Source organism: Lithobates pipiens, unplaced genomic scaffold, assembly GCF_037356315.1.
Source record: "Lithobates pipiens isolate NorthernLeopardFrog02 unplaced genomic scaffold, aLitPip1_a1.2 Scaffold_8, whole genome shotgun sequence".
Classification (NCBI taxonomy): Eukaryota; Metazoa; Chordata; class Amphibia; order Anura; family Ranidae; genus Lithobates; species Lithobates pipiens.
The window spans coordinates 316,422,210-316,494,298 of NW_027507903.1; the positions used below are offsets into that span (position 1 = coordinate 316,422,210).

At 42.8% G+C, this 72,089-nt stretch overlaps 1 protein-coding gene across 1 annotated transcript; it reads left to right on the forward strand.

Annotated features, from left to right (window-relative positions):
* The first annotated feature begins 660 nt into the window (after positions 1-660).
* On the forward strand, positions 661-40,521 carry BNIP1 (BCL2 interacting protein 1). Its single transcript, XM_077472818.1, has 6 exons — positions 661-829; positions 4,868-4,960; positions 9,959-10,050; positions 16,964-17,065; positions 26,770-26,888; positions 39,219-40,521. Exons 1-6 carry the CDS (start codon positions 695-697, stop codon positions 39,410-39,412), a joined length of 735 nt encoding a protein of 244 aa, XP_077328944.1. The 5' UTR covers positions 661-694; the 3' UTR covers positions 39,413-40,521.
* The last annotated feature ends 31,568 nt before the right edge of the window (positions 40,522-72,089 follow it).

Below are 72,089 nucleotides of genomic sequence, written 5' to 3' on the forward strand. Positions count from 1 at the left end.
AAGCACGGGGATAAGGATGGACACTGAACATTGAAGCTCGGGGATAAGGATGAGGACACTGAACATTGAAGCACGGGGATAAGGATGGACACTGAACATTGAAGCATGGGGATAGGGATGAGGACACTGAACATTGAAGCATGTAGCTCAGGATAGGCACTACAAGTCCCAGCAATGCAAAACCTACTAGGTAACAAGGGAAGTATTAGTGTTGTAACGAACGGCCCAGTGTTTGTGTTGTGTGTAACTTCACTTCCGTAACATTATGTGATGGTTTCGCTGAACTGTATTGCCGAAACTATGTTGAAACGCACGGCGCAAGTGTTTGGAACGCATCGCGCATGCGCAGTACGCAACAACGTGGCCCGTGTTTGTGTTGTGTGTAACATCACTTCCGTAACATTATGTGATGGTTTCGCTGAACTGTATTGCCGAAACTATGTTGGAACGCACGGCGCGAGCGTTTGGAACGCATCGCGCATGCGCAGTACGCAACAACGTCACTTCCGCACCATCCTGTGATAGGCAGCAAACTGTGACACTACAACGGCTCTAAAATTGACGAAACACCGCATTATTTCCAGCTGGAAGTCTGGCCTGTAGTTCCTCTTTGTAACCTGCAGGTGGCGGCAGAGGCCGGTGTAGTGCTACAGTGTATTCTCTGTGTAAGCTGTAGGTGGCGGCAGAGGCAGGCATGATGCGGAGTGCACGGGATTTGTCCCTCTCCGGAGTCCGTACAGGAGACATGGCGTCTACCCGGGATGTCCACGTAGAGATCTGTCACCAGGAGATCGTCAAGTATGACCTGGAGATCAAAGCGCTGATCCAGGTACTTGAGTGGCCGGGGAGTCAATATACAGGGAAGAGGGGATGAGCAGTGGGTGCTGACAGCTCCTCATATAAATGAATGAATGAATGGATCCTGAGCAAGTCTGATCGTGATGTGTAAACATGACGGCAATTCTAATACAGAATCTGTACGGGAACATATTCCTCAGCAGTGATCAGCTGACTTGTAGTCACGTGACAGCAGATCTGTCAGGAGGGGGCAGAAAACACCCATCACTCACTAATATTGTTCCTATGATTTTAATGATCTCTGGGAATTACTACATAAAATACCCTTGTAGCAGGCCCCCTGCACAGCAAGGGTTAAATGCTGAGCTCAGACGTGTCTAAACTCACCTGAGCTATCCCGCCAGGAAGCTGTCAGATCAGACAGCCAATCATAAGCGGCCCTGCAGCTGCATGTGCGCAAAGGATGTGTCCATGTGTAGGAAATGCCTCCGCCGCCTGTGATTGGCTGTCTGCAGTGACAGCTTCCTAGTGAGACAGCCCAGGCGGGTTCCGACTCAGCCAAACTCATCTCTAGTAAGGATGAGCTCCGGCATGTTCACACAGACCATGTGCAGAGTCTGCCAGGAAGTCAGCACTGCGCTAATCACAGGTAGTGAGACATTTCCTGATCTCTGTAGCCGCACATCGGGACAAAGTCTCACTGCCTGTTATCAGCACAGCGCCGATTTCCTGAAAGGCTCTGCACGTGGGGTGTGCGAACACGCCGGAGCTCATCCTTAATAAGGATGAGCTCCGGTGTGTTCGCACTTCGCACACTTCACGTGCAGAACCTTCCAGGAAGTCAGATCAGCGCTGCGCTAATCACAGGCAGTGAGACATTGCCTGCTGTGTGGCTGCAGAAATCAGGAGATGTCTCACTACCTGTGATTAGCGCAGTGCTGACTTCCTGGTGGGCTCTGCACGTGGAGTGTGCAAAAAACACACCGGAGCTCATCCTTAATCCCTAGTAGATGGCTAGGCTAGAATACTCACCTTATTCCTCACTAAGGCCCCTTTCACGCTTGTGCGTCTTGTCCTGCAAAGTCGCATTCCATGACTTCCAACGAGTACCTTTCATATCTCTGCGACTTCAAAGTAGTCCCTGCACTACTTTGGTGTGACTTTAATGCGACCTCAAGATTGCACAGGGATTGCTTCAGGCCGCATAAGTGTGAAAGGGGCCTAAAGCAGGCTACCTCCATCTGTGTAGCCCGTCCACCCATGACCTCTGAATGAGTCCTCATTCACACTGCTGCCACCGGAATCCAGCTGATTCCTGCGGCTGGATGTGGAAAGTCGTGGCCACTTATTCTGTACAAAGCAAAGACATACTGTCTGTACCCACACTGCTGTTCAGATGTAATTGCACCTAGAATGATTATCTGTGGCTAGGGACCGATGATGTAAATTGCTTGCCAAGGGGGCAATCATCTCTTCTTAAATGCAGGTCATTTTTCATTCTGTTTATTACAGAAGCTGCACTTACCCTTTCTGTGTACAATGTATGCAGAAAATCAATACATATAATTCATACAAAGTGCTGCCAGTGCAAGTAAAGTGCAGTAAATATTATTAAAGTGCAAAAAGTAAGTCAATAAAGTGCACAAAAGTCCATCAAACATATACAAAGGCCCATTGGTGACTGTGCAGCTGTCTCTATGCTAGGGATGAGCTCAGGCGTGTTCGCATACGCCACATGCAGAGCCCACCAGGAAGTTGGCGCAGCGCTGCGCTAATCACAGGCAGTGAGACATTGCCCAATGTGCGGCTGCAGAGATCGAGCAATCTATCACTGCCTGTGATTAGGGCAGCGGTGCGCCGACTTCCTGGCGGGCTCTGCATGTGGTGTATGCGAACACGCCGGAGCTCATCCTTACTCTATGCATATGAAAATCCAAATAATGTGTAGTAAATGTGCAGCGCTTAAAAAGTTACAAATTAAATATATACAACAAGTTCAATAAAACTATCCAAGTGATGGTGAAAGAAGGTCCTTGAAATGTGAAAAGTCCATCCAGTGTGTAATCTATAGGTGTACTATGAGCTCACTAAAGGTCAAAGAGTATCAGGCAAAGAATAATATCCACCAAAGTACATAATGAATGTCTGCCCCAGTGAGCCTACACCTAAACTGTGCACTTACCAGAAATTGGATGTTCTCAGGCTTCATTAAACAATCATTAGTCATTCATCTTCAGTTTATCCCATGGGCAGCATGCATGCTTGCTTCCAGAAAGCAGTGAAAATGGCAGCTGCTGCTCCAAGCACATGGGCACTGCGGAGTGACATCAGCACGTAGACCCCTCCCGACATGTTTCGTGCACACAATATTAAGGGATACACCTTCAAAAAGTGCTCCTTGCATCCACAAATACTCCCCTCCAGTTCACCATCTGTGCCCTACCAGGGTGTGCACTCACCCACTGACATTGTCCCCCTAAGTATATATTAAAGAGGAAGTAAAGTCTTGTTTAATTGTACCTACAGGTAAGCCTATAATAAGGCTTACCCATAGGTACTGTAAATATCTCCTAAACTTGTACCGTTTCAGAGATATTTACTATATATACCACCGCCAATTTCATCGGTTGAATACGCTTTGAAAGCAGAGGTTCACACAAAAATTAAGCCTCCGCTTTTTGGAACCCTCCCCTCCTCCGGTGCCACATTTGGCACCTTTCAGGGTGGAGGGGGGTGCAGATACCTGTCTAAGACAGGTATTTGCACCCACTTCCGGGCACACACTCCCACGGGAGTCTACTCCTCTTCTCCCCCGCTGTCTGCTGGGACACACTGGTCCCAGGATATAGCGCAGTAGGGACCCGGGAAGTGAAGCCGCAACGCTTCACTTCCTGATTCCATCACCGAGGATGGCGGCGGCAGCTGACGAGAGCCGAGCGATTGATCTGCTTCGGCTGCCAACATTGCTGGACCCTGGGAGAGGTAAGTGTCCATTTATTAAAAGTCAGCAGCTGCAGTATTTGTAGCTGCTGGCTTTTAATATATATTTTTTTAATTTTAGGTGGACCTCCTCTTGAAGGAACACCCGCCCGTGCCATTTCTTCAGGGCCCTGTGCCGTGACCGGTGACTCTCACACGCATTTGCGGGAGTGACATCATCACGGCTCTGGCCAATCACAGCGCTGGAGCCTGTGAACCCGGAAAACGCTGGGGAAGATATCCGCTATCTCAGCGGTGTGCAGGCGCCAGTGCAGGGCTTCGTTCCAAGATAAGTATTTCATAATGAGCAAGTACGTTATCCCTTTTGTCTTACAGGTTGTTTTTTTTTATTGTGTTTTCAACCTCTTTAAGATAGGTCAACCAGACTTTAAATTACAGCTGCATCTCCAACCAGGAACAATAGATCCACATCTCAGTATAACTCAGAAATGAACTGGACCCACAGAGAACATCATAGCATAACTCTATTTTAATATTGAAACCCAAAAGGTAAAAAATATATATCCACTCAGAAAGAAGTTGCCCAGTCCTGGCACCTGGAATAATCTGCCGATTAATAAAGTGGCTGCTGCTCCTCCGTAGCTCCCATTAGCCAGCGTGCGTTCCACTAGGCTTGACGCAGGAAGTCCCTGCCAGTTATTTCAGGTGTCAGGACTGGGGCTTCAGGGGATCGGTCTTGCTTCATGGTGGAATGCTCAGGGAGACAGGATTATGATAAGTATATTCTCTTATTTATCATCTCCTAGGCAAAACAACCAGTTAACCTTTGTAGTGTAGAGGGGGACCCACTGCAAGGTTACATCTTTTTTTCCCTTTAAAAAACGGATGTATACACATACATTGTATAGATACAACTGTGAAAAAGTTTTACAGTTATTGCAAAAAATTTAAAGTGTGTGTGTGTATGTGTGTATGTGTGTATGTATGTATATATATATATATATACACACACACACACACACACACACACACACACACACACACACACACACACACACACACACACACACACAGCTTTAGGGTAGTGTACATCAGCACAGGAGTAATTAATTTTCTCTTCTGTTTACAGGATATTAGGGAATGCATGGGACCAATCAGCGCACTAAATGACCTCAATGCTCAAGTAAAAGAAAAGTTCCAGCTCCTGAGACTGAGGATACAGGTAAGAGGAGACTACAAATGGGGATTTATATTGGGGTACATTCGCACAGCCATCCATGGCTCTACACTATAAGGATCAGCTTTTTTTCTGCAATGGGTACAGTCAGGGGTTCATCTGCAGCCTGTAGAAATCATTGACAGGCTGGCATTGTCGGCAGCTGTTCACATGAAATCGCTCAAAGAGACATGCATCTAGGGAGAGATGAGCGGCTTTATATGCAGCTTGCATCCAGTGCTGCTCATATATCCCTAATCACAGAAAATCGCTCTATGTGTGATTACATATGAGCAGCTGCAGATAGTGTCAGCCTGACTTTGATTTGTACACACGGAACAGCCACAGCTGAACATAAACCCACTGACCGGACCTGCTGTAAGAAAAACTATGATCCGGGCAGTGTACCACCATTGAACAGCCATGTGAACGAGCCCTAAAGTATCTTGATTTTGGTTAAAGCGGTAGAAAAACCCGCTTTGTGATTTTCTTTTTTTTTTTTTTTTTTTTTTTTTACCTACAGGTAAGCCTATAATAAGACCTGTAGGTAAAATGATTATCTCCTAAACGTGCACCATTTAGGAGATATTCACCCTTCATGCAGGCAGTGACATCACCGGCACTTGCGCTCTGAAGGTCCGGCATACCATGCTGGAACTGCAGAGCTTTGTGCTGAAACCGAGGGCTCCTGTGCACATGCGTGGGAGTGATATCAGCGTGGCTCCGGCCAGTCACACAGCCGAAGCGTGCAAACCCAGAAGATAGCCTGGGGGAAAATGTCAGTGACCGCGCGCCATGGGAGGTCTTCGTTCTAAGGTAAGTATTCCATAATGTGCTACTATGCGATGCATACTAGCACATTATACAATTGCCTTACAGGTGGTGTTTTTTTTTTTATTTACAACCATTTTAAGGCTCCATGCACACTGAAGCTCAAAAAAAGCTTTTTCTGGACACCAGATTGCTGGCAGAAAACGCTGGTTGAAAAATGTGCTTTTAACAGCGTTTTGTACTAGCGTTTATGAGGACACTCCAAAAATCCCACATTGCATTCCAAACTCCCACAATGCACTGAAAAAATAGAACGCCGAATGCTAATTAATGCGCGTTTTTTGGTGGTGAATTTGAGTTTTAACGCAAATTTATGGGTTTCAGAAAAAAGGTCATAAACTCCACTGCTCATTAAACCAAAAAAATGTGTGCATGGACACATAGGCCAACATAGAGTGAAGTTTATGGGCTTTTAAAAAAAACGCCCAAATGCCAATCTGCAGCACACCTACTGCAAGGCTATCACCAGGGCAGTGTTTCACTTCATCTGGAGCTCCAAAATGGACAGAGTAAAGCGGGCGGTTATGTTCAAGGAACCCCTCAAGGGCGGTAAGGGCGTGCCCGACATCGCCACTCTGAGGGTCTTCTTTGCCTGTAACTGCATCCGCAGAACTTTGGTGGACAGAACTGTAGACTCTGGTGGTAACTCCATGTCCCGTTTTTTCCTCCTGCCTCTCTGGAGGTCCCTTGGATGGGACAAATGGGACAGCTCTATCCCCTACAACTGGGACACTCCTTGGTATTACTTGGACACTTTCAAGTTGATTAAGGAGCTGGGGCTACATGGAGTGAAACCCGACTTGTGGAAGCCAAAAACTATCCACAAGTTGATCAGAGCATCGGACATTGTTGAGACTGTTCCAGGCCTCCCTTCAGCCACTTGTAAAGTGGTCTGGAGGAATGTTTCTTCAAAGAGACTTACCAACAGGCACAAAGATCTGGCATGGCTGGCAATCCAAGGGGGGTTGCCACTCAGGACATTCATGCATGCCAGAAACCTGTGCAGATACAGACACTGCCCCTTTTGCATCATCCAGGAGGAAACTGCTCTGCAAGTTTTCTGGGAGTGTCCCTTTGCACAGGACCTGTTGAGGGCTCTGGAACCTGATCTCAAAGACTTTGTTCCACAGACTGCTATTACACACTTTGGTGTGTTGAAAGGACTCTTCTGTGGAACTCATTCACAGGAGGACATTGATAGTGCCTGGCGGGTGCTGTGTTGCTTTAAGGAAGCTGTTTGGTGTGCCAGAAAGCGCCTCATCCACCAGAGGGAGAGGATGTCCATCGAAGACTGTCGCAGACTGATTCACAGTCTGCTCAGAGACTATCACCTGATGGACAACAAGGAGGAAGAGGAGGTCTGAAGATTTCCCCTTCCCCCTCTCCCACCACTATGTACCCTTTTGGCAGTTCAATAAAGCTTCGGGCCTGTGAACTCTTTCCCCTCCCTACCCCACCTTCTCCACCCCCCCCCCATCACACCTGTTGCTCATTGAAATGCCATTTTGACTTTGACTAAGACTGTATGACAGGGGTTGACAAATTTTCTTGGAATCTAGGAGCCAGCTAAAAAAGTTAGGAGCCATGTCCGTGACGGCGATCTGGACCTGTCCCTGGCCTGACATGGAGATCAGTGAGGGGAAGATAGTGCCCCCAGCCCCCACCTGTCTCCAAGTCATTGCCCATAGCGCTTAGAGGGACATTTTATTTATTTTATTTTTTTCAAATGACAAATTTTTTTTAAATTGCATTTTAGTGTAAATATGAGATGTGAGGTCTCTCTGACCCCAGATCTCATATATGAGGACCTGTCATGCTTTTTTCTATTACAAGGGATTTTTACATTCCTTGTAATAGGAATAAAAGTGACACACATTTTTATTTTTTATTTTTTTTTAAGAACAGTGAAAAAAATAAAGGTTAAAATAAGAAATTTTTTTTTTTAAACGTGCCCTGTCCCACCAAGCTTGCGTGCAGAAGGAAAGCTTCACATGTGAGGTATCGCTACGATCAGTAGATTGAGAGCAATAATTTTAGCCCTAGACCACCTCTGTAACTCAAAACGTGCAACCTGTAGAATTTATTAAACTTCGCCTATGGAGATTTTAAAGGGTAAAAGTTTGTCGCCATTCCATGAGCGGGCGCAATTTTGAAGTGTGACATGTTGGGTATCGATTTACTTGGCATAACATTATCTTTCACAATCTAAAAAAAAAATTGGACTAACTTTACTGTTGTTTTTTTTTTTATTAAATAAATAATTTTTCCCCAAAAAAGTGCGCTTGTAAGTCCGCTGTGAAAATACGGTGTGACAGACAGTATTGCAACGACCACCATTTTATTCTCTAGGGTGTAAGAATAAATTTATTATATATATATATATATATATATATATATATATATATATATATATATATATATATATATATATATATATATATATATATTATAATATAATGTTCAGGGGTTCTGAGTCTCCATTAACATTGCTGGTTGTCATTCCAACGGCCACCACCAGAGGGCGCCAGATTCCAGAAGGAACCATAGGATCACAGAAGGCCTCAAAGCTGGGGGCTCAATTACCGGCCGGCGGCGGCGCGGCCCGACGCGATCACGCCGGGGGGGTCCACGGAGATAGGATACCCCCAGCTGTGCTGCGCCAGGTCGCTAATTCTAGTCGCAAATGCGACCTGGCGCCCGGGTTTTGTCGAGCCCTGCTGTATGACATGTTTTTGGTAATGCTTTCAGGGTAATGCGGCGTCATGCATGATGTGATGTTTCAGGGTATTATTACTCTGCGCAACACATCAGGCATCATACCGCAGGATGAATGTAATTTATTTGTATGCTTGGAACTGTATTGTTATGTAGTGTATTTATGCGCTGCGTCGCAGTACAGTGTGGAATGTACCCTGTTCAAAGTATTTTGTTTTTTGTATATTTTCTTGCAAAATAAAGTATACATTTTCAATCAAAAAATGTCCTTATCTGCAGCACACCTAATTGTCTCCCAGTGCTCTTTTATCATCTTCCAATTTGACTGCTTCTTGCTTTAGTAAAGCCAGCCATAGACGGTTTGAATCTCAGCCGGTTCAGCAGGGACTGGCAGAGATTTGAACCATGTATGGGCAGCCTGTCAGTTTGTACATGTGATTATTGCTAGCGGCTATTAACCACTTGAGCCCTGGACCATTTGGTAGGCAAAAGACCAGATCGTTTTTTTGCGAGTCGGCACTGCGTCGCTTTAACTGACAATTGCGCGGTCGTGCGATGTGGCTCCCAAACAAAATTGACGTCCTTTTTTTATCCCACAAATAGAGCTTTTTTTTGGTGGTATTTGATCACCTCTGCGGCTTTTATTTTTTGCGCTATAAACAAAAAAAATAGTGACAATTTAAAAAAAAAACATTTTTTTTTTGCTATAATATCCCCCAACAATATATATATATATATATATATATATATATATATATATATATATATATATATATATATATATATAAAAATTCCTCACTTTTTAGGCTGATATGTATTCTTCTACATATTTTTGTTAAAAAAAAAAATTGCAATAAGTGTTTTTTGATTGGTTTGCTCAAAAGTTACAGCGTTTACAAAATAGGGGATAGTTTTATGGCATTTTTATTATTCATTTTTTTTTTTACTAATAATGGCGGCGATCAGCACTTTTTATCGGGACTGCGACATTATGACGGACACATTGGACACTTTTGGCGCGATTTTTAGACCATTCACATTTATACAGCAATCAGTGCAATGAAAAATGCATTGATTACTGTTAAATGTGACCGGCAGTGAAAGGATTAACCACTAGGTGGCGCTGTAGTGGTTAAGTGTGTCCTAAGGAGGGAGCCTCTTAAAGGGCCTTTCTGCTGCAGTATACCTGCGTGAGGCGGTCAGGAAGCGGGTAAAGCCGCTAGCAGTAACCACTGTGTTCTGCCAACAGGGATGGCTCTCTCCTACCCAACACCCCCCCCCCCCCCCCATTGCCGCAGAACATCACTCCACCTATGGCTGGCTTAGTGGCTTTACACACACTGCTTGCAATAAAAAATATTTAGGAGGTATTAATGAATACAGAGCTGCAATAATCAGTTTTTTTTTCTACCTACCTGTGGTTCAGATTTAATGTGTCTAATATGTTTTACCTGAAAGGACCTGGAGCAGATGGCCAAAGAACAAGACAAGGAGTCGGACAAGCAAACTTTGCTAAAAGAGATGGAATGCCACAAAAAACAGATGCTCAGGTGGGTATTTCAGCAAAGATTTAGCTAAAGTGTATCTACACCCAAAACCTGTTTAACCACTTAAGGACCGCCTCCTGCACATATACGTCGGCAGAATGGCACGGCTGGGCACAAGCACGTACCGGTACGTTGCTCTTTAAGTGCCCAGCCATGGGTCGGTTCCCGACCGGTCCTGAGCTCCGTGACCGCGAGATCAGCGGACCCAATCGGCGCTGGTGTCCCGTGATTGGGTCACAGCGCTGAAGAACGAGGAGAGGTCTGTGTAAACAAACTTCTCCCCGTGCTTCCTACTGTGGCTGTCACTGATCGTCTGTTCCCTCTTATAGGGAAGTGACGTCACATGCCAGGCCACGCCCCCCTACAATAAAAAAAACATAACGTCATACATAATCCCTCCTCACCCCTAGTGGTTAACTCCTTCACTGCCAGTGTCATTTACAAAGAAATCAGTGAATTTAAATAGCATTGATTGCTGTATACATGACAATGGTCCCAAAAATGTCGGATGTGTCCGCCATAATGTCGCAGTCACAATAAAAATTGCTGATCGCCGCCATTACTAGTTAAAAATTTTTTTTTTAATAAAAATGCTATAAAACTATCCCCTATTTTGTAAACGCTATAACTTTTGCGCAAACCAATCAAAAATCGCTAATTGCGATTTTTTTTATTTTTTTTTTCCTATCGGCCTAAACTGAGGAAAATAATTTTTTTTTATATATTTTTTGGGGATATTTATTATAGCAAAAAGTGAAAAATATTGCATTTTTCTTTGCAATTGTCGCTCTATTTTTGTTTATTGCGCAAAAAATAAAAACCGCAGGGGTGATCAAATACCACCAAAAGAAAGCTCTATTTGTGGGAAAAAAAGGACGCCAATTTTATTTGGGAGCCATGTCACACGACCGCGCAATTGTCAGTTAAAGCGACTCAGTGCCGAATCGCAAAAAGAGGCCTGGTCCTTTGGCTGCAAATTGGTTCGGGGCTTAAGTGGTTAAACGGGGAATGGAGAAAACCCATCAGTTTTTCTGCTGCTTGTATTCCGTTGTGCAGATTTTCTGTCATTTGGAGAACAAGAAAAGTGAAGAAATCTCTCTCGCATGAGGGGACAATCCCCTTTTACACATTTGCCCTCAGAAAAGGTGTACCCAATGAAAAATTGCCACTCATCTCCTGGTGACATCTCCTGTCATTTTCTGTCCTGGTGACAATGATCCTTGGGACAAATAAGGAGATCGGATCTGCCCAGTAGTTAAACAGCAGTAAAATCTCTTGTGGATTGGGTGCCTTGTTGTGTGGGGCATACGGCCTCCCCAAAATGATTTAGCCTGACAGATGAGATGGACACTAGCAAAGGGCGTAGTTTTGACATTTTGAGATCTGGCACCTATAAAGCTACTTTCGCACTGGGGCGGGCGCCGGTTGTAAAGCACCGCTTTACCGTTGTTTTAGCGGCGCTATTCAGCTGCCAGCTGTTGCGCTCGTTCACATGTGTTTGTTTACTGCGCGGCCAAAATCTTAGTACATGTTAAGCAACATACATGCAATTGCATGGGTTGAACTGGCGCACCTCTAAACTTGTCAATTTTTTTTTTTTTTACGCTGGTTCACCTTTTATGTATTTTTTTTTAAAGGAAATTTGCACACAGGTCACGTTAACATGCTACGTTGCCAACATGTGACATGCACCTTGTTAAAATTGGGTAAAAAGACTCTCGCTCCTCTAGCTCCTCCTAAAAAGGGCATTTAACCTTTCCCCCTCTAATGCATATGATTTCCTTTGGCTAGCTTTTGCTTTTAAAAGGGACCTCCACACTCCATTCTCCAATGCTCTTGTCTCCCCCCTCTAACCCCTTGGATTTCCATGGACTAACTTTTGCTATTAAAGGCGAACTCCACACTCCATTCTCCAATGCTCTTGTCTCCCCCCTCTGACCCTTGGATTTCCATGGACTAACTTTTGCTTTTAAAGGGGAACTCCACACTCCATTCTATTCTCCAAAGGCTGTGAGCTGCCATCACTAATCCAAACCACATCCTTTTTTAGAGCATACAACAGGGCCAGCTAGGAAAGGGGCAATTGCCCAACCCCCTCCTGAGCCATACAAGGCCACATGCACTCAACATAGCTGGCTGCCTTTGGGGCATGTTGGGCTCAGCCCAATACCAACTGCAAAGCACCTTGTGCCCACTAGTTTAACGGGGTTTTCCACATCCTGTAAAGCCCCCTGTCTGCAGTCCCCCACAACCCCAGCTTAGGGTTGCATGGAAGAGGCCCTTGTCCCCCTGAATATGGAAACAAGGGGATTGACTTTTGAGTGCCCGAGCCCCACCTGCCCCGAAGCATCCACCCCCCTGGGCTGGCTTGCTGTGTGTTTGGCTAGGGTTTGTTAGTGTGTGGGAGGGGCACAATATGTTTTTAGTTTTGGGTGGTATTTTTCATTTGGGGGTTCTCATTTTAAGCCTTAACAGACTCAAATGGCCTTGTATGTATTGGGTGGGGGGTTGCTGGATATTTTTAGTTTTGTCTTAAAATCTTGCAGCTGCAATGTAGATTTGTAGGTTTTCTCTAAAGCTGTACATCTTTGAAGCAGCAGATGCACCACTTTACAGTCAGAATAAGCCCCCACCCCCAAATTACTAGCTTTTAATCAATTTTGAATTTTTAAAGGCATTTCTCCTCGTTTTATTTTTGGCGTTGTCCAAATTGGTGATATTGATATGTGTTCCTCAGGGTGGGACCTGAGCCCCAATACCCATTTTAAGGCCAATAACTAGAATATAAGCCAGCCAAGTGGGGACTCGCAAAAAGTCAGTTCCCATAGACTGCAATGGTATTTGTTGTATAACTTTTGCCCATGTTAGGCTCTTTGTTTGCCGCCCCCCCTGGACTGGGGGGTATTTGTCCCATCTGTAATTTTGTATCATGCAGGATGATGTGCTTAATTTTGGACAGGGGGTGGCTTATTTTGTGCTAGCTGCATTTGGGTTGGTCTGGGCATGCTCAGGGACTTTGGGGGTTTTTTTTTTTTGGTGCTTTATGTGTGTGAACAGCACTTGGATTTTTCTGTGCATGCTCAGAGAGTTTTTTTGGGTTAGTAATTTAAGGACATCCTTAACAGGTGTACCCACTCTGAAGTTCTGCCTCTACATTGGGTGAACTTGCATTTTTTGTGTTTCATGGACTGTGCATGTTTTCAATTGCCTCATTAGCACACAAACCTATGTTATATAAAGCTTGCAGATGGCATTCTTTACCTTGCCCTGAAAAGAAGCAAGATTGCTTGATTGTGTGTCAAGAGTACATTTGTGTGTCCTTATAGAGTTTGCGTAGGACCCACTAACTATGGGGTACTTTGTCGCAGTAAGTGGGCTTAAGCACCATATAGCAATATGGTGTGACCAAATCCCAATATTTTTTGAAAATATTTAGGTGTTTTAAATAGCCTTGCAGGAGGTAAATGTCTTTTTTTGCATGTGTGTGCTGTAATATTTTGTTCTGTTGTATGGTCTTATGGCTGCACCATCTTTAATGCATCTTTTGGGGTGTGCCCCCAAGTATCTTGTTTATTTCACATACACAGCGGTCGTGCATCTAAATGCAGGAACACAATTTTTATGGAAATTAATGGTAAAGCAGATGCAGATTTCCAGGACTGGACTAACAAATGTTTATAGTGAAAGGCAACTGGTGTTTTCTATTAAACAAGGTCTAAGTGGGCCATTGACATGCATCACAGCTGAACTTAGCAATGTGTCTTTGCAAAATTAAACTAAATGAAATCCTTTCGTATTTAGAGTGCAGATGGATTAGAAGTCTTGTCAGTTTTTGGGGATGTCTGCACCCCTGATAGGGTGCAGACAGCCCCCAAACAGGTCAATCTAGTTTCTCCATTAGGGAAATTGCACTCTATCATTTTGCTGTGTAGTGTATCTTGGACTTTGGGGTTTATGTATTAGGTATCTTGGACTTTGGGGTTTAGTTGCTAAAGGCAATACCACTTTGCACTAGAAATGCACTTGGAAGTGCAGTTGCTGGAATTGCAAAATAGATGTAAGTTCTTGTGTCCTCCAGCAAAGAGAAGTTGGGTAGATGCCACACTTCCAATTCTGGAGGCATAATAATGGTCTAGCACGGCCCTCCAGTTGTTCTGGAACAGCTGGAGAGCCGTAGTTTGAAGATTCCTGATCACTCTAGCATGTCTTGAAAAAGCATGTTTTTCATGTGACTTGTATAATGCCCAATAAATATCGTTAGGAAAATACAAGTGGGTCATGGCACATCTACATTCCAAATTTGGCACTTTAATATGGTCATTCGCTATGCAATCTGATTGGCAAATCTCTGTGCAGCTCGATATTTAGGCAAAAAAGGTAATAGGAAGATGCCCTTGAACAATTAATTCAAAATATAGGAAATAAAACAGGCTCTTGCACTAAATCAGATTTATTTAAAGCGGTGTGCCAGTTTTAAAAATTTAATAAGGACTAGGGTGCCCGCGATGTCGGCCGATCCGTCCCTCGTATCTGGTGCCGGCGCCACCATCCTCACTAAGGGAAACAGGCAGTCGAGCCTTGCGGCTTCATTGCCCGTTTCCTACCGAGTCCCCCGGCAATTTCTGAATGGGCGGGTGTCTTCTGTGACACACGCAGGTCCCAGTAGACCCCGCGCCCAAATTTCCCAGAAATCAACACGAGGAGGAGAAGACCGAAGAACATTGCAGAATAGGAAGTGGCAGATTAGGACGATCTGCCTAGCAACAGGCATTTCTGGTGAGTAAAACATTATTTTTTTTTTTTTCAGGGTGGACCTCCACTTTAAGATCTAGCTGATTGCAGTGTATGGTCACCTTTTAAAGCTCAAGATCTGAAAATATAAATTTATTGGGTTTAGAAACACTTCTCTGTTCTTTGTAATGTATTGAAAGATTTTGGTAACAAAAGAAACACATTTCAAAGATATATTAGAAGTGATAGGCGATTAGCATCAAAAGGGTTAATTAACTGAGAACACCTACTAATTGCCTAACAACAAGACACATCCAATGAGATGAAATTAACCAAGTGTATTGGGTGTGCTCTATTATCAAGGAGAAAACCACAGTTACCCCAGCGGCAGTTGCAGTTTACATATGCGGGTATTTATTATCGTTATTTGCGCTTCAACGTGAACCGGTTCCCACATACGATTAATGACTTTTCCGTCACACCAATTAATTTATAAACTGGCGCAGTGCCTTCTTCTTAGTAAATCACCCCCACTGTTCCAGCATTATTAGCAGAAAATGAATACATGAAATTAAAAGTCCATAATGCAATACTGCGATCAAAAATCCAACACTGTGCTCCCTAAAGTGCAGTGTGCTTCAAATCTTCAAATACAATGGTGCTTCACCCGAAGTGACAATGAAATGCGCTCGCCAGATGACCTTTGCCATAAAGCGACCCGTAGGCATGTGGTATAGCAAACTCCTTGTTTCAACTATTTACCTCTCCAAGGGATCTCATCCCAATTGCTCATCTGTATAAGAGAGAACCAAATCCCAATCCAGTATGCAAAGGTATATAAACGTGGTTGTCTTTTAGCTTATGCATTCACTATTGCATATATCCAACTCTCCACATAAAATTCTTTAAAAATGGCTCCACCATAAAAGAGCCACAGAATAAGCAAGATAGTGTAATATTGCTTTTAATCCTTTTAAAATGAGCACTTACGTAGTCCAGTGCGTGGCACAGAAGGCTTTAAGGTATAGCTCAAGGCAAAGCAGAAAACAATCCGTCACCGATGTGTAACTCGTGGCGTGCATTTCAGCTGCTAGAGCGGAAGTGGAGGAACCTGTGGATATGCGTGTCAGGCCTCGCTTCAATGCATTGCATGCTCAAGCACGCATCATCAGGAAGTAGGTCTGACGCCATTTTAACGGAGCCTACGTACCCAACGGTCATGTGTTAATCATCACAATTAACCCAGGCTGTTTATAATCTTCAAAATCATAAAACAACTAGATTAACAGCTCAAAATATTTATTTATTTTTCCAAATGAAGAGGTTTCTGCTTACCCCTTGAGCACCACATGTACATAACAATATATAAGAAAATAATTTATAATAAACAACTTCATCCCATAAAGTGCAGCTGCATTCCTTCTTATCATAAATGGTTGGTGTATTAGTCAGACAGCCTTGAATTGCAAATATATGATATAGGAAAATGTGATATAGCAAAAATATGGTGTAAAAAACAGCAGTATTATATTCATAAAACCATATTGCAAAATATTATTTTATATCTTTAATAAATTAAATCATTTAATATCGGGCATAATTTTATAAAAATAATAAAAGAAAGAGAACCTAGCCTATGAGGTATATCTAATGAATGCAAGGTAAAGGAGGATATGTCACCCCCTAGAGGGCAAACTTTGTGTTACCATACCTCTATTTCTATAAACATGTACAACCCAATGGCATGGTATAAAATTCCAAGTCCATGTATATAGAACTCACAGAAATATCTCTTCCTATAGAGAATTATGTTATGGACTTTTAAATTAATTTATTCATTGTGCACTTTTATTATTGTCTAAAATCGTATATGAATTTTTTCACTTGTAAGATACTCATACTTTTTGCACCCTTCACTATCATTTTTTATAAGTTATTAGTTACTACTAATTTTAGGTGCTGCAATAGATTATTTAGAGATTTGCATTTGGTGTCGCACCACATCACTTTGTTTTTCACATTATTAGCAGAATGTTATATCTACAATTTGCTTAAAACTTCTGTGGGTTATTTTGCACATTATAATTGTTCTTTATACTGCCTTGTCCAGATTTGGCAGAGCTGTAGAATCATGATAATGTTGCTATAAAAAATGACCAATTTTTAGTTTTCATGTTTATTTCAGCAATCAGACTGTGTGGAGGAAGGCAAATCTTTCTTCTAAGCTGGCGATAGATAACTCTGAGAAGGATGAACTACTTGAAGGGGCTGATTCTACAAGACAGAGGTACAGTCTTTTTTATTTTATTTACGAGTTTCCATTGTGTCTAATGTTGACCATGTCTGTAGTTCTAGTTGCCCTATGGAGCAAGTAAAGAGTCCATTGATGGTAGCGATGCATGTGCAGATATAATTATAAACCATACACAAGAACTGGGGGCACGTTTACCCAGTGCCATTATATCTAGGCAGATATTCCCAGTCATTTTGGAGTCCTTTATCCCATAATTGCTTTACAAGTTTGAACTGTTCCTGAAATGAGAGCAGGCTGTGGATGAGGATTCTAAGAGCCTGGCATGCAACTATTCTACTGCAGCCTAAGCAAATGCAGAAAGAGCCCGGGGAGTATTCTACCAGGCATACCATTTATGTCCACTATTAAGAGTTTACTTCTCTCTGTGTATTATACAAGTATGCCCAAGTAGTGGAATGCCATTACCTAGGATGTTGCTATCCAAGCTGTCGGTCAGTGGCTATCAGTAGTGACATTGCTAAGAATACAGGAAGCTGTGTACCAGTGTACAGACTGTTCATATTTTTACACCAGCCTGTCTCAACCAGGGTTCTGTGGAACCCTGGGGCTCCTCCAGAGTTTGCCAAGGGTTTCTTGAGGACAAAGCAGTGGCAGAATGATCTCTAGCCTACCCTCACCACTGTAGCAAGGGATCACTACAATTTTCAACATATTTGTTTAATTTCCTGAGTATCAGTGAAAATTATTTTTATTTTTAAAGGAGAAAGGGGAAAAAGGGACTGGGCACATTCAGTTCTTCTAATTAAACCTCTTTATAACCTACTGAACAAGTTAATTTACCTTAAGGCTGGGTTCACACTTATGCGAATTGGATGCGCTTTTCCCCACATCCAATTCACATGACAGGAGAGTGTGACCGGCTCTCAATGGAGCCAGTTCACACATCTCTGGGGTGGCTGTGGCGCACAGTTTCAGAAGAGTCCTGTGTGTCTTTGGCTCCATTCCAGGTCCAAATTCAGGCAAAAATGTGGGCCTGATTTGTCCCTGAAACAGAGAACAGGGATGCACATGACCCCTGCTGTGAGTTACATGCAAATTCAGTGTGAACCCAGTCTTTAGACATGAAATATGAACTGCGCATATCCCTCTACAGTGTGGGGGGAGAGGAACAGGGAAAAAAATGTGAGAAAGAAGATGAATAACTCAGTTCATTTCCTAGTCCCAACCTCAAAAAAAGAAAAGAGTTTACCCGTCTGGGTAAACTTAAACCGGTAGCTTCAGCTGGACCATGAGCATCAATCCAGGTGGGACCAAACCTTGTCAAATTTCTTGGGACAATAGAATATTTTGTACAATGGCAAGACCACGTTTATTGCAGATATCCAACCAGTGAGCCTGTTTGGAGTGGGCTGCTTCCATCGCTGTAGAAGCTCCCTACGTGCATAATAAAGTAAAAAAAATAAGAATAACTTAATATGTCTAGAGGCTACAATGTCTTCCAAAATACCCAGTAACCCCAAGCGTGGCTCATGCTGCAGAGACCACTCACATAGCACATTCAAATCGGCAATCACTGACTCCCAGTATGAACAGATAGCTGTGCATTTCCACGCCATATTAAAAAAGGTTCCAGTAGAGTAGAGACAATGAGTGCAGGTGGAACTAACCTGAGGGTAAATGGCTGCCAACCTCTGAGGGGTGTAATAGACCCTGTCAAGGAACTTCAGTTGGATTAAGCGGTCTCTAGCTGAAATCACATTGGTAATATAAGAGCCCATACAGTCCTCTCAGTTAACAGGGTTAAGTTCCAGTATGTCAACTTTCCACTTGTCAAAAGCCCTATGAGTCTGACAACCTAAGGTATAGGGAAGATAATGGTTTGTCCTGTAGCCTAGATGTCAACAACCTCTCAACCCGATCAGGCTTCAGAGTAATCAGTTCCTGGAATTGGGCCCAAAGAGCATGGTGTAGCTGAAAATAGCAAAAGGATGTAGATACAGGCAAAGCAAATGTATCTCTCAACACAGCAAAGGAGGAGATTCCCCTATCTGTGATAACATGTTTTAAGGCCACAACTTCCCTAACCACCCACAACTGAGGCTCAGGGATCTGGGTGAGTTGCCACAGCTGAGGTGAGAAAGTGACATCCTTCCTATAAATTCCCCTAGACTGTACCCAATCGCTAAGCCTAGGTCAGCGATAGATTAAATTAGTCAACTCAGCATAGGAGCCTAGAAGGGCACCCTCCAGTGTGACTGCTGGGTTTTGAGTAGGCTGACTGAATCGTTGGTGTAGAGTAACGAGTACCGAAGACCAGTAATACAGTTGGAGGTTAGGGAGGGACCCTGCCCCCCCCCGCCCAGAAACCATACTTCATCCTGGGGGTTGAAGTGGCTGTTTTTCCCGTCAGTGCCTGGAGAGGGCCAGGACCACTGTAGATGTTGGGGGAGCAGGATGGTGAAGCCCCGAATCCAGTGAACTGGATTCCCGCAGCCTGGGTTAGCTGCATTACAGGAAGTAAAGTGAAGCTATTCCCAGACTGATGAGAGGAAGGAACGGAGCTCCTGCCCTCCACACTGACCAACAGTAGCCCAGAAAATCTTATCATGGGCTGAGGTGAATCTAGCCTCCATTGCAGCTATTCACCTAAAAGACAGAGAAATTATTTTCCCTGAATTCAGGGGGATTGGTCCCTGGGAATAGACGCACTAGCGAATCCCTTGCCATTCAGCCTCTGCTACGTCTTTCCCCCTATCATACTTATCCCGGAAGTCCTCCGAAAGTTTGTTAGATAGAACAGATCTAATCTTAATAGCCCCCTTTTGGCCCAAGATGCATTGGTTTTCTCTTCTGCAGGCTCTAGCATCAGAGCCTCCAGTCAAAAAGAGAAAAGACTTATTGTTAGGGTCCAGTGTTGCACCCACAGGTGGCATCCTTGAACTTAATGGCTTGGTGTGTGAAAAGATATTAATCTCCCAGGGATTCTCAGACAAAGTGGTCAGAGCCCTGGTTAATTGTAGGGAGCCGTTTATAAGAGCCATATACTCCAAAGTTTGGAAGAAATTCAACTATTGGTTGTCCGAAAATCAGAGATTTTCTTATGACGTTCTGTCTATTCTGGATTTTTTTTCAGGAATGTGCCAACAAGAGTCTTTCTATCCCTTATTATTTTAAAAGTTCAGGCTGCGGCCATTAGTGTGTTCCTACAGTACTCTCTCTTGGGAAATCCTGTCATAGCAAGATTTTTGAAGTCTATCATTGGTCCAAACCTGTGGTTGTCAGAGCATATCCTACCTGGGACCTGTCTCTAGTTCTTCAAGCCCTAGTGGGTTTTCCCTTTGAGCCCCTGAAGGATGTATCAGTGAAATTACTCACACTAAAGACAATTTTTCTAGTCGCAATTGCGTCAGCTGGCAGGGTCAGTGAATTACAGACCCATTCAGTTGGAGAACCTTTCCTCACAATTTTTGATGATAGGGTTGTATTCAAGACAGATCCAGGGTTTTTGCCTAAGGTAGCCAGTACCTTCCATAGATCCCATGATGTTGTGCTGCCAATGTTTTTCGGTACACCACCTAAAGGTGAGAAAGAGAAAAGCTTCAGTTGCCTAGACGTCAGAGTTCTTTTGTGCTACCTAGAGGTCACCAAAGCCTTTAGAAGATCAGACGCTTTGTTCTTTTTTTCTGGAGCCCATAAGGGTAAGGGAGCTTCCAAGACCACCATAGCTAGGTGGATAAAGCAGGCAATTACTGAATCCTACAGGGTTATGAAAGTTTCCCGCCATTTGTCAACGTGAATTCAACAAGAGCCTTGTCCGCCTCTTGGGCCAAAAGGGTTGGCGCCTCACCAGAACAAATGTGTAAAGCAGCCACCTGGTCCAGTTTTTTGACCTTTGTGAAACATTATCGCCTGAACCTCTTATCTTCTCAGAAGCTGGCGTTTGGTCGAAAGTTCCTCCAAGCAGTGGTCCCTCCCTAGACTGGTAAGTTCTGGCTCATCGTCTCATGGGCTGTCCTGGAAGATACCTTGAGAAAACCTGAGTTAGACTTACCAGTAACTGCTTTTCTGAGAGTCTTCCAGAACAGCCAGATGTCTTGAATTATGTTTTTTTTTATGCATATGTTTTACAGGGATGTCCTGCGGTTCTCGAGAATACTGAAGGGGTAAGTCTGGAGGACCGCCTTTTATTAAAATGTTTTTCCTGTCCTGGTAGGGGGAGCCCTAGGTCTCATGGACTGTCCTGGAAGACTCCCAGAAAAGGAGTTACTGGTAAGTCTAACTCAGCTTTTCATGCAGAGGCCCTACTGGGATTCCCTTCACCCCAGGGTTATGGCATGGGAGAATCGCCAAGGGTTCAATGGCCAGAGCAAACAATCCTTGGAAAAGTGGGCATCCATGCTTGTCCCCCCTGGATAGAGGGAAAGGGGCTGAAAGCACCCAATTGACCCTTACTCTAACCAGTGGGCTCTGGTGTAGCATCTTCACCTAATAAATAAATTTATGCCCAAACCCAAAACACTCCAGCATTTTCCAGAGATATTCCCACTCGACAGAGTCGACTGCTTTTTCAGCGTTAAGTGAAGCTGCAACTCCCTGCAATCCTCTGTCGCTATATCAATATGGGTAAACAGCTGTCTAATATTTATGTCCTTCCCTCTGCCTGGCATAAAGCTAGACTGGTCAGAATGTACCAGAGTTCTGATAACCTTGTTCAATCAGCAGGCCAGGATCTTTGTGAGAAACTTGGTATCCACATTCAGTAGTGAAATGGGATTATAAGAGGCACTCTATTCCATATCCTTACCCGGTTTGGGCACAACAACTATCTTCGCCTCAGACATTGTGAGTAGTAGTCACCTCCCGCAATGAATTCACTTGCATAGTGTGGAAGCGGGATGCTAATTCATCCGCATTGGCCTTATAGAACTCCACTGAAAAGCAGTCAGGTCCTGGGGTTTTCCCAGTTTGAAGAGAAGAGATAGCCGTTTGGACCTCTTTTAGGGTAATAGAAGAGTCTAGCCTGGCTGTATGTGTGTCAGTCAATACCGAAAAATTTGGCACTGATCTCTACTGAAATCCCTAAAAGGCATCCCAGGCGAGTGCCTCCGTAGCAGTGTCAGGGTTAATACCCTAATATGCGAGCAACTGTAGCTGAAAGGCACCATCTACCTCAGGATCCGCGATCTAGAATCTAGAAAGTCTCCACAGCTTGTCATGCATGTTGTTAGAAAGGGAGATCTGTACCAAAACTGGGCCATGATCTGAGATCCCTCTAGGCAGAATCTTAGCCCATTGAACCCTGGAAAGGAGAGGGCCTCTTGTAAGAAAATGTCTTATAGGTGGCAGAATGGCATGCATACGCTCTAGATTTGGATTTTTCCACCTCCAGACATTGATAAGACCATAGGTCTCTACCCAAGATGACAGATCTGAAGGGGGACCCCTGTCAGAAGTCTATCCACTCCAGGATCCAGAGGCATGTTAAAGTCATCCACTATAAGTATGTTATCCATAGCATAGGTGGCCAACAGAGAAATTATATTATGAAGTAATCTAGATGAGGCTGGAGGTGGTAGATCTAGGCCCCCTAACACCAATTCTAGACCCTCTATGTTAGCATGTATGAACACATACCCAGGGCCGGATTAACATAGGGGCTATTGGAGCTGCAGCTCCAGGCCCCTTTCTCAAGATAGGCCCATTTGCCCAAAATAAAAAAATAAAAAAAGATTGACTTCTAGGATTGTAGCTCGGCGATCAGGAGTCACAGAGACCCCAGATTTGGGGGGTAGGTAGTTAAAGACCCACTCCAATACTGGTTAAAATATGGGGCTGCTATCATCTATGGTTCCGGAGATACGGGGCTCCTTGGGCAGCCTGTTAGAAGCTCCATACAGAGCAGCAGTATAAATACAAGCTGGACTACTCTGCAGCAGACTGAGAGGATGAACTCACAGAACTTATAATAATTATTTGTATATTACTTATGATAATTAACCCCTTACCACCCAGGCCCATTCTGAGACTTCTCTCCTACATGTAAAAATCATAATTTTTTTTTATGCTAGAAAATTACTCAGAACCCTCAAGCATTATATATTGTTTTAGCAGACACCCTATGAAATAAAATGGTGGTCTTTGCAACTTTTTATGTTACGCGATATTTGCGCAGCAATTTTTCAAACTTTTTTTTTTTTGGAAAGAAACTGTTTAATTCATAAAAAAAACACTAAAGTTATCACGATTTTTTGTTGTGTACTAAGCGATGCTTTACATTTTTTACAGGTTACATGTTTAGAGTTACAGAGGAGGTCTAGTGCTAGAATTATTGCTCTCGCTCTAACGATCATAGCATATGTAACCTGTGTGTATCTGGCTCTGATACTAACCAGTGCCTACCCACGGACTGACTAGTATCTCCCCCCAGCCTGTCCCCACACACCCTCTCACCTGCTGACCTGTGAATGGGGCAATCACTCCTGCAGTGTTATTGTGTTCTGCCAGTGAATACAATGATTAGTGTTGCTAACTATAGCTGGCAGCACTGATTGTTTTGGGGAAAACCTGACAGGCTGGTTGTACTCAAGTCGGTTAATAGGTTGACTTGTGTAAAACCAGCTAGCCCATACATAGATCGACTATGGCTGGTCTCTGCTTAATTGGTGTAATTTCAATCCATGTATGGCCCGCTTAACCACTACACAGCCCCTAAACATCCTTCCACAAACCTTTACATTTTTCCTTCCCAAATTACTTCATCATCCTCTCCTATACAAGTGCCCACTGTCATACTCTCCACACTCCTCTCCTATACATAGTGCCCAATGTCATACCCTCTACACTCCTCTGCTGCGCATACTGCCCACTGTCATACCCCTCACACTCCTCTCCTATACATAGTGCCCACTGTCATACCCTCCACACTCCTCTCCTGTACATACTACTCACTGTCATACCCTCCACACTCCTCTCCTATACATAGTGCCCACTGTCATACCCTCCACACTCCTCTCCTGTACATACTACTCACTGTCATACCCTCCAAACTCCTCTCCTATACATAGTGCCCACTGTCATACCTCCAACACTCCTCTCCTGTACATACTACTCACTGTCATACCCTTCACACTCCTCTCCTATACATAGTGCCCAATGTCATACCCTCTACACTCCTCTGCTGCGCATACTGCCCACTGTCATACCCCTCACACTCCTCTCCTGTACATATTGCCTTCTGCCATACCCTCCACACTCCTCTCCTGTACATAGTGCCCACTGTTAGACCCTCCACATTCCTCTCCCTCACCTGCACATACTTCCCACTTTTATACCATCCATACTCCTCCCCTATGCCTCTTACCCACAAAAACTGTTCTTTAAAATTATGCTGAATATCCTCAATGTTACCAGCTCTAGAATGGGCACTTTTGTCAGTTCAACTAAAGGAAATCTCACAATCCTCATATTTGTTCTGCCCCATTATTAGTACTTATTTAATTTTGTAATTACTATTGTGATATATAGAGGAACACGGGGGATGTCAGCTACTCTAAATATAGCACCTGTAGAAAAAAAGTGTCCCTGAAATTATTTTTCAAATGTTGACAACTATGCACTTAGGCACTGCCCAAGGGCCACAGGGTCAGTAGGGGGCCCCATGAGAGGCTCTTGTGATATTAAAGCAGTAGTAAACTTTTCTAAAATTACTACTTTTTAGAGGCCCTGGGGTAGGTTATGCCATGATGTACAAGTATGCACAGCATATTAGCACATTAGGGTACACTTAAATTGTCAGATTGAGCCCTCCAGTGCTGTGCTGTGATCAATCCGGCGGCACTTCCATCTTCACCCGGTCTTCCTTCTGGGTTCTGTGCCTTCGGTCACTTGCCTTGGCCAGGCTGTGTTGATGTCATTCCCACACATGCTCATGTGCATCCTCTTTCTCTCATCCCCCCTTTCTCTCTCATCCTCCCTCCCTTACCCCTCACACCTCTTTCATCCCCTTTCTCTCTCTCTCTCATCCTCCCTCTCTCTCTTTAATTGAATTTGTTATAACAAAACATAGTTAGCATTTTTATTTATTTATTGTTTATAAAAGGCCCCACCAAAATCCCCAGCACCAGGCCCATGATGTTCTTAATCTGGCCCTGCACATACCATCCACCTGTTTCCATTTCCAAGTGTAATATATGAAAATGTAACGACTTTCACACTAACTAGAATGATACTGAAATCTCACCCGGGGTTTTTTTTAGGCTAAGCGTTTCACTGCAAACTAGGTGAGTTTCTTGAAAGGTGTGTGTGTGTGTGTGTGTGTGTGTGTGTGTGTGTGTGTGTGTGTGTGTGTGTGTGTAAAAAAAAAAAAATATATATATATATAATGGGTTATGGTCCTTTAGGAAACTAAATACTAAAGACCTCTTAACAGGAGAGTTCAGCCCTCTCGTGTTGCATGAAACTACATTAAAGTTAGCCATGCCAACAAGGAAGAACCATTTTTGACCAGGAAATTAATATACCTATGTACCCAGATGGATTGGCAGCATTCAAACATTGCATTAATTAGTACTATGTGCATCAAAATGACAGCTAAATTGTGCATTTTATGTAAAAACAAAAGAAACTGGTAACTTAAAAGTCCAAAAACCCATAAACATTTCCAGCCAGGAGACCGCTTCCTCCAGCAAGGTGAAAAACCGCACATGTCCGCCATCTTGGACTCTGAGCCTCACCGGGTTTAACATACTATACTTTATATTTTGTCTCGCAGATGGGAGCGAATATGATTTAAAGGTCTTACTTAGACATGGAGTAGTCTGAAAAGACCATGAGCTTGGCATTCTCATAACGCAGGTCTTCAGAGGTTCGGGCCTTCCGAAGCATCAGGTCCCATTCACGAAAGTTCAGTAATTTTAAAATTGAAAGTACATGGAGAAGCCCCTGGCAGGGGGCATATGATGGGCTCTCTCCACAGCAAAGTAAGATGAAAATTGGTTCGCTCCCTCTGCACCCTCCAGTGACCCCAGGATACGCAGTTTATTACGCCTGTTGCGGTTTTCGGTATCCTCTGTGTGGGATTCTAGATGTTTCACCTTTTACCTTCAGGGTATGTGTACACAGTATGATCCCTCTTAACATCCTTCATCACAGAGATCTGTTGCTCCGCCTCCCCCATGCAGCCCCTGAAGGCATCTAGGCGGATCTGATATATCTTCTTAGTCAGGGTAGACTTACAGGCAGTGATGGCTTCCATACCCAGGGGCCCCCTGTCACTAAGGGGAAAGAAAGAGGCACCACAAAGTATTTGTGCACTGATCCAACTTAAGGATTCCTGAGCTGGAGCTGCTCAATCACATGTCCGCTCCCCATCTTGGACCCCATCATGTCCCCCCCAAAGCTGTTGATATTTTAGTGGAGATCCTGAAACCTGAAAACTTTTCAAAGGATTCCTGCATAATAAAAAAAATAGAGAAAGGCTGGTCTAGATCATCATCATCATCATCATCATGTTATTATTCTACAGGATTTATATAGCGCTTATATATAACAGCTTTCTGTGCTTTACAATATAAATTACAATATATAGAAGATAGAAACCTGATGCAGACTTGTGAAGAAACCTAACAATAATACCATACAGTTAGCATGATGTGTAGTAGTATGCTATGTCTACTGTTCTCATGGAAAGTTGCATGCAAGAAACAAATATAACATTTTTATATTTTTCTGCCCCACAGAAAAGTAACCAAAGAAAACCTAACAGAGTCCACAAGCAACATCACGGAGAGCCTAATGAGTGTCAGCCGCATGATGGCTCAGCAGGTGCAGCAAAGTGAAATAACTATGCATACTCTAGGTATGGCCATACTTGAATCACATACACTACAGTATATGCTGAGTGTAATAAACTGACTTCCAGCATCACATGCTTTACAATTATATTTTTATGTACTTCAAAACATTAACCACTTTAAGTCCAGGGCGGTATTTACTGTACATTTTTCACACGTATGTTAACCACTTCGGACCCAGGCCAATTCTGACATTTCTCTCCTACATGTAAAATTCCTAATTTCTTTGCTAGAAAATTACATAGAACCCCCAAACATTATATATGTTTTTGTTAGCAAAGACCCTAGAGAATACAATGGCGGTCATTGCAACTTTTTATCTCGCACGGTATTTGCGCAGCAATTTTTCTAACGCGTTTCATGCTTAAAAAAAAAAAAAAACAGTAAAGTTAGCCCAATTTTTTTGCATAATGTGATAGATGAAGATATGCCGAGTAAATAGATACCCAACATGTCACGCTTCAAAATTGCACGCGCTCGTGGAATGGCGCCAAACTTTGGTATTTAAAAATCCCCATAGGCGACGCTTTAAATTTTTTTTACTGGTTACATATTTTGGGTTACAGAAGAGGTCTAGGGCTAGAATTATTGCTCTCGCTCTAACGTTCGCGGCGATACCTCACATGTGTGGTTTGAACACCGTTTTCATATGTGGGCGGGACTTATGTATGCGTTCGCTTCTGTGTGCGAGCTCATGGGGACAGGGGCGCTTTACTTTTTTTTAATTTTTTTTTTTGTTAATTTTTTTTTTTTTTTTACACTTAAAAAAAAAAATTCAAAAAAATTGACTTTTATTCCTATTACAAGGAATGTAAACATCCCTTGTAATAAGAATATGGCACGATCGGACCTATTTACAGTAAAATATGGGGTCAATAAGACCCCACATCTCACCTCTAGGCTGGGAAGAATAAAAAAAAAACAAAAAAAAACAATCATGGCTTCCTAGCCAGATCGGCGCCGTTAATTTGAATACCGAGGCCGGGCGTGACGTCATAACATCGTGCCCGGCCTCCAAACGATCATAGAGACTCCGGGGACAATCTAGTCCGCCGGAAATCTCTATGGTAACTTGCGGGGGCCGGCGGATCCTGTGACCGACTCACCGATGGAAACGGTGAGTCGGTAGAAGCACCGGAGGGCGGCGGGAGGGGGGGTCCCCTCCCGCCGCTCGTAAGAACGATCGAGCGGCGGAACAGCCGCTATGATCGTTCTTATGGTGTAGGGAAACGCCGGCTGAAAACGGCAATATCTGAATGATGTCTGTGGACTCAGGCATCATTTAGATATAACCAGCGAAACCCCATGACGTCAATAGACGTAGTGCGGGTCTCAAGTGGTTAAAATCTGCATTTTTTTTGCTACAAAATTACTTAAAAACCCAAAAGGTTATATAATTTTATGAAAACAGAGGTCATGAAGATAAGGATGGCAACAGTTGCAATTTTTTTTAATGCCACACAATATTTGGGCTTCAGTTTATCAAACTCATTTTATCAGAAAATGCATTAAAAGGACCTTTAGTGCACACAAACACAATATAATATCTAATTTTGGGTAAAAGATGGGTTTGCCTCAAGTAAATGGACACCAAATGTATCAAGCCTTAGTATTGTACGTGCCTGTGAAATGGCAAAAAAAAATTACGGAACCCAAGATTTCTGTAGGTGACAATTTAAAAGCCCTTACATGTTATCAGTTTGGAGTTTTTGTGAATTTTGGCTTTATAATTATTGCACTCACTCCGAAGTTTGTGGTGATACCTCAAGTGCAATTACAGTTTATATACACGTGAATTAGACCTCCAATTTCTCCCCTGTCCTCCACTGCAGCTAATAAAGCACATATATTGCTTGATTAATTGCTTACCCAGCTACAGTAGCCAGGGAATGAATGAATTTAAACTGAAAGTGACAAAATCCTTGTTGCTTCCAGGTTCATATATCGCAGGGAAGATCAGGGAATAGATGTTCCCGAGCTCCACCTGTTCAATATACTGAGTGTACCTACTGTATAATCCACAGATGTCCTATTTTGCCCACTGACACTTCTGTCTGTGCAGTGTATCAGAAGATTTTGGGATTGATTTACTAAATGAACAAATGCTTTTTTCTTTGAGTACCCATCATGTGCAAGGGAAATAATAATAAAAAAAAAAAAAAAAAAAAAAAAGCAGCAAATAATTGGCTAACTGAAGTGAAGACAGTTTTATTTGCTTCACTAATCCCCAGGAACATTCACTTACCAAATGAACAGTCTCTATTCCTTTAGTAAATAATCCCTCTTGGGTTGTCTTTTTTTTATTTTATTTATTTATTTATTTTTTTAAATAGAAATAATACATTAGTGCTGCAGGGATAATACTTAAAGTGGAACTTCACCCTAAAAGGGAAGTTCTGCTTTATGTCCTCCTCCCCCTTCCTATAACACTTTTGGGGAAAAAAAAAATTCTGGTGGGTCGGCTCAGGAGTGGATACCTAGTTTTGGTAGGTACCCGCTCCTACTTCCAGGTGGATCGCCTGTGCGATTCCACAAGGAGTTTGCCCCCTGCCTGCAACCTCTCGGGACACGTCCCAGGTCCCAGGAGGCTGTGGGACCATTCGGGTAGAGCAGCACATGGGCAGTGAAAAGTCGGCTGTGAAGCTACAAGGAGTCACAGCCGACTTTCCTCACTAAAGATGTCGGGGACTTGAAGACCAGTGAAGAACTGGCCCAAGTAAGGACGCTGGAGCCTTGGACATGTAAGTGTCCTTTTATTACAGTACATTACAGTATTTGTAGCCACTGACTTTGCTATTTTTTTTTTTTTTTTTACAGCCTGAAGATCCTCTTTAATCACCTCCTGCCCGCTCTATAGCTGAAAGACGGCTATAGCGCAGGCTTACTTTGCTGGGAGCTCATACATTGGACGTCCTCCCGTTATCAATTTGGCCGCGTGCCGCTTTCTGTGATCGCTAAGTCCTTCGCACGCAGCTGATCACAGATCGGGGTAAAGAGCCGATCACAGTGGCCCTTTACCATGTGGCTGTCAGCCAAAGACAGCTGATCACAGGATGTAAACACAAGCCAGTTATCTGCTTGTCTTTCCTCACGCTGACAGCGTGAGGGGAGAGGAGAGAGCCCGTAACCGGCTTGTGTTAAAAGGACATTGGCACCGATAATCGGGACACTGATTATTGGTGCAATCCCAACAGTGCCCACCAGTGCTGCCAGTCAGTGACCACCCAGTGTCCTCTATCAGCGCCCATCAGTGCAGCCTTATCAACACACACATCAGTGAAGGGAAAAAATAAAATTCCTGTTTGCAAAAAACGATAAAAAAAGTTTTTTTTTTTTTTTTCAAAATTTTTGGTCTTTTTAAGCAAAAAATAAAAAACCCAGTGGCAATTAAATACCACCAAACGAAAGCTATATCAGTTAAAAAAAATTTAAAAAATTTAAAATACAAATTTCATACGGGTACAACATTGCACGACCGCACCATTGTCATTCAAAGTGTGACAGCGCTAAAAGCTGAAAATTGGCCTGGGCAGGATGGGGGTAAAGTGCCTTGTAGGCAGGTGGTTAAGATTGCATTTGAATATGTGAATTGACATCTGAGGCTACCTACCTTCACACCTCATTTTATGTAGGTGTGAATGCAATCTAATTCACTGTGCTATTTTTGGCATAATAAGTTTGGCATCGTACTTTTTGGTTGTGGACATTTTGGTGTCAATTACTTTGAAAGTTGAAAAATAATAAGGGCACACCTCAAGAATGTTGTACCACATTCGAAATGTAATTCACTACACCTACAAAAGAAATATGTTTTTTTGTGATACCCTTAAAGTGGCAGTAAACTCCAAAAGCTTACCTATTTATTGATGTAGTGGCTACATTTGTTTTATTTTTTAGGTTTTCTTTCCTTATTTTCATGTGATGATCTGGCTAGTAAGATTGTTGTTTTTCAAAAGAACAAGCTGCAATGCGAATGTAGCAGTTTGGAGTGTTGGGTCAAACCATTTATGACTGACAGGGTTGCTTACAATGATCAGCTTTTATTTATTCATGTAAACCCTTTAACCCAAAAGGGGAAAAAAAAAAACTATTGCTGTAACTATTTCAGTAACCCCAGTGTGAGCTGGAGTTTGGCTTCAGCTTGGTAGTATATCTAAATTTGATACCGTATTTTCGGGGTAGGTCTTACCATGTAACATGCTGTCTTCTCTCCCTGCCTGACAGGAATCCCGTGTGAACAGAGTTAAAAGGCTTGTAAAATCCTATAATTCACTCTATTACAGTAGTATATAATGTACAATGTGTGTGCTTCTGTAATATAATTGTGCCACATACCTTCATTATCGCGCCGATCTGCGATTCTGTGACCCGCCGGAACTCCCTTCCCCACAATTATATTACAGAAACACACACATTGTGCATTATATTCTACTGTAATAGAGTGGATTGTGGGATTTTACACGCATTTTAAACTAGGGCTTATTTTTGGGGTAGCGCTTATATTTCAGCCCTTCTGGAAAATAAAGCTAGGTCTTATTTTCTAGGAAACACGGTAGTACATCGAACATTCCTCTCCCCCCACAAATGCTGTCCAAAGGTGCACCTGTGCTTCTTTTATCTGGAGGGGAGCACTCTGATACAGGAGGTGTGTTACCATCCAGATCACAGGTGAAAACAGAGTGGGGTGGGAACCTAAAAAAGAAAACAAATGCAGCCACCATATCTAATGATTGGTAAGCTTTAATATATTACATTTTTGGTTTTGGGCTTAATTTAAAGCCTTTTCCTATAATTTTCTTGGTGATTTTTTTTTTACAAGGTGAGTTGCCAGGTCTTTCTTCAACCCTTCCCAATTGCATGACTTGGGACTGGAAGGAAGGAAAGTACCCAGGAGAAACCCATGCAAAGTCAATGCAGATAGTGTGTTCTGGCTGAAACTCAAACTAAGGACCCCAAAGCTGCAAGGCATAGGTGCTAACCACGAAGCCATCATGCTGCCTACAATAGAAATATGTTTCCTTAAATATAACCCTTAACCACTTGATCTCCGGAAGATTTACCCCCCCCCCCATGACCAGGCCATTTTTTGCGATACGGCACTGCATTACTTTAGCCGACAAATGCACGGTCATGCAAGTCTGTACCCAAATAAAATATATGTCATTTTTTGCCACAAATATAGGTTTCTTTTGGTGGTATTTGATAACCCAAAAAGAATTTCTTTATAAATGTAGGCTAATATGTATTCTGCTACGTATTTTTGTCAAAAAAAAAACCCAATAAGCATATATTGAGTTATAGCGTCTACAAACGATAGTGTGTATATATACTGGAATTTTTTTTTTTTTTTTTTTTTTTTTTCATACTAGTAATGCCGGCAATCAGCGACCTATAGTGGGACTGCGATATTGTGGTGGCCAATCTGACATTAACTGACGCTTTTAACACTTTGTGGGAACCAGTGACACCAATACAGTGATCACTGCTAAAAATCTGCATGGTCATTATACTAATGACACTGGGAAAGGGGTCAATCTAGGGCGATCAGAGGGTTAACTGTGTGCCTAGCCAGTGGTTTTCTGTAAACTGTGTGCTGCTTTTACTAAGGGAACATGATTATATTTCCTGCTTTGCAGGGACAAAAAATCCATCACTTCCCCACTGTCAGAATGGAGATCTGCCTTCTTTACATAAGCAGAGCTCCATTCGGTGTCTCTGCCCAACGATCGGGAGGTGCCGGTAGACATCCATTGCCCAGTACCCATAGGTGGTCCTGTGTGAAGTGGCCCGGCGGCAGTGCATCCATTAGGTGGTGGTATAAATGCGTAAATTCTGCACAGCAGGTCTGCCCTGTAGCAGTTTGGGCGGTCCCTAAATGGTTAAAGTATATCCAAAGCCCAAACTGTGTGTTATTTTTTAGTTTTGAATAGTGTGTGGAATGGTTAAAACCCCTGGCAAGGTGTGTGTGTATTTTTTTTTTTTTTTTTTTGCCAACTGTGTCTCATTAGGACGATCTTTCTTAAATTGTGTTCCGTAGATACGAGAAGTGAAAACTCTCACTGCCCTCTTCAACAGTTGCCAACAGAACAAGCATTTCCTCTTTATTCCTATCCTTAGTGACCACTGAAAATATTTGGATTTTCCTCCCTGTTAGTCCCATGCTCACCGGCACAATTAGAAAGTGAATCTTCCTAGCAGAGACACAGGCAACAATATAAACCTGACAAAGGTTCTAACCACTCAACACTCTATCTATAAAACATTACACTTTCACCTGACCATACCTATAAGCAAAGGTTTGTTGTTCTGATCAGCCATTCTTGTAGCTTACATCTGCAGCACAGTGCATTAGAGCAAGTGACCCAATTATTTCCTGGTTCAGCACCTCTCTGCATCGAAATTGTGGTGTAAACATCAAGTCAACGTTATCACCGTATGTACTTAGGACTCATTCACACTGTATGTCGTTACCTGAGTATTTCCTCATGGAAAAACGAAAGTAGCTGCAATGACACACAGAAAACAATAGTTTTCTGTGTGTTATGTTCGCACCACAAAGCAGTGTTTTCACTGCATTCCAGAGCTGTGTGATCTTATGCATCATGTATAGACACCGCCCCCTGCTGCATGGCTTTGCAGCCCAAAACACTGTGTGGGAAGCAGCACTTTGGGCTGTAGGGTAGTGTGATCAAGGGACCTGCAGGGATTTTAGTCTTTAGAAATAAGTCAGTCCTTCTTAGTGAGTGTTTGTAGTTCAGGAAATGGCTGAAAAAAGAACATATTCCTGCTTTTCCACTTCCTATAAAACTTCATCTTGAGTAGATTTAGCTTTTGCAGATCTGGCATTGGTAGCAGATATTGTAGAAGCTACATATTTACCAAGTGGTCTTTCGGACCGCTCTCCTCTGTTTTTGTCAATACGCACCCCCACTTTGAAAAACGCATCATTGTGGAGATTGGCTCCCCAGTGGGTGCTATACCCAGAGATAGCGGAAAAAATTTCATCAACGTTAGTGGAATACTGGGAAAATAATGCTGGGTCATCCTTGTTGGATATTGTTTGGAATGCCTTCAAAGCATATGTGCGAGTACAATACATTTCAAGTATTGCGGCGGTTACTAAGAAAGAGAAGGCTAAGATACAGGTATTACAAACAAATAGAATTGCAGAAGGAAAAATATATTTAAAAAAAATAATATATATGTGTAGCGCTATGACAAAAACAAGGGAATATTTGTTTTAAAAAAAAATTATACGTATCAGCATATAAATCTTAAACCAAGAGAAACCATATTCCCTAATAGTGAAAAAGCATAAACCACTTTTTAAGCGGTTGAATGAACCTATAAATTGCAAATATTAGTGGAAAAAATAATATTGGCTATAAATGATAGTTAATCATGAATAATTAACAAAAAAATGTGCAGGTGCCAAGTAGGTCCCAAAATAAAGACCAATAGTAGATTTGTAGAGGAATCAACTTTCCAAGAGACAACTTCCAAAGAAAATTGTGTACTCTTCAAACATGCATCACCACCACCACCGTGAAACTGGGGGAGGCTTACCGAAAGACTTGGACTTAGTCAGGCGTATGCCCCCCAAGTCATATAGGCTTTATATATGGAATTCACCCGCTAGGTGTGGATACTCCACGGCCTCAGCTTGCACCACCACGTCACATAAGCGAGATGTTCGTTAATATCCAATGAGGGATGATGTGATGATCTTGTACATAAAACCATAAAAGCAAAGGTACAACATAGCGTAATATTGTCAAAGGATTTTTTAATGAATAGGCATAAAAAACTCACATTTGGAAGAAATAAAAAAATGGCATGTACATGAGTGGAGAAACAGCGATGTCTGCAGAGGAGTCCATCCAACGCGTTTCGACTACGGAGTCGTCATCTGGGGTCCAGACCCCAGATAAAACAAATATTCTCTTTGTGTCATAGCGCTACACATTTTTTTTTTTTCTATTTTCATTTATGCTTTTTTGTCTAGAAGCGGTGTTGGCAGCTCGATGAAATTTATTATCACAGCGCAGTATTCAGTGCCTTGCGAAAGTATTCGGCCCCCTTGAACTTTTCAACCTTTTACCACATTTCAGGCTTCAAACATAAAGATATAACATTTTTTATTTTTTGTGAAGAATCACCAACAAGTGGGACACAATTGTGAAGTGGAACGAAATCTATTGGATTTTTTAAACTTTTTTAACTAAAAAAAATGAAGAGTGGGGCGTGCAAAATTATTCGGCCCCCTTGCGTTAATACTTTGTAGAGCCACCTTTTTCTGCGATTACAGCTGCAAGTCGCTTGGGGTATGTCTCTATCAGTTTTGCACATCGAGAGACTGAAATTCTTGTCCATTCTTCCTTGCAAAACAGCTCAGTGAGGTTGGATGGAGAGCATTTGTGAACAGCAGTTTTCAGCTCTTTCCACAGATTCTCGATTGGATTCAGGTCTGGACTTTGACTTGGCCATTCTAACACCTGGATACGTTTATTTGTGAACCATTCCTTTGTAGATTTTGCTGTATGTTTGGGATCATTGTCTTGTTGGAAGATAAATCTCCGTCCCAGTTTCAGGTCTTTTGCAGACTCCAACAGGTTTTCATCCAGAATGGTCCTGTATTTGGCTGCATCCATCTTCCCCTCGATTTTAACCATCTTCCCTGTCCCTGCTGAAGAAAAGCAGGCCCAAACCATGATGCTGCCACCACCATGTTTGACAGTGGGGATGGTGTGTTGAGGGTGATGAGCTGTGTTGCTTTTACGCCAAACATATCGTTTTGCATTGTGGGCAAAAAGTTAGATTTTTGGTTTCATCTGACCAGAGCACCTTCTTCCACACGTTTGGTGTGTCTTCCAGGTGGCTTGTGGCAAACTTTAGACGAGACTTTTTATGGATATCTTTGAGAAATGGCTTTCTTCTTGCCACTCTTCCATAAAGGCCAGATTTGTGCAGTGTACGACTGATTGTTGTCCTATAGACAGACTCTCCCACCTCAGCTGTAGTTCTCTGCAGTTCATCCAGAGTGATCATGGGCCTCTTGTCTGAGCTGAAAGTTTAGAGGGACGTCCAGGTCTTGGTAGATTTGCAGTGGTCTGATACTCCTTCCATTTCAAAATGATCGCTTGCACAGTGCTCCTTGGGATGTTTAAAGCTTGGGAAATCTTTTTGTATCCAAATCCGGCTTTAAACTTCTCCACAACAGTATTATGGACCTGCCTGGTGTGTTCCTTGGTCTTCATGATGCTCTCTGCGCTTTCAACAGAACCCTGAGACTATCACAGAGCAGGTGCATTTATACAGAGACTTGATTACACACAGGTGGATTCTATTTATCACCATCAGTCATTTAGGACAACATTGGAACATTCAGAGATCCTCGCTGAACTTCTGGAGTGAGTTTGCTGCACTGAAAGTAAAGGGGCCGAATAATTTTGCACGCACCACTTTTCAGTTTTTTTATTTGCTAAAAAAGTTTAAAATATCCAATAGATTTTGTTCCACTTCACAATTATGTCCCACTTGTTGGTGATTCTTCACAAAAAATTAAAATTTTATATCTTTATGTTTGAAGCCTGAAATGTGGCAAAAGGTTGAAAAGTTCAAGGGGGCCGAATACTTTCGCAAGGCACTGTATATCAAAATATTGACAGAAGGAAAAATATAGCGTAGATCCTACTATTATCAATTTTGATATAATTATGGCAACACAAAGGGATTTACATTTACATATCATGGAAATAACTAGGTTCTAATTATATAAAAATAGACAAATTTTTTTTGAATGGGGGATAAAAGTAGTAGGTTTTTGGCAATGTTAGCGCAACAGGAACATCAAGACACAATTATATCAGAAATTAAGACCCTAGAAGGAGAAATGGTAACTGAACCTGAAGAGATTTTGGAGACTTTTAGGGGTATTATGGTTCCTTGTATGCCTCCCCTCCGACTTCTGCCCGAGGGAGATGTCGGACCTTTTGGACCAGATAGCCTTCGGGTGGTTGTCGGATAGGGTGAGAGGGACATTGGTTAGCCCAATTACAAGTGAGGAGATCTTGAAGATTATACATATGTTTCTGAAGGGAAAAGCCCCAGGTCCGACGGAATTCCTGTGGATTTTTATATGTGTGGGGACTTCTTAGCCCCAAAATTAGCGGAAATATTTACAAGTGGATTACTGAAAGATGCCCTTCCAGATTCAATTAGACAGGTACATATAGCCCTCATATATAAGGAAATGAAGGACCCGAAATGATGCGCTTCATATAGGCCAATAGCATTACTAAATATAGATATTAAAATATTAACATTGAGAATAGAACTATTAAAAACCATTCTAGATTCAGTTCAGATGGGATTCATGCCTCAGAGAATGGTATACGGGGCCTACAGGTGGGGGGGGGGGGCTGGAGGAGAGGATAACCCTATATGCTGACGATATGCTGTTATTTCTGGGCAACGAGGCCCATGGTTGCAAAGAGCTTTAGCATTATTAAATACCTATTCACTATTTACAGGGCTTAAGGTAAATTGGGGTAAATATCCTATTATTTCCTATTGATCAAGGAGCGCAGGATTCAGCAGCTCCAAATTTGCCACTGCAATGGGTAGCCGAATTTAAATACCTTGGTATAATAATCTCACGACAGGCTGAAGATTTTCTTGTTAAACTTGGATCAAGTAGTGCAAGAATTTAAGAAAAAACTGAGGGCATGGGAGGCCTTGCCCCTGTCCTTGTTAGGATACATACATTTAATAAAGCTGAAGATTCTTCCTAAATTTCTATGTTTATTTAGAAATTCACCACAATAGTTACCAGTCTTTTTTTGTGCAATTACACAGCATTTTTTCCTAATTTCTATAGAAAAATAAATTGCCTAGAATTAATTTGACTACACTTATGCATCCTTTGGCGCAGGGGGATTGGTCTTCCCCAGTCTTCAGCTAATATTATCTAGCTGCACAGCTGGTTATGGTGGGGGGGGGGGGGGGGGGTTGAATCCTGATAAATACAATTTTGCTACAATGTTAGAGGCTGCAGTGGTACACTCCATCGAAACACTCCAGGCACTGCCGTTTCGAGGGTTGAAATCTGTTTATGACCTGACCCCCTCGATGATAACGACAGTAAAGGTATGGGAGCTGGTATAGCGGTAGAGAAACACTCTAAGGAGAATTTATCCCAAAACACTCCACTGCAGAGAAACTCTCAGCTGCCCCATTTAGATTCCATTCAGGATCCAGGGGCCTGGACCAAGTTTAAGGTCAAAAAGTTATCCCAGTTAGTACATGGGGAAAGAATGATCTAATTTGCAGGAATGATGGAAAGCTGGAATATTCCAGGGATCCCACAATTGATAGAATCAGGACTAGAATGAATAGTTAGGAGAAGGGAAAGGAAATCAATTTCAATTTTATATACTTAGTAAAAACTGCATTGCTAGATATAAGCAAGTTACGAGTATGTTGGACAAGAGATGTCCCAAAATTAGAGGAGGAGAATTTCCATTTCAGATATTCGTGTCACTTTGAGATAAACTCTCATACAATTTAAGATAACACATAGAAGCTATTATACACCGCATAAATTATATAGAATATCCCCATTGAACCCCCAGAAATGTTGGAGGTGTGGGAACGTTCCAGGAGTTTTCATTCACTTATTTTGGTCCTGCCCAGCGATAGTGGTATTTTGGAGGGAGGTTATGGGGGTAATTGCTACAGTGACATCAGTTGCTCTGGAACAAGATGCAGAAATCTGTCATTTAGGTCTGGTGGGGAATAATATTTCCACTATAGCAAAGAGAACACAAGTAAGTCTACTGCTCTTCTATGCAAGAAAGGCAATAGTATTGAATTGGAAATAAACAGAAGTCCCTCCATTAGCCTTTTGGAAACATTTAGTGATCGATAATTTTCCATTATATAGGGAAACGTACTGTAACAGAGCCTATGGGGAGAAATATGAGCAAGTATGGGCAAGTTGGATAGCAGAACCTACAACAGCCTCTGGGCAACTTAAGGAGTCAATAGATGGAATGGCAAGAAAGAAAGTAGTGAGATATTTGACAGAAAATAAGAATGCTTGTTTTGTTTTTATTTTATTTTTTGATGTAATAATTATCAATGAAAATTATATGAAAGCCCCTGCGAGAGTGGATAAATTGAAGATTGAAAAAATGTAAGTTGTAGAATGTTTTTCTATTGGAAAATGAATAGAGCTTTATAAAAAGAAAATATTAAAAAAGGCTGATTTTTTTTTAAAAGAATTTTGTTTTTCTCATAGGGTTCTGTTTTCTAACTCTTCTTTCTCTCTTCAGCCACCTCATCCAGGACAATCCAGGAGGCCAATGAAGAATTCAAATCCATGTCTGGAACCATCCAGCTTGGCCGTAAACTTATTACCAAATATAACCGCCGTGAGCTGACGGACAAGTTGCTCATTTTCCTGGCGCTTGCCTTGTTTCTGGCAACTGTACTTTATATCTTAAAGAAAAGACTCTTTCCATTCTAACAGTGGCTACACACTCTAGGACCTTACTTATTAATAGCTGCTACCGTAACTCGTGTGTCCGATATGGATCCGAGGATGCAAAGCAGATGGATGACAACATACAAACTCTGTCTGCTATAAGCGTGTATATTTCTCTGCTGGAGGGAGGCATATGAGCCCATCACTACAAAAATTGCAAGCAGGCTTTTTATTGCAGAAGGGACATGCTATGTCTCTTGCAGTAAACAAACTTGCCTATCTGTTCACAATTTTCTTTAGACTGTACACCGAGCTGTGAAAATGCAGCTTAGTTTACATTCTAGACACACTTCAGTCCCAGAGAGGACAAACTCCTGTGCAAATGCGACCTGTCAATCAAGATGGCCAAAGATCCTGAACTCAGAAGACTTGGGTGAAGCTGTCAACATCCGAGAGAAACTAAGGGGCTTACTAACTAAGTAGAAAGAATTAAGGAAAGTATTTAAATAAGGCCTTTTAAAGAAAAATTTGGATAAATAGATAAGTGCACGGGATTGCATATTATTTATTCTTCTGTAGAGCCAGTCTTGTGATTTACAGACCTCTATCAGATTGTGTTGTCGGGAAGATGACTCCAGTATTCCTGTATTGGTTTTATGGTATCTTGTGTCACCAGCCTGCCCACTTGACAATGAATCAGGTGGTATCGCGCCGAATCATTATCGAATGTATAGGCAGGAAGCGACAGGCAGAAGCTGAACCAGAAAATAGCGGTTTCTCTTTTGTGACTGTACAGTTTGGCTGCGGCAAGTAAATTACAAGACTGGTTAAATAGAATTAGGCCTGTGTGAATAGGTTTGTGTGTGCTTCACATAGGTTTGGCATCTCTATACAACCCTATGGTAATGTAGAACCCACTTGAAGCAGGTCAGAAGGTGGTCAACTGCAGGATCAGTGCATTCAATTCTGAATGATCTCAGAAGCTTGTTATCGACACAGGCCTTTAGAGATTCTGTGGAAGGTAAAGCAGTTCCCAATATGTATTTGGCTGTTTGGCTGATGCTTCACTTAAATGCCAAGACATGTTTACTTTCGATGATATATGATAGTACTGCCAAATGTGTATATATGTGTATATATATTATATATATATATATATATATATATATATATATATATATATATATATATATATATATATATATATATACATGTGCATATATATATATATATATATATATATATATATATATATATATTTTTTTTTTTTCAGGTTGTTCCTCGAGTTTACAATTTCTTGTAGACCAGGGTTGCCCTAACTTTTTGAAGAGCGAGGGCCACTTAAGCGCCTTGGTAACAGGTCACGGGCCAGAATGAGCGGAGCAGGTGGATGGCATGTCCGTGCCCACTCTGCATTTGCAGAGCGGACACAAATGCAGCCCACAATACTTTTTGGCGGATCATATTGGAGATAGAACACAAGTCGGTTTATGTCTGCCACTACTTAGAGGTTAATGGAGGGTCCAATTGGTAGGACTGTCGGACTGACCGTGTGAAAGGGGTCCAGGGCTGCTTTCACATTGATGTGCTGAGGTTTACCCGCACCATGTGTGCAACGCAGTGTACCTTTTGGCTTTCCTGCAATTTGTAATAGGCTTCTATTATATTCTGCAGGTTTGATGCACTTTCAGAAAGCTCACCAAACTCGCAGGTAATAATAGAATTCTATGGCTCTGTGCAGGTAACTTGCAGGTAAACTGATCTGCACCTCCAGATCAGTTTGAAAGCAGCCCAGTAAACACTGCAGAAAAGATATGCCCATATATACACTGTTATTTTTTGTAATGAACTGACTTTTAATAATAGTATTCTTTCTATTCTATCCCAGAGCAGGAGGTCGCGGGCCACATCAGAGGGCTCTGCGGGCCACATGTGGCCCCCGGGCCACTGGTTGGGCACCTCTGTTGTAGACCATGTCAGTTATTTTACTGCTCTGCCATCATATGACAGCAGAACCTCTTGGTGAATTTGGTGGACATGGTATTCGGTGTTCTCCACATATCAACTGCCACCAACGTCATGTTTTTCAGAAAGAACATAAAGTTTAAGTTTGGGAAATGCTACCTGGTGAAATGTACTAATAAACTACGATGGGAACTTTATAAAACCAGAGCCATTTTAAACTATTAGTAGTCTTGCACTGTGAAAATAAAAAACACACACAAACACACAACAGCTGAATTATTCTTAAGGCTTGGGCTAGTTGTTCAGATGTCCCTCCAAATGTGCGATGTGTAAATTACTGTAAATAATATTTTATATTTATTAGAAAATTATCTGTGTTTAGATTTGTTCTGTTTTTTTTTTTTTTTCTAACGTTCTCCTGCACACAGGAACCAGTCTTACCAGTTAATTTATGACAGCTGAAACAGACATGGGTCCTACAGTCGTGTAATCCTTGCCTGTATTAGATAAACTGGGACCAGTTGGATGTCCTCCAAGTATACACTTCCCATTGCCACCTATTTGCTCAATCTTATTGGGGACAATAGTTTTCTGAGTTACTCTGCCCTTACTGATTAAAAAAAAAAAAGATTTTAAGAAGGTAAGCTCATGCCTGCTAGCACGAATGTGTGCAGATTAAACAAACAGGATCCGTGATGAAGTTTAGCGACATCTTCTAAACTAGTCTTTCTGAACCTTTTTACTCTGGAATAACCTATGATGTGATTTTTCACAGGGAACCCCTGCAAAAAATCATTATATCTAAAGCTCACACTATGTAAGGAATGTTGTATACTTAACCACTTGCCGACCGCCTCACGCCGATGTACGTCGGCAGAATGGCACGGGCAGGCATAAGCACGTACATGTACGTGATTTGCCTCCCGCGGGTCGGGGGCCCGATCGGGCCCCCGCCCGGTGCCTGCGGCGGTCGGTTTTCGTTCGGGAGCGATCCCGGACGAGGGGACGGCCATTCATTCATGGCCACCCCCTCGCGATCGCTCCCGACGAATGGAAATCCCCGGTGACATCACTTCCTCTCCTGTAATGTAAACACAGGAGAGGAAGTGATGTATTCTCTCCTCCGTGTCGGTATTTTTCGTTCCGACACGGAGGAGAGCGGATCAGTGAGTTGCACCAACACATCCCACACACAGTAGAACATGCCAGGCACACTCACACCCCCCCTTTACCCCCCGATCACCCCCCCAATTACCCCTGCCCCCCCAGTCACAGTGACACCAATGTCATTTTTTTTTTTTTTTTTTTTTTTTTTTTTTTTTTGCATTGGTGTCATTTGTGACTGTAATAACTGTTAGGGCAGTTAGGGTTAGCCCCCTTTAGTTCTAATGTACCCCCCTAACCCCCCCAATAAAGGTTTAACCCCGTGATCACCCCCCGTCGCCAGTGTCACTAAGGCTGGGTTCACATTGCAGCGGTTTATGAGAACGAATGTGATTCGCACCGCACTGCAGTGCAAATCACATCCGATCTCTGTGCGATTCGAGTTCAGCCATTCGCCGCACCCGCCGCACCCGCCACACCCGCCGCACCCGCCGCAAATTCGCACGGGACCCTTTTTTTGGCCCGCAGCAGAATCGGATCGCATGGGTGTTCACACCATGCGATCCGAGTTTGCAGATCGCACTGCGATATGCGAACTGATCTGGGGGTGTCAGTAACATTTCACTGACACTCCCAGCAGTTCGCATAGGGCAGTGTGAACTGCCGCCGGGAGGCATGCGATGCGGGAACCCGCCGCGGATTCGCGGCGTTTCCGCATCGCTCCAGTGTGAACCCAGCCTAATAAGCGATCATTTTTCTGATCGCCGTATTAGTGTCACAGGTGACGCTAGTTAGGCAGGTAGGTATTTAGGTTCGCCGCAGCTTTTTATAGCGCTAGGGACCCCCATATACTACCGCATAAAGCCCCCTGATTGCCCCCTAGTTAACCCTTTCACCAGTGATCACCATATAACTGTTACAGGTGACGCTGGTTGGTTAGTTATTTTTTTATAGTTTCAGGGCACCCGCCATTTATTACCTAATAAAGGTTTAACCCCCTGATCACCCGGCAGGTGTCATTTGTGACTAATAACTGTTAGGGCAGTTAGGGTTAGCCCCCTTTAGTTCTAAGGTACCCCCCTAACCCCCCCAATAAAGGTTTAACCCCGTGATCACCCCCCGTCGCCAGTGTCACTAAGGCTGGGTTCACATTGCAGCGGTTTATGAGAACGGATGTGATTCGCACCGCACTGCAGTGCAAATCACATCCGATCTCTGTGCGATTCGAGTTCAGCTATACAGATAGTATGGCTGAATTCGTGTCGCACCCGCCGCACCCGCCGCAAACTCGCACGGGACCCTTTTTTTGGTCCGCAGCAGAATCGGATCGCATGGGTGTTCACACCATGCGATCCAAGTTTGCAGATCGCACTGCGATATGCGAACTGATCTGGGGGTGTCATTAACATTTCACTGACACTCCCAGCAGTTCGCATAGGGCAGTGTGAACTGCCGCCGGGAGGCATGCGATGCGGGAACCCGCCGCGCATTCGTGGCGTTCCCGCATCGCTCCAGTGTGAACCCAGCCTAATAAGCGATCGTTTTTCTGATCGCTGTATTAGTGTCACAGGTGACGCTAGTTAGGCAGGTAGGTATTTAGGTTCGCCGCAGCTTTTTATAGCGCCAGGGACCCCCATATACTACCGCATAAAGCCCCCTGATTGCCCCCTAGTTAACCCTTTCACCAGTGATCACCATATAACTGTTACAGGTGACGCTGGTTGGTTAGTTATTTTTTTATAGTTTCAGGGCACCCGCCATTTATTACCTAGTCTCACTAGTGTACCCCTAAATTTAGGGGTGTCTACTTTCTAAAATGGGGTCATTTGGGGGGGGGGGTTTGTGCCATCTTGGCATTTTATGGCCTTCAAAACTGTAACGCCCTTAGAAAGCCTGAAGGCGGTGCTTGGTTTTTGGGGCCCCGTACGCGGCTAGGCTCCCAAAAAGTCCCACATATGTGGTATCCCCGTACTCAGGAGAAGCAGCAGAATTTATTTTGGGGTGTCATTTCACATATGCCCATGGCATGCGTGAGCAATATATCATTTAGTGACAACTTTGTGAAAAAAAAAAAAAGTTTGTAATTTTCCCGCAACTTGTGGCAAAATATAAAATATTCCATGGACTCAACATGCCTCTCAGCAAATAGCTTGGGGTGTCTACTTTCTAAAATGGGGTCATTTGTGGGGGTTTTGTGCCATCTTGGCATTTTATGGCCTTCAAAACTGTAATAGGTAGTGAGAAGTGAACTCAAAAAATTACGCCCTTAGAAAGCCTGAAGGCGGTGCTTGGTTTTCGGGGCCCCGTACGCGGCTAGGCTCCCAAAAAGTCCCACATATGTGGTATCCCCGTACTCAGGAGAAGCAGCAGAATTTATTTTGGGGTGTCATTTCACATATGCCCATGGCATGCATGAGCAATATATCATTTAGTGACAACTTTGTGAAAAAAAAAAAAAAAAAAAAAAAGTTTGTAATTTTCCCGCAACTTGTGGCAAAATATAAAATATTCCATGGACTCAACATGCCTCTCAGCAAATAGCTTGGGGTGTCTACTTTCTAAAATGGGGTCATTTGTGGGGGTTTTGTGCCATCTTGGCATTTTATGGCCTTCAAAACTGTAATAGGTAGTGAGGCGTGAAATCAAAAATTTACGCCCTTAGAAAGCCTGAAGGCGGTGCTTGGTTTTCGGGGCCCTGTACGCGGCTAGGCTCCCAAAAAGTCCCACATATGTGGTATCCCCGTACTCAGGAGAAGCAGCAGAATTTATTTTGGGGTGTCATTTCACATACGCCCATAGCATGTGTGAGCAATATATCATTTAGTGACAACTTTGTGTAAAAAAAAAAAAAAAAATTTTTTTTTGTCATTATTCAATCGCTTGAGGCAAAAAAATAAAATATTCAATGGGCTCAACATGCCTCTTATCAATTTCCTTAGGGGGTCTACTTTCCAAAATGGGGTCATTTGGGGGGGTTTTGTACTGCCCTGTCATTTTAGCACCTCAAGAAATGAGATAGGCAGTCGTAAACTAAAAGCTGCGTAAATTCCAGAAAACGTACCTTAGTTTGTAGATGTGACAACTTTTGCGCAAACCAATAAATATACAATTATTGACTTTTTTTTTACCAAAGACATGTGGCTGAATACATTTTGGCCTAAATGTATGACTAAAATTGAGTTTATTGGATTTTTCTAATAACAAAAAGTAGAAAATATCATTTTTTTTCAAAATTTGCGGTCTTTTTACGTTTATATCGCAAAAAATAAAAATCGCAGAGGCAATCAAATACCATCAAAAGAAAGCTCTATTTGTGGGAAGAAAAGGACGCAAATTTTGTTTGGGTACAACATTGCATGACCGCGCAATTACCAGTTAAAGCAGCGCAGTGCCAAAGTGTAAAAAGACCTCTGGTCATTTACCAGCAAAATGGTCCGGTCTGAAAGTGGTTAAAGTGATTCTAAAGCCTTAAGGTTTTTCACCTTAACCACTTCAGCCACGGAAGATTTGGCTGCTCAATGACCAGGCCGTTTTTTGCGATACGGCACTGTGTCGCTTTAACTGACAATTGCACGGTTGTACGACGTTATACCCCAACGAAATTGTCGTCCTTTTTTTCCCACAAATAGAGCTTTCTTTTGGTGGTATTTGATCACCTCCTGCGGTTTTTATTTTTTGCGCTATAAACAAAAAAAGAGTGACAGTTTTTGAAAAAACACAATATCTTTTACTTTTTGCTATAATAAATATCCCACATTTTTTTTTTTCAAAAGACACATTTTTCCTCCATTTAGGCCGATATGTATTCTTCTACATATTTTTGGTTAAAAAAAAATCGCAATAAGCGTTATTGATTGGCTTGCATAAAAGTTTTATAGTGTCTACAAAATAGGGGATAGATTTATGGCATTTTTACTTTTATAATTTTTTTTTTACTAGTAATGGCGGGTGTTTTTAACGGGACTGCGATATTGAGGCGAACAAATTGGACACTTTTGAAACATTTTTGGGACCATTGATAATTATACAGCGATCGGTTCTATAAAAATGCACTGATTACTGTATAAGTGTCACTGGTAGGGAAGGAGTTAACTGTGTTCCCTCACTGTATTGTAACTGTAGGGGGCGTGGGACTATATAGGAGGGGAGAGAGATCGGTGTTCATACTTAGTATGAACACACAATCTGTCTCTACTCCCCCGAACCAGGATTTGTGTGTTTAAACACACACACATCCTTGTTCTCGCTCTGTCACGAGTGATCGCGGGTGCTGGGTTCCAGGCACACGCTGCGGGTGCACCCCCAGTGGCCAAAAGGAAAAGCAACGTAAGGTAACAGCGATTTGCCCAGCCGGGCCAACCCGACGCAGTAAAACTGTGGCAGCTGGTCCGGAAGTGGTTAATGCATGAAGGTGAAAAACCTGTGCTGCAGCTCCACCCATACCCCCCCCCCTTTTCTTACCTGAGCCCGATCTGATCCAGACATGTGCAGCGGTTTCCATCGTTGTCTCCCTCCTCATTGAACTGATTGATGAGCCTGCTCCTGTCACTCAAGAGCTGTGACGTGGGGGGCAGGGGCCGAGTCCTGCTGTCATGTTAATGGCTTGGGACCCAGCATATGCACAGGTGCCCTAGGGAAAGTGGCTTTCTTTGGAGGCACCTGCCAAAGAGGAGGGGCTTGGAGCATCTGCGGGGGACCCCAGAAGAAGAAGATCAGGGGCTGCTCTGTGCAGAAGCAGGATACATTTTAACACCGTCCACCACTCTGTACTAAAATAAACGTATTTTCAGGAGAAATCGTAAAAGCAATGGCCAGAATAGAAAGGAAGGTAGTGAAAAATTAGTCCTTTAACATTTATGGGCAGTGTAGAAATGCCCCATTCTCTACATTAGTAGATCAGTAGTCAGTGTAGTGCCCCCTTACATTGGAGTCCAGTGTAAGAGGGCCCCCTAGATTGATGGTCAGGGGGAAGAATGCCTCATACTTTGATGTTCAGTGTTGTTCCTTCTTACAGTATTGGTCAGTGGAAGGACTGCAGCGCTACCTTGAGACGATTGCCCTATTACCTAAGAGGTCTGTGTCAAGAGTTGGAACTGTGCAGGCATCATCAGGCGGAAAATCTATTCACCACTACTTACTGCTAAGGGAACCCCTAGCAATCTCTGGTTTAACCCTGGTTGAGAATGACTATTCTAAAGGTTGTATGGGTTTCCAAGGGAAGACACTTCCCTTGCTTAGTGGTTTTGTATGGGTTTCCAAGGGAATACTCTTCCTTGCTTAGTGGTTTGTAATAAGCAGTCGAATAATCCACTTGAAGCTCCAAAAGAAAGGAACCATTAAAGCTGCTTGTTTAAGGTTTACACAACTATTCTACAGAAGGGCAGATTTTAACCTTGTATGCTGGATGGGGGTGGAAGGCATCCATTGAATCTATTGAAGTTGGTGAGAATGACAGTGCCATTGCTAAATGGCACAGTATTCAATATTATTATTATACAGGATTTATATAGTGCCAACCATTTGAGCAGCACTACGATGTAAAGGGAGACCATAAAGTTACAATATAATTCAATTCACTCCAAGAGTATTCAGAGTACTCTGCTTGTAGGAGTTTACAATCTAAAAGGGAGAGGCAAGTGGTACAAAAGGTAATCATTGTGCCATGGGCTAAGAAAAGCATTTAGCTGACTTCTCATATTTACTGAGCCATATAATGCTATGTACTTTTCAGAAAACAAGTGATGAAAAGTCATTGGATGCTCCATTGCACACAGTTCTACTTTTCAACTGCACACTAGTGAATGAAAAAATATTCCTATAAGAATTTTGAAAGAAAATGTATGTGTTTTTTATCTAGAATGTATTCTTTCTTACCAATTAATAGTGATGCAGGCTAGCTGTACTTGTGCCTCTGTGGGCAGTGTATGCCTATATTATTATCACTTGTCCATCCACTGGAGTAAAGGCCCTGGGGACAGATTTCCTGTGGACCATTTTTATTTTGAAAACTCCATTCTCTCAAAACGTATTTTTGGTGTTTAAACCACTGCAACATCAATTGGTAAAGGACTTCAAGTCCATCTCATCAATTCTGTAGCTTCATAAATAAAAAATATTGCTATTAAATTCATTACTATGACGTCAGTGGCTGTTTGATCATTTGTGGACCTCTACAACTCATAAAAATAAGGTATCTAAATGAAAAATTAGGTATTTACACTCAGTCATATGTCTTTCAATAGCTGGAGGCAACTGCAATTGTGCATGAAAGTAATGATCAGTGAATTATGGAATATGTATTTGGAGAAAACAAATAGGTGATGTTTTTTCCTGTTACAATTGGTATTAATACTGCCCTGTGTATGTTGTTGCTTTAAAGAAGAACTCCAGATTTTTCTCCCCAAAACAGAAGATGCATTGTGCATGTCAACGAATGATAACCCCAGTGTCGGTTTACATGTAACCTACCTACTTTAGCCGTATGCAGCAGGTTTCTGTGAGGTCACCCCTCCTTCTGGCTGAATTTTAAAGTTCTCTGACTTCCTGTTTCCTTCCTTTTTCAGTTCTAAATATTACATGTCCCATGATCCCTTGAGCCTCTACAGTTCCAGGGCGGACTATGGGAGTCACTGGTACCATTTCTGGGAGTTGATGTGGGTAGGTCGTAGGGTTACCATGGGTGTTTCTGGGCCTTCATGTGGGTGGTGAAAGGTATAAATGTGTCGTTCCTCCTTCTTGTGTCTTTTAGCATGCCAAAGAATAATGGCACGCTCTAAGACTACAGGGCTAAGGCTGTGTATGAAGGAGTTTTCTTCATAAATAAAGCTATGATCTGTGAAGTGGGACTTGGGAGGTTTGGACTCTTACTGTAGGTGTGACTGGGCAGGATTAAATGCTAATTGGAATGTATTTCATCCCACCCACCATCAGAGCTGTGAAGGAAGTTGCATCATTTACAGAGCCTGAAAGATTACAAAAGGGAGTTTTACAAACTCTAGCTCAGTGATTCACAAATGGGGTTCCTCCAGAGGTTGCTAGGGGTTCCTTCAGCATTGGGCAATTTCTGCTTCTCAGATAAGTTTCCACTGACACCATTGATCTTTTTAGCTATCTGTAAGGAGATAATTCTTCCCAATGACCACAAGTGTAAGGACCATTCTGACCATCACACTAATGGATCATGAGTTGTAGATTTCTAATTTTTAGCAGGAGTTCCCGGAGACCAGGGAACTATTTCAAGGGTTCCTCTGTGTTGAAAAGGTTGAGAAAGGCTGCTCTAGCTGCTGCATGAAGTGGCTGTGGAAGGGACAGTCTATCAGCAGGATATGCAAAGTGTCACATGATACAAAGACACAACTAAACCCAGAATATCGGGGGCTCTGCAGACAACAGAGTAACATGGTACAGAGGTATAATTTATGCTGGGAGTTCATTCTAGTGCTAGTGTGAATGAGCCCTTTATGTTAAGATCTTCTATTAGTTGCAATATGTGGGTACATAGCAAGGAAGAAGGAATGACTATGCATGACTCTTAATTGTATCACATGGTACTTACCTTCCTAGAGATGTACACATCATCTATGCAAAGAAATTGTAATGACAGTATTTTTGTATTTGTATTTTTCAGTACATTTCAGTAGAATTCCTTACGCTAGTAGGAAATAATGTGTTAGAATTAAGAACAAAAATGCTTCATTGTCCTGTTACATGGGCATGAAGTATGTACATTTACTGCAATTTGACAGGACCTCAGCTGCTCAAATGTTATTGAAAAGATTAATTTAAACTGTTCCCAGGCATGGAGTCTTGTCCTGGTGGCAATGTTTTTGCTCCTCTGCATCAGGAGAGCTGCTGTCCAGCTGCTAATATTCAGCATACATTCCCAGTCTGGATTCTGGCCAGTCCTGTCAACAGGTCACTCACATTTCATTGAAATGTTTCCTGTTGCAGACATGTATAAGAATGCAGTCTTACTTTGCTGACTTTGAAGGTTAGAGAACAGCTGCAAGCTTCAGATTTTGAAGTATTTGCAGCAAAGGATTAATTGCAATTAGCTTTTCAATTAGAGACTCTCGTGAACGTATGAAGACTATTCACAGTAGGTCATACTAAATCGCAGAAGCCATGGGACGGATAGAGGAAAACAATGACAAAATAGTCTGATGGAAAATTAGGCCTTCCCAAGGGACTGATCCATCATGCATGAGACATTTTATATTCTATGTCAGACTGGGGCGAGTAATCATCCCTGATCTTCACAGGTTCTCTGAAATAAGATATTATTGCCAGTCTGTTCTTTACACAGTGAAAAAAGTGACCAGAAGTACTGACACAATACAGTCACCATTTGCTGTAAAAATAAAGTGGCCTAGATAGAGTGCCCAGAGCCAACACAATAAGCTCAAACACCTTAGCTCACCATTAAAACAACTATAGCCAAAACTCTTTTGGCCATACTTTTCTTGTCTCTCACAGGAATGCACTTACCTTTACTCTCCTGTGACCCACAGTCACCTGGCAGTGGCTAGAGGTGCGGGGGGGGGGGGGGGGGGCTATAAGTCCTGGAAGGAGGAGTACACTCAGCATGTGTGTGAGAGGAGCAAGAGGAGGCTTTCATGCAGCTGGCTGGGGCTCAGGACCAAATGCCAGAGTGGCTGGAGCAGATGGACACTGGAATTAGTTTGGAGCACCGAGAAGGGTTAGTTTTGGCCATGAGTGGAGGAGCAGAGAGATTGTGCCTGGTGTGTGCAGGATGTGGTAGACCCACAGCGGTAGTCAGAGCATGGAAGAAGTGCAGGCATTGCAGGAAGGGACACTGGATAAAGCAGCAGCTACTGGCCACCCTATTACCACCGCTTGGAAGGTGCCGTGTCAGATGAGTCATCAGGTGAGCCAGTGGGGAGTGACAGTGGTAGGCCAAGAGTTAGGGCAAGCTTCAAGTCCCTTTAGGCAGATATGTGTGCCTGGGTATTGGCCAGTTCATATGATGTTAAATAGGAGTAGGGGGACACCCTAGACAGGAAGGAAGCACTATCTGCAGGGTCACAGGAAAAAACAACCACTCCTGACCCAGCTGATTGAGAAGTTGCAGTGGAGCAGATATTGTAAAGCACTAAGGAATGGCAACTGGAGAAGGCCTATGTTGAGCAAAGGGTTCAATTTGACAACCCACTTCCTAGGCCCAAGTCCGGATGCAGAACGATGCTTTCAAGGAGCTTATTGTAAGGTCCACAGAATCTTGTATCCCGCCAGGTTAAGGGAACATTAAAAAATGATCCCGCTTTTCATGGTTCCAGCACAAAGTTTAAAAGAGGACCATCCTAGAGTGGGACTTTGATTACCCCTTTGTTCCTGGACACATTATAGATCAAATTGAAGTCACCCGGTCCCAGTTGGTAGAGGACTTGGTGTGGAACTTTCTTCACGGGCCGAGACTTTGCAGAGGGCCTCTCCATCCAAAAGTGTAGGCCCATTTCCAAGACATAAAGGAGTGGAGTTTGGGGCGTACCATCTACAAGGACCATGTAACAGTAAAAGATGCAAAGCCAGTCTGCCACTACTTCATTCATATCTGGGGGCTGGACGGAAGGATGGTCCAAGTCCCAGATCCTAATTATTACTGCTGAGCAGGGATGACTTTTATTGTCTCAGCTGCTACCTGGGTCTGTACTCAGATTTTGCTATTACTAAAGGGAACTACTGCTGGAATTCTTAGACCTCAATTCCTTCTGAGAGGAAAGAAGAATTCTCATGAGAACCTCTTTTGCTGCAGAGGGGACACTCTGCCTTTCTTAAGGATGTTGGTTTGTTCCTCTCCCCTGCTGTTAAAGATGTTATAATGTTGGGGAGATGGGCCAGTTCGGCCCTACTACTTTAAGGAAAGGAGACCTGATCCCTAAATTCTCCTTCCTAATCGTGCAGTGAAATCAATGACTGGGTCTATAGAGCCAATCCAAAATTCAAAGTGTTGTGGACTTTTCCTCTGCAAGCAGGCCAACCCTGTCGTGCAGAACATGTGTATACATTGTAGATTGCATCATAGTATAGTTAGTTCGGGCATGTCCTCCTTCCCAGGGCTCTGGGGAGATGTGATGTGTCAACTTTGACCATTAGGTGGTCCAACGGTTTAATTGGGACATGGAGCTTTAGTTTGATTGAGTTGCTGCTGGTGGAGGTTCATCTCCCCGGAGATGGTGCTCTTACCGAGAGAGAGAGAGTGTGTGTGTGTTTGTGTGTGTGTGTGTGTGTATATATATATATATATATATATATATATATATATATATGTGTGTGTGTGTGCTAATGTTTTCTTCCCTTTCAGGAAAATGTATAATTTGGAGTGTATACAATTTAATCAGCTAGGGGTAGGGATCTACTTAGCTAGGATGTATGAGAAGGTGGGGAAGCAACCCATAAATATTATTATTCTAAAGCATGGCAGTCTGGGAGCAGAGTCCAGCGTCAAGCCATCAAGAGGTGACCCCTAAGTTGGCAAATCTGCCCCTGGGGCATAGAGAGAGAGATGGAGAAGAAGATAGAGGAGCCTTTGTGGAAGAAGTCAGGGTCCCAACTAGGCCCACGAAAGAGGGAGGAAGTCTGAGTCTGAATGGAGGCAAGATATCTGGAATCAGGAAGCTTCCCAGGTGGTGCTGGGTGAGTATTTAATCCAACCATTCTTTCAAGAGAGGTGACCAGTCAGGCCCAGGAGCAAATGCAAAATGGCCAGTGGCAAACGAACTCTGTGTCAGAACTAGTGCAGCCAGGTTCAGTGCAAGACAGCCAAGCATTGCACTACTACTTCAACTACTACTACTGCTATCTTTCACCAGTACTACTTTCTAAGAGTGTTTTACAGGACATGCTATACGGCTTGCAACCTAAAGCAACCAGAGACTCAGCAGTCATCAGTTTTTGTGTACAAAGTTCTACAGTTTTGTTCCAGTTTGGGGTATCCCATGCTCCCATCCCCATCCAAGTTAACTGTTCCCAATAAAACACCAAGAAAAACACCACCCCCAGGCTTTTTTTTTTTTGAGTCATTGGAAACCGTGTGGAAAACACAGGTTGCCTGGCTGTAGGTGCTGTAAGGGGGAAATAGGCTTGAAATCCAGGGGCTTCTTCGAGGGTAGCGCTACAAAATGTGCTTTACTTCAGGAAAACAAATATAAATAAACTGTAGAAGAGCAGTACCACAGGACACATCCAGACTTGTACATGGCAGCTGTGAAGTATGTGTTCCAAATACTGCCCCATTATACATTCTCCCTTATTGTCGCCAAGCACTTTCCCAAGATTTTTCACCAACCGTAATCTAACATAATTCATTACTAGGAAGGGAAGTGTTGTGATGTGAATAGTGGGCTATGGTAAAAAAATCTTTCATTTTTAAAAAGTGCAAATTTTATTTTATGATCTGTTCTGTTTATAACAACATCGAATTATAGTACAAAGCACAGTAATGTTATTTATAAACGATATAGGAACATTTTCTTTTTGTTGCACATTTTATAATGCAAAAATAGAAAAACAAACTGAAAAAAAGTTTATATGCAAACAGTACAAATAATGGACAAGGCGATATAGTTTATGTAAAAATAAAGATATACAGTTGTGCTCATAAATTTATATACCCTGACAGAATTTCTAATTTCTTGGCCATTTTTCAGAGAATATGAATGAGAACACAAACTTTTTTCTTTCACTCATGGTTAGTGTTTGGCTAAAGCCATTTATTATCAATCAACTGTTTTTACTCTTTTTAAATCATAATGATAACAAAAACTACCCAAATTTAGCCTTCCAAAGCCACTTACTGCGATAGCCAGCTATAGATGAGGGCGGTGGCAAGTTTTTGTTAACACAGTAGTGTTTGTATTGGTCCAGAAGTGCACCAACACCTTTGCCATTGTGCTCTCGCTGGGTGTTTGGTGTGCTCCTGTACCTTTTGGGAGGGTGGCAACCCTTCAGTCTACCTGCTCTCATCTAACCATCGGAATGCATGTGCCTCCACTGCAGGGACACTTATATGTTAGTGCTAGGACCACAGATACCAGGGTGCCTTGACGTGGCTCTGTGGCTCACGCATGCTTTTGCAAATGCGTGCGGACTAAACCCCTGTTTTTAACGCATACTGTTAGACAGGTTAATTTGGTTGTCTGCGAGCTGGTGGTAAGTAGGCTTTGGTTTTTCCCTGTGCATTCCCCAGACATTGTTGTTAACTACCTAAATGACCCTGATCAAAAGTTTACATACCCTGGAATGTTTGGCCTTGGTACAGACACAGAAAGTAGCAAAGATGGGTTAAAATGGCAATTTAAGATTAATTTCCTACATTTGTTGCTTCTTAAAACAAAATTAGTGTATGTGTATAAATAGTCAATGAGTTTATTAGCTCTCACATGGATGCACTAAGCAGGCTATACACTGAGCCATGAGGAGGTAGAAAAGAACAGTCAGTAGACCTGCGTAACAAGGTAATGAAACTTTACAAAGATGGAAAAGAATATAAAAAAGATATCCAAAGCCTTGAATATGCCAGTCAGTACTGTTCAATCAAATAAGAAGTGTAACATTTGGGGATCTCTCTACCAAGCCAAGGTCAGGTAGATCAAGGAAGGTTTCAGCCACAACTGCCACAGGAACTGTTCGGGATACAAAGAAAAACCCACGGGTAACCTCAGGAAAAATACAGGCTGCTCTGGAAAAAAGATGGTGTGGTTGTCTTTAGGAGCACAATATGATGATGCTTGAACAAAAAAGAGCTGAATGGTCAAGTTGCCAGAAAGAAACCTTTCCTGTACAAGTTCCACAAAAAAGCCTGGTTACAATATGCTTCTGTGTCTGTATCGAGGCCAAACTTTACAGGGCATGTAAACTTTTGATCAGGGTCATTTGGGTAGTTTCTGTTGTCATTATGATTTAAAAAGAGTGAACACAGTTGATTGATAATAAATTACTTCAGCCAAACACTAACCATGAGTGAAAGAAAGGTTTTTGTGTTATCATTCATATTCTCTAAAAAATGGCCAAGAAATCATAAATTCTGCCAGGGTATATAAACTTATGAGCAAAGGTGTGTGTGTGTGTGTGTGTGTATATATATATATATATATATGCTAAATGCTATAATTGCATGTATTTATTTTCCCCCAATAGCTATTTTAAGGATTCAAGAGAACATTACCTTAAGTGTAGAGTAGTCGTGTTGTAGAGTATTGTCCAGGTTTTTTTTTTTTAAAGGACCACTAATCCATAAGTTAATAACATACTATCTCGATAGAGGACAATGAAGCTGTGCATTCCAAATGATGAAATGTTTAATCAACTGAACAAATACCTATCCAGGGTAAATTGGACTACCTCAGAAAAGTAGCTAGAATTACCAAGCAATGATGGGAGTGGACTAGGAAGGACATAAATTCTTTATATGGTCTCTCCCTCCTACCAATGTGCCGCTATTCACTGTGCCAAGACTTTCTAAAGCTTGGTGCATGCTGCAGAGTGGGGACCTTGGTTTTGTGCATACCACTATTCTTCATTGATACTTCCAGGTGACTCATGCCATACAGATGTCAGCCCAGCATACTAGTGTGGACACAATTTGTAATTAAACAATATGTCTACTTACACTCTGCTATGTTGTGCTAATAAGTGCTATAAGACTACAATCTGCTAACAGTTTCTGCTAAATGGATCGTTCACACCTATACACTCCCTCAATAAGTGTATCAATGTGGAAAATTAAAATCAAAAGAATGGTGCAGCGCTCCTAAATGATATTGTGTTAGTATCCCTTTAAATCTGCTTGCATAGCAATTTTTCCAAAATCAACAAATCAAATCCAAAAAATATATAACCGTGGCAAAACAAACAATACATCAGTCCATTAAGTGTCCTTTAGTATGAATTCACTTGCATGTACTCAATCTTTTATCAATAACAAGCATGTATTCACATATCCAAACAACTGCTTCTTTAATTAGTGTTCACCGCTATGTGATCCAATCATCCAAATGTATTGTTGATAATCCCTTCATCCGATCTGCCCTCACCTGGGGCATAAGACCAACCAATGGTCGTTATACGGTTTTGTCCCTCTCTGAGGATCTGTTGTGCTGTTTCACACCTTTGCTGGCAATCTTGAGATTAGAATCCTCCTTTTCTTACACTTATCTCCATTCAGCCAAGTCACAAAAAGAGAAAGCTGGACCGGTTTATTAAATACTAGGGTATAAAAACACTAACATTTTTCTGGTGCTTAGAGTGCACCAAACTGTAAAAAGCATTCAGTCCTCACAGTGCGGTTATATGACAATTGGACAGTATTACCACAGTATGCTCTCAATGCGTGCCTCAGCCTTACGACAGACTGGCCCCTCCCCTACGCATTATGTCACAGGGTCACATGGCTTCCTCAGGGGGATGTCTTTAAATTTTGATTATAATTTTGGACACAATTTTTAGTCATGTCTTGCTCTGGAAGACATATTCCCAGAGAAAAACCAATGAGTTTAATGTTATGAAAGTGCCCAAACTGAACACTCCGGGGGTTGAAGATTGATTTGATAAAACTGAAGAGTGAAAAATTTGGTACAGCTGTGCATGGCAGCCAATCAGATTCTAACTTGTTCAGCTTCTTCAAATAAGCTTTGACAAAAAAAACGGAAGCTAATTGGTTTCTATGCAGAGCTGCACCAGATTTTGCACTCTCCAGCTTTAGTAAATCAACCCCTCTGTAAAGAAAAAATATAAGTGGAAAGGGGCTACAAAACCTAGAGTGTCTAGCTAAAAATCTACATTGTTAACATTCAGTGGACGGTAACTGAAAAAAAGTATTTTCCCAAGTGGCTAGGTCTACTTTTTCCACATGCTGTAATTAAGCCATTTTTTCAAGATTTCGTTACATCTGTGTAGTCTTCAGAATTTGTTTTTACAGTTCAATATCATAACTTCCTAAGTCAAACTTTTTTTGATCAGGGATGTGTACATGCATATGATGGATGCAGCTCAGCTGCTACCCACAGTCATTACTTCACAAGGCTCTGATGTTCATTAAGATGGCGGCTTCAACATTGACTCTAAAGAGGACAAATCATTTGCTGGTAGTGGACAGGAAGGCAGGCAGCTGTCTCTAGCAGTCTTTAGCGGAAACCAAGAAGTAATGGATGAGCCATTAAAGACAATGAAGATGTATGAAATCTCAATGTCATCCCAAATAATACAAGTGCACCCATTTCCTTTATAAATCAGAACTCGTAGACATGAGAAATTTCTCCTCTGCAATAACTAGAGACTGTAATATGCATTAGAGGATGAAGGTGTTTAGAGATTGCTGGGTCAGAGGACGGAGCTAGTGTTTTGGAAGATGAAAAGGGTCTGCATGTCAGAAAATAAAAACTTTGGGAGGACTTTCATCACACTTATCTTTTTAGCAGACAGTCTGTCTCACAATGTTATGCAAGTTAAGGGATGTCTTTTAAAGCCCAATTACAATAGCCACCTCTTTTTTTTAGCAGAAGGCCAAAGCCTGTCAGGTTTAAGGAACACTCTATCCCCAAGGAGAAGGTATTATTTTCTTTCTGCGAGACACCTGAACCTGAATAGGAAGTTTGGGAAAAGCTAAACACAAAAGTGGGGAGACTTTCTCTCCCTTACTGTGTTTTTCAGACATATGTCATATAGGCAGAAACTAAGATAAAAATAGGGAAAGTACGGTAATTGTAACAAAAAAAAATGGATGAGATTTTACCCTTATTTGCTATTAGGAACAAGAAAAACTAGAAGTGCCTGTAAAAACAAGACTATCAACACTTACCTTCAATATCCATCGCACTTTATTAAGTGTGGGAGGTCTGGTGGTAATCTGCTAAGAGCTGTGGTTCCATAGTAGTTACATAGGAGCAGGTGTTAGGAACTGCAGAACTCATCGGTGGAACAGGCATCCAACACTCCTCAAAATGTGTTGGATGTAGAGGATTCTTTATACTACATAGCTCTTTCAAGATTGGTGGTGCATGAGGTAAGACAAGTTAGCTTGTGTAGTGTTCTTTTACAGGTCATTTTCTTATGAAGCAACAGAATCACTTTAAAGCTGAACTCCAACTTTCTTTTCACTAGAACTGAATGGAATGATAAATCCCAGCCTAGAACATACCTCTGTACCATGTTGGACTGTTGTCTGCAGATCCCCTGATATTCTGGGTTTAGACACTGCATATCCTGCTAATAGAATCTGTCCCTTTCAGAGCTACTTCCTGCAGTAGCTAGAGTCTATAACTGCTTCCCGAGCGCTTCACACAGATATACTGCGGCAGAAGGGCATGCACTGTACAGGCAGAATCACGTACCTGTATGTTGCCCTTTAAGAAGTGGCCTGCGGGGGTGCGCACGTGCCGCCGCAATCTCCGTGAGGGGGATAACCACGATCGTCTCACGGAGAGGAAAAACGGGGAAATGCTAATGTAAACAAGCATTTCCCCATTCTGCCTAATGATACTGACACTGATCACCACTACTTGTAATCGGGAGTGGTGATCAGTGTCATGTCACACACAGTTAGAATCACTTCCTAGGACACACTTAACCCCTATAGTGCCACCTAGTGGTTAACCCCTTCACTGCCAGTCACATTTACACAGTAATCAATGCATTTTTAATTGCACTGATCACTGTATAAATGTGAATGTTCCCAAAATAGTGCCAAAAGTGTCCGATGTGTCCACCATAATGTCGCAGTCCCGATAAAAATCACTGATTGCCGCCATTACTAATAAAAAAAAAATATTAATAAAATTGCCATAAAGCTATCCCCTATTTTGTAGACCAGTGTTTCTCAACTGCAGTCCTCAAGGCGCCCCAACAGGTCATGTTTTCAGGTTTTCCATTATTTTGCACAGGTGATTTGATCTGTTTCACTGCCTTAGTAATTACCACAGCTGTTTCATCTGAGGGAAATCCTAAAAACATGACCTGCTGGGGACTGGAGTTGAAAAACACTGTTGTAGACGCTATATTTTTTGCACAAACCAATCAATAAACGCTTATTGCGATTTTTTTTTTTTTTTACCAAAAATATGTAGCAGAATACATAGTGGCCTAAAGTGAGGAAAAAAACTTTTTTTTAAATATTTTTTGGGGATATTTATTATAGCAAAAAGTAAAACATAATGCGTTTTTTTTCAAAATTGTCGCTATTTTTTTGTTTATAGCGCAAAAAATAAAAACCACAGAGGTGATCAAATACCACCAAAAGAAAGCTCTATTTGTGGGGAAAAAAGGACATCAATTTTGTTTGGGAGCCACGTCGCATGACCGCACAATTGTCAGTTAAAGCGACGAAGTGCCGAATCGCAAAAAGTGCTCTGGTCTTTGGCCAGCCATGTGGTCCGGGGCTTAAGTGGTTAACACACCCCTCTGTAGTCTTTCAGACTCTACAAATGATGCATAACAAAATCAGTGCAGCGCAACAATATAATTCAACCACAGTCCCAATGTGTGATGTCTTCCTCCATGTGTAAAGTGCTTGATCTCAAAACAAAACAGTGATAAGGGTGAATGCAGCCCGTCCACCACAGATAGTCCTAGCCGCTCATCTATAAGATTCGTCCTGAAAAGGTCACATAGCATGCATCTCACACCATGGGGCATCGACATCCAGCACTCAAGGAATGATGTATGAGACGATCACGCCACGGGTCAGTATGTAAACATAAGAAAGAGAACTAATGCTCTCTGATTGATACGTTTATTTCAGAAAAAAAGAGTATAAAACCCACTTACAAATATAGCACTTCAAACCAAGTGCAAGCGTGATGACAATGGTATTGTTTCAAACCAAGAAAATGACTGCAGGTGAGGTCATACGTGACTCCTCCCCCGTACATGTTACGCCCTATGGGCAGGACTTCATCAGCGGGTTCAGAATAACATAGACACCCCACTCAACTATATAATGAATTCCATAGTAACCAGACGCCAATTAAGCCAATTCCTCAGGACAAAACAGCGCAGCTGCACAATTGATCCTGCCTAAACTATAGGCCAGTGATGGCGAACCTTGGCACTCCAAATGTTTTGGAACTACATTTCCCATGATGCTCCACTACACTGCAGAGTGCATGAGCATCATGGGAAATGTAGTTCCAAAACATCTGGAGTGCCAAGGTTCGCCATCACTGCTATAGGCCATAAAAAAACTAGTACATTCGTAACATAAAATGTTATGAAAAGATCATTTTAAATTCAAAAAATGTTCTATTCGTTATGCTCGGCCTGACAGTATGTTCAAAATATATATACATTAGGGATATACAATTCCCACTTGCCACGATATATAATGACTCCCATAGTACATTATAGGGGCACTCCACCCATCAGGGTGAACCTAAGGCCGCGTACACACGGCCGTCCAACTAAGTCCTTCAGACAATCCGACAGACAGTCCGTCCTACTTTTGAATGAATGGACTTGACCACACACGATGAACAGACAGTCCGCTGAAAGCTTGCGCGATGACGTGTACAGCACGTACGACGGGACTAGAAATACGACGTCCAATACACTGCAATGCAACCTTCGGCCGTGTAAATCCTTTCTGAGCATGCGCCATACTTAGTCCGTCCAACTTGCCTACTCACGAGTGGACTGTCCGCTGAAACCAAAGTTGGACGGACAATATTACGGAAATTCCGAAAGACTTAGTCCGCCAGACTGTCCGCTGAAAAAGTCCGCTGAAGCCCACACACGAGCGGATTGTCCGCTGAAACACGTTTCAGCGGACCAAGTCTGTCAGACAGTCCGCCCGTGTGTACGCGGCCTAAGAATAAAATATAAAAGAATGACTTCACACCACAGCCATCTCCTTACATGTTTGACAAAATAATCATCACATATGTAATTAAAATATGAATTGATAATTAAAAATGAATAATCAATAAAATGTATTAAAAATTAATCAATAAATAAGCTAGTGATAAACTATCTATCCAAAATAAAACAATTAAGATCAAAATCTGCATTCAAGCCTGCAGGGGAGATAACTTTGGTTTCATATATCCAGAAAGATTCTCTTCGACTTAACTGCCGAATATAATTACCACCTCTCCAATGTTTAGAGACTTTTTCTTTTCCTCAAAATTTCAAACCATTGGGATTGCGATGGTGACACATTCTAAAATGCCTGGATACGCGGTGTGTTTTAAGCCCCTTTTTAATATTATTGATGTGTTCACCTACTCGTACATGTAAAGCCCTACATGTCCTCCCAATGTACTGAAGACCACATTCGCATTCCAACATATAAACAACACCTACTGTAGCACAGGTGATGAGATCCCTAATTTGATATTGTTATAGGTGGCACATCTTCCACATGCATAAAAACCTGATAAGAAATGAAACAATTTGTTTTCAATAATCCTAGGGGGATCAATTATTCCTGGAGCCAGGGTATCCCTTAATGATGGTGCAATATATAAACTGAGGTCGTGTGGGGAGTAATGGCCCAAGAACACAATCTTGTCTAAGAATAGGCCAATATTTGGTCACAATTTTCTCAACTTTTTTATATTGAATACTGCAGTCTATAATCATACGGAATTCGCTATTCTTGCCATTCCCATATTCTGCAGTAATGGTAGCTCTGTCTAGCTTCCTAACCTTCTCTACCTCAGTCTCTTTGTGTACCGTTTTGTAAAAAACCATTGGCCAGGACCTGGGACTACACCAAAAATTCACCCTCCGACAATTACGTCGGAGTCTGATAAACTGTCCCCTAGGGATGTTTCATAGCCACATTTTGTGATGGCAACTATTTAAGGGTATGAATGCATTCCGATCTGTTGGCTTAAAATGATTCCTAGTAAAAAAAACGATCATCCTTTTTGGAGAATTCCAAATCCAAGAATGTCATTTGATTTACATCAATATTCCAAGTAAGTTTAATATTTTTAGTATTGTTATCCAGCTTATTGGTAAAGATCTTCAAACTCGCCATATCCCCCTCCCAAATCATGATCAATTTGTCTATGTAGTTCCACCAATTGGGGTGGGCAATCCTTGAAAATGACCTCTTCCTCCCAGTGAGCCATAAAAAGATTGGCCACACTGGGAGCGAAGCGGGCTCCCATCACCACACAGAAATAGTTGTTCGCCAGACAAAATAAAGTGAAAAACCTAATATGTTTTCTAGTGAAATCAGAATTAGCCAGAGCCCATTTAACTGAAGCCAGAGATAGAAGCTGATCATTTGCCTTGCACAGCTGCTCCAGTCTTAGTAAATTCCCTTTAATGTATGTATTAATGAATATTCCAAGAATGGAAAGTGACAGTGAATGTAATAGCTAATCATTAACAAGCTTGCTATCATTTCTGGCACTTTGCAAATTGTGTATGCTTGTTAGAATGAACATTGGAGCTAACAGGATTGTGGCTTTTTAGGCTCTGGTTGTTCTTGTATTAGATTCTTCAGTCCAATACAAATTGTTGCTGACAGCAGCTGAGCCACACCCACTCTTTGTCATGGCGCGCTGTGCATACCACATTACTACTCTCCTTGGGGCTCCCAAAGCTGTCCCAGATCTTTTACAATCCTATAGTGTATACTACTGTAGCGCCCTGCTCCTGATGGGCAGACGCTATTGTTTTTTTTTAAATTTAATTGTCTGAGGCTGTAGTTTGGCTCAGACTAATTTCTCTAAAAGTTATGGTTTCTGTACCAGTCCAGCTGGGTTGCACTGATTCCCACTTGACCACAGGTGTCGCTGTCACCGTTGTTGGGTGTGGAACAGCAGCAGGCTGGATGCATTGAATGCCACCTCTTGCTCGGAAATAGTTCAGTGGGTGTGGTTTCCCTGCTGTGCATTCTGGGAGAGGGTATTTAAGGTACCGACACCATTTTTTCTGGGGCTGTCTGTCTGCCTGTTCCCGGGTCCCCGTCTTGGGGTCCGCTATCCCGACCCCCATGGCCCTCCTGGCCTGGGGTCTGTGTCGCATGGATCTGCGCCGAGGCCTCGCAACGGAGAGTGTAGGCCCAGGAATATCTTTGGGCCTACTGATCCAGGGGGGGTCCTGTGCTGTCTCGCCTGGGGGGAGAAGCCAAGAGAACTGGAGGATCCAGGGGAGGACTTCTCAGGTGGAGGACCCTGGAAACTCAGTTGAAGGATGCAACTCGGATCCATATCCTTACAGTATCACTGGGTCGGCTGAAAGAATCTGGTACTGTATGGTAGTTCTTCCTAAAACTCTCAAAACCACTAAGTTTCATTGACAAGTCTGTGGCAGAGACTTTGTTTAGCATTTCATCGGCTGCTAAGTCAAGTGAGAGGGGCCTATTCGGTGACTGCTGGATCCAGTCTGTGGAGCTGTTTGTCCTCTGGATCTGACTAATACCTCTAACCTGCAATTACTAGGTACCTGAACTCCCCCTTATCCTCTAACCCTCTATTGAAGGACTGTGTCTTTTTTTGGTGTTATCCCCAAATAAATCTTCAAAAAGAACTATGCGTCGGATTTATCATCATTTGGGCTACTTTCTACGGGATCCCCCTAAGACGAAGAGGCGAGCAGGTGAGATAATGGTAAGCCCGAATAAAACCAGCAGCTCCTTCGGGGGTTAGTGCTACATTAAAAAAAAAAAAATCCTGTGCATCACTAAAGTATTCAGGTTTGGCTTGGAGAAAAGGTGGCAACCCTATGGGCACAGATGAGCACGGCTGGGCATGGCTGGGCAAAGATGAGCATGGCTGAGAACAGCTGGGTATGGCTGAGCACAGATGAGCATGGATGAGCACGGCTGCACATGGATGAGCATGGTCGAGCAAGCACGGATGAGCATGGATGAGCACGGCTGGGCATGAATCAGCATGGCTGGGCATGGATGAGCACGACTAAGCATGGCTGGGCACGGATGAGCGCGGCTGGGCATGGATGAGCACAGCTGGGCCATGGATGGTTGAACATGGCTGGGCATGGATGAGCATGGCTGGGCCATGGATGGATGATCCAGAATGGACACAGATCAGTACAGTGGGCACATCACATCCAGCTCACAAGCGCTGCTGCACCGGCTCCCTCTGCTCCTTGCACCCTGTACCAATCGGTGCGAGGAGAGAGAGGAGCTGAACCAGACATGCGCTTGTTTGTTCACAAGTGATTGTTCCGTCATTGGATGGAACGATCATGTGGAAAAGGGCCGCTGTCATTGGCCCTTTATCCCGATCCATGATGCACCAGTTCTGGAAGCCTCTATGATCACCGGCATACCCGGGTGCGTGCCCCAGGGGGCGTGTGGGAGCATGATTATGGGAAGTCGTCATAGTAAACCCCCCCAGAGTTATCTGACCGCGCTGTAGCCGTCATTCAGCTATGGCCCGCGCGGCAACTTGTTAAGGGCCTCTACTTAAAAAATGTTTGGTGCAGCACGTTTCAAAATGTGTTTTTTGCTTTAGTTGGACATGCTATACAAAGACTGTTAGGGATAAACATGCCACTGAAAGCATGGTTAAGAACAGCAAAGTAGCTGACCCTAAATACCAAAAACAACAATGTTACTTTTAGTACGTCATTCTTGTTCATACCAGATGGCTCAGATGCCTATGCTGATACAACACATTTCTTTGTGTCATTATGGCCAGGTCAGTATACTCCCCTAGTTTAATCACCCTATTGATAATATACTGCCATGATTTAACAACTAGTCATCCACTGACTTTTGTCAATGTACAGCACACCAGGGATCTTCAGTTATCGTTCAAAGTTTTTATTGTAGAAAGATCACATCACAAAGACAACTGCAACATTTCAGAGCCACGCAGGACCCCTTCATCAAGCATGTGAGGAAGGGGTCCTACGTGATATTAACAAGATCCTCTGACTTTAGGTCAACAATCCCAGGCCTGTACCAAAGGCACATTAATCTAGGTTCATAAGTTGATTTGATCACAAACAGCCTGAAAGATAACTCGCAAAATACACCTCTATAGGTGTATAGCTGCAGATCCCACTGTAGCTTGAAAATGGTGGGGTGCCTTTGTTCAATACTGTAATTGTCAGATACAATTATAGTTCCTAAGTATCAGAGCACTAGAGTTGTAAACATCCAAATATTGGCAGCAGCTGAAGAACCTCTGAAACCCCATTAGAAGAAAGCATTAATCAATCATAAAATTGGAGCTAAAAAGTCAGTGTCCCTCACACCTAATTCACAAAGTGTCCTTCCAAAAGATCTCCAAAGCGTTTTTTGTTCCATAAAGTGTATTTGTTCTAAAACCGAGAGGTCCTCCTCCCTCTCCTCTGAATTGGTATTAGGAACTCCCAAAAAGGGAAATCATACAAAAAAGCCCAATTTCATACTACTTACATAAATGAGTTTTAGACATGCATATCCTTTTAAACCCGTTCACAATTCCACCACATGTGTTATGATCCACCACTTATTCCATGCACCTTACCAAATTGCAAAACTGGAAAAAAAAGTTTTGATCTTGTATTTTAAAATAATGACTATAATAAAATGTATGCAAACCCACTATGCATTCTCTTTAACGTTCATGTAGCACCCTCCAGCTTAGTGTGCTAGAGTTAGTTTATGTACAGAGTAGGTAAATTGCTTAGGCTTGGCTGGCAGCCAAGCCTGTGCATTTTTTCTGGGTCAGGGTTGAGTGACTCAGGGAGGGCTGGTATGACTCACAAGCAGCATCTCTAATACCTCTCCCTACTTCTAGAAACATGCAGAAGATTCTAGGATGGGAGAGGAGGAGCTGCCTGGAGTATTCATGAGGGCCCTGACAAAGCATAGGGCCGATTAGGCGGCTGCCTGAGGACACCAAAATGTAGGGGCGCTAAAACCAGGGGCCCTTCAAGATATGCTTATGCTGGCGCCAGCCTGGCTCACACAGAGTTTTACCTAGCTGTGAACAGGTCAGGCATTTCACAGAGACGGCCAGCACAGCCCCGGGCTCTGTGCATGCAGTGAACTTCAGCCACTGCCTCTGCCTTATGCTGCTGCTCTCCCAGCCCCTCCTCCTCCTCCCTCCCAGATGATAAGCAGGCACCTTTCCATTCCCAGCACCTGCTTCTCTCCTGCAGTCCCTGCAATGAAAATCAATTTCCTCCCACCTGGGTGGTAGCAGAAGCACCTCCAGTCCAGCAGGGAGACCCTCGCGGCTGAGCTGGAAGCTTGTGAGAGAAGGCATAAGAGCCGAGTGAGACCAGGGGGAGGGGCCAGCAGACACGGTATCAGGAATGGAACCGAGAAGTCCTGCAGCCTCGGTGGAGGGAAGGGCAAAGTGCTTCATTAACCACCTGTGTCACTGTCTGATTATACAGCCCTCTGTGCTGACATGTATAGCATGGTGACAGAGTAGGGTTGCCACCAGTGTTCAATTACCTTAATCAGCCACAGAACCTGTGTAATTATTATGTTTTTGTTTTTAAAGGGATGAGGTGGCAACTCTATGACAGAGTAGGAGAGATGCACACATAAATACATAATGGGGACAGAGAAGGGCAAAGAGGGACAGTGGAAGAGACATAGATACCGACAGAAGAGGACATGGGAACAGAGCAAATGAGATGGGGGCAAAACAGAACACTTGGTGAGAGGTGGCCAGGGCAATGGAGATAGGAACAGACCAGAGGACATGGGGGGATGAGACAGTTAGAACAGTAAACATGTGGACAGTCACAGTCTGAGTTACTAAAACCCAGATGGATAGTTACAGACCGTTTGTAAAAAAATAAAATAAAAAAAGGCACTTTTCTCCTGTCCTTAAATGTCAACAGGAGAAAAGCACCCCTAAATTTAGCGAATTTTCCCGGGCCCTTTTTTGCACATGTGCAGTTCCAGAGCCAAGTAAATATTACACAAATGCTGCGTACACACGAGCGGACTGTATGGCATACTTAGTTCGTCATACAATCCGACGGACAGTCCGTCGTACTTTCCACTGAACGGACTTGACCACACATGGATGCACAAACAGTCCGTCGAAAGCTTGCGCGATGACGTGTACAGCACGTACGACGGGACTAGAAATAGGAAGTCCAAGACACAGCAAAGCACCCTTCCGCCGTGTAAATCCTTTCTGGGCATGCGCCATTCTTAGTCCGTCGAACTAGCATACTGACGACCATACTGTCCGCTGAAACCAAAGTACGACGAACAGAATTTCGAAAAAAACTAAATACTTAGTACGCCGGACTGCACGCTGAAAAAGTCCGCTGAAGCCCACACACAAGCGGATTGTCCGCTGAAATGTGTTTCGACGGACTAAGTACGCCATTTAGTCCGCTCGTGTGTACGCGGCATTAGGCACAGCAGAGTGGGTATTGGCTGCCACCTTAGAGCACCATAAGGGATAGACCCCAGATGTCTTATAAAGCGTACCTGTCACCAATATGCTATTACATAGGGGGCTATTGGTTCCTTATGTGATAGCAATAAAGTCCTGTAAAAAAAAAAAAGAAGTTTTAAACATTTAAAGAGACACATAAACAAATGTTTACCACCACACACACAAAAACAAATGTTGGGGTAACCTACATAGGAAAACAGCAATTGCCCCACACATCCTAGCTAGTACCACCAGTAATACTTGAGGTCTCCCTGCAGTTAGCATAGTGCTGCACATGTACCAGAGCCCCAGCGTAATTCTAAACTGTAGACCTGTTGGCGAAGTGTTGCCTATAAAAAAAAAATAGGATATCAATGTTTTTCACCGCAACTTCAAGGTTTGACCTGGGTATCTGTTTACTCAGCACAACCTCATCTTTTATATTTTACAAACTAATTGGGTAATAATATATATTTATAGTTTGTGCCCAAAAAAATACTTTAGTGTATTTACTGAAAGCTAGTGTTTCATAAACCATTCATATCATGTAACATAAAAAAAGGAACTGCTAATATTTTATTCTCTACGGTGTCTGCTTTCAGAAAATATAAAATGTTTTTTGGGATTTTAAGTAATCTTCAGGCCTAAAATGATTTTTGGAGTGGAAGTAAACTACCATGCATAATTTGTACATATAGGTAAGCTTAAAAAATGCACCTTTGCCTGAGTAGACAAAAATTCTTGCACCGCCCCTTGCCCTGACCAATCCCCAACAGATGGGTTGGCAGGGGACAGGCCCCCTCAAATACTCAGGGTCAGCCCAGCTGGGGCAGTGGAGTTTCGGGTGGAATATGGTGATGGCATGTTAGGCTGTCGGAGGCCTTTGAGAGTAACCCCCTAGTTTTGGTAGGGGTGAATTTAGGCCTGGGCTTTGGTGCGGAAGGGACCCCTCTTCAAGACACACAGGGGGAGCCTGACCAGGAGGCACAGGAGAGGACAGCAAGAGAACACTGCCGAGCACATTTTCAGAGAAGAAGGCAGTCAGGGGGGATGGTGAGTGTTACAGTCAGATGACTGAAAGGCATGCCTGAATGGACTGGTGCAGGCAGTCTGGGATGCATGAAGAGTAGGGTTGCCACCTGTCCAGTTTTGACCTGGACAGTCCAGGTTTTGAATGATGTGCCCGGGTTTCCCTCTGCCTGAGACCTGGACACCAGTGCTGCCAACAGGGGGTACCACCGGGCCTCCTGTAGGGGCTCCAGCACATAGGGGGGCCCGTACAGCAGGGGGATCGAAACAACGGTGTGGGGGACAATTACAAAGGAGACAAAAGGGAAGGGAGAGAGAGGCACTAGGTAGGCGCTGGTGCAGTAATTTTTTCCTAAATTAAATATTGAAATCATTTTTAAAAAAAAATCTTATAGTGTATACTACAAAAAATAAACACGCCGTGCACTGCTTAAGTGTCCCGGTTTGGCTTGAAGAAAAGGTGGCAAAAATAATGCAGAGTCAGCCAGGAGGGCTAGTGAAAGGGGCAGCTGCAGTCAAGCAGGCTGGCAGTACCTGAAGAGGTGGTCAGTAGCCACAGGAATAGGACAGCTAAGCACTGGGACTTCTTTCCTGCTACACTACCAAAGGGGCTCGTGGTTCCTGCCTGCAAAGGGCATCTGCTACAGATCTGAGTCTTTGTTGGATCATCCTTACAGTGCTAGCTAGTACTGGGAGATGTGGTTCTACAAGCAAGATTGTGCTGGAGGTGGAAAAGGGGAAGTGTATATAGTTGTGTCCCTGAAGAATTCTTTGTGTGCTGATCAAGTGGGCATCCCATAATACACTATTCCCTATGAAGTTAAACACCCCTAATAAAAAAAAAAAAAAAAAAAAACACAGCTGCAACGACTGGTTCCTGACTCCAGTGTGTGTGGAAAATTTGTGTGCCTGGCTGTGCAGGGTGGGAGATGCTCATACTCACCAGTGGCTCCTATGGTGGTAGCAATACATTCATATACATTCACTTTAAACGTACGGATGATAACAGATAAATGCAAGATCCACCACTTGCATTGTGGATTTAAGCTGGTAACACAAAGCCTTGCAGATTGTACATTATGCTTCAGATCAATCTATAAAGTTTAATTTTGCATGAGACTTTAAAGTTGGAGCGTTTTGTACGGCTGCAGCTGTGAGACGTGTTGCTGACTGTGGAATGTTCTGTCTGCAAATGACATAGAGGTGCCTGTGATTGCACCATGTAGGCTATTCCAGGCAGGTACCAATCTGGCGGCAGAACAGGCTGTATCTGAATGATACTTGGCTTCAGTGATCCACAGCCTGTGATAATGCTGCATACATCTCCCTGTTTGGCAGATAAAAAGGCGAAGGGCATACTGGCTGGAAAGGCCGCCTTTGTTGGGATCAGCACACACTAGTAGAGGGAGATAGAATATCTTCTATGTATGTGACACGGCAGAAAGTGTTTGAACTTCTTCCTTCTTTTAGTGGTGTGATATTGCAGCATCATGTATAATGGCCTATTTTATTTCTTCTGACCTTAGCAGAAACTTGGTGTCTCATGTAAAATCATGTCAGTACTGTTTACTCAGTTACCCTTAGTCTAGAAGTACCTACCATATGTGGCAGCTACATGGCAAATTAAAGTGCACATAAAGCCAAACTTTTTTTTCTTTCTTCTTTTCTTTTTTTTATAGATAAAGTAGTGAAGCCTCTGTCTATGTATTTTTTTTTTTTTTATAACTGTGTGCCATTGGGGAGATTTCCTATTTACTTTCTGTCCTGGAGACACACATCTGTGAAAGAATAAAAAATTCCCCTCGTAAACAGATGTCAATGGAACAGGTTGAAAGATTTAAGATGCAAAAATTGGCTTCCTATCTGTTCATGACCTTATAATTAATGAGAAAATGTCATTCTGCAGACAGCATTCTGAATGATTCCCACTCTAAATTTCTCAAAGTATGGTCATCTTGGGGGTCCTATGCTCTTCCCACCTTGCATCTGAGCAGCCTGGGTCTCTCCTAGGAACTAGCTTGTTGCCTTGCCCTCCTGCAGGTCTTCTCCCTCTTTATTCCCCTTCGCGATCAGATTCTTATTACAATAAATGATATTACAATGATATTCTTATTACAATAAAACTTATTTTACCAGAAAGATTTATGATGGCCATAGATTGATCAAGCAGGGACCAGCCGAGATTCAATAAATCTATGAGCAGGCTGGTTATGCTCAAGTTTATCCACCATTTTTTGCATTCGATTACTGCCAGCAGCTATTGTCGCTAACAGTAATCATTGTGTTCTTCCACTAGGGAAGATTCCCTCATAATATTAGTGCTGCTAGGCAGAAGTGCCAACCCATTAATTCTGGGAGGATCTGTAGTTAGATTCTAATACTTCCATGCAAACAGACATTCTATACATTTTTAGGAGTGGTTACTTGCTCATTATCAGTGCAAATTGTAGAACACAAGCCAGTCAACATGTTTTGTAGAACACAAGCCAGTCAACGGCAGGATTTTTTCAAAGAAAATGTTTTTTAACCTCCTCTTTTTTTTATTTTTATTTTTATTTTACCTGTAAAATCCTCAAGAAACTAAAATTTGGTAGCCTGGTTGGCAGCCTTTCAAGGAGCAGGATCTGCACCACCCGGGCACCTCCTGAGATTCCTAGCCTGGTCCCTTGTCTCTTGCTGCAAGATTGGACTCTGTGTCTGGGAGAAGCAGAAGAAGAGAGGACTCATTGGCTGCTACCATGGCTGCTACCACGGCTGGACTGTTAGCCCTGCCCTTGGAATATGGGGCAGGGTGGGCGAAGGTACTTCTGGAGAAGGTCGTTTCCTGGATGGGGCTGAGTTGTGGAGGGCAATGTGGACTACATCTCCCAGAGGGCCTGGGAAAAGAGAGGAGGCTGATCTGCCCTTACTAGAGAAGGATTCAGAGAAAGGAGCCACGAGGCTGCAGTGATGAGCAGAGCCTGGTGCTGGGAGGAGAGGCAGAGAGGCTGCTTCAGGAGAGGCTGGTTGTCAGGAGCTGTATTGTGTGGCCAGAGTGACAGAGCAGCACAGATGAGTGAGACTGCTAACTCCAAAAGAGAGAAAGTTTGGCTCTGGGGTGCTACTGTGGTAGAGCAATATAGGGCAGAACCATAAACAAATAGGAAGCCTGAACCATGGAGAGAACATAGATCTCCAGAGAGGCAAAGGGCCTCTAATTCAGCCAGTGCCCATTTGAGAAGACAGTCTGTGTCAGTGATGGTGAACCTTGACACTCCAGATGTTTTTGAAACTACATTTCCCATGATGCT

Excerpts from the sequence above, each read along its gene's own strand:
- BNIP1 (XM_077472818.1), top strand. The coding sequence starts at position 695 with ATGATGCGGAGTGCACGGGATTTGTCCCTCTCCGGAGTCCGTACAGGA. Across the intron at positions 830-4,867 it reads AGATCAAAGCGCTGATCCAG|GATATTAGGGAATGCATGGG; the intron begins GTACTTGAGTGG and ends TTCTGTTTACAG. Across the intron at positions 10,051-16,963 it reads CACAAAAAACAGATGCTCAG|CAATCAGACTGTGTGGAGGA; the intron begins GTGGGTATTTCA and ends TGTTTATTTCAG.